Here is a 72,089-nt window from a genome sequence, read left to right as displayed (position 1 = left end):
ACCTTATCATGACATGGCCAAATCTTACATGGCCCAGTTCGATGATTTCTCCCTAAGTCATATCCCTATGAGGCTGAACTCGCAGGCCGATGCGCTCTCAAAGCTCGGGGCTACCATTCAATTTTCTTCATTAGGCCCCACACCTGTCTAGGTAACAAAATGGAGACATGTCAACTTGAGAACCGAAGTTGATGCAGATGAAGAGAGATATATCTTCCCTGAATGCCCATCTTATCCGTTTGGAGCACTCCTCGCTGCCAAATATGTCATTAAGGAAGATCAGGAAATGTCCTGAGGAAAAGAATCCAAAACTAAGAAGCAGGAGTCAGAATTCTTCGACCCGATGTGTGCAGAGGTAGAAAAAGTAGACGATTGGAGGGAGCCTATCATGACTTTCATAAAGCATGGAAGGTTGCCCAAAGATCGGGCGGAACACAACGGTATACAATGGATGTCTACCAAGTACACCCTTCTCGATGGGGATGTTCTCTTTCATCGATCATTTGATGCGTCGATACACAAGAAGCAAGCAAAGTACTTGAAGAAGTGCATTCAAGTGTCTGTGGGTTGCATCAATCTGGCCCTAAGCTCTACCAGCGCATATGCGCACTCGGTTATTATTGGCCCTCAATGATGGTTGATGCCCAAAACTACGCTAAAAGATGTCAAGTGAGCCAAATGCACTCAAGCCTCATTCATCAACCCCCCAGGCCTCTCCACCCTACAGTGACATTATGACCCTTTTCCCAGTGGGGTATGGACATTATAAGACCCTTCGACCTTCCTTCTGCCTTGGGTCATGCCTTCATTCTAGCAGTGACAGATTACTTTTCCAAGTGGGTTGAAACAATCCCTCTCAAGTAGGTTCCAGGGACCACTGTGGCCCACTTCGTGTGCCACCACATCATATATCGGTTCGGGGTTCCGGACCGAATAATCTCTGATAATGGCCCTCAATTCAGAAGCCATCACGTTGATCGCCTAGCCAACCAGTTCGGTTTCGAGTGGAAATACTTGACCATGTACTACCCTCGAGCCAACGGTTTAGCTGAGCCATTCAACAAAACCTTGTGCGGGGTGCTCCGAAAGTCAACTTCGAAGTCAAGGAGGAATTGGCATGAGAAACTGCTTAAAGATCCATGGGCCTATCACACCGCCACCACAATGCTACAAACTCTACCCCTTATTCCCTGGTCTATGGAGGTGAGACGGTTTTACCCCTCAAAGTTCAAATACCTTCACTCCGTGTCGCTATACATCAGGGGCTAACCGAAAATGAGAGGGTCAAGCTCCGTTATAAAGAGTTGGATGCCCTTTACAAAAAGAGACTAGAGGCCCAACAAAACCTCGAGCTCAATTAGGGGAGAATGAAGAGAGTCGTTGACAAATCTGTCAAGGTTTGCTCATTCACTCGTGGAGATCTGGTCTTAGCAGTCAAGAGACCGATTATCATGCATGGGCACCGAAAAGGAAAGTTCGAACCCAAGTGGGAAGGTCCATTCATAGTCAAAAAGGTCACAATAAAGGGGGCCTATATACTAGCAAACTCGAACGGAGGAGAGGCGATGCCTCCTATCAATGGGCGATACTTAAAGAAGTATTATCCCTGATATATCCCTTAAATGTGGTGCATACAGTAAAAATAAGGAAATGGAAAAGAAGAACATTAAGATATCTCAAAATAAGTTCATTTCTTTTATTGCAATAGAAAAAGGTGCAAGCTACAATCAAAAGCCCATTATAAGGGAGGTTACAAAACTCTTGCATCTGAGGATAACAGGACGGTTACAGCCCAAAAAGAAACGCCCTCATCATAAAGAAGAAGTCAACCATTTTCAAGTCAGCTTCAATCCATCTGACATACAAAGAAGACTTCTCTGGCAAGGAGCTAGCCCATGATGGATTCCCTTCCTTCAAAACAACATGGACACTATTGTCCTGGAGGACTTGGCTCTCAACAGACCACAGTGACCGAGCCTTCCCATTTACCATCACTCTTGGCCCCCACAAGGCATCACCATCCATGATCATTGCTGTGCGCAACTCAATGCCACACGTGATCATCACCGCATATGTCTTAACTTCACAGGTAACCACTAGTATGCACAGCTCAACATCGTGTGCTACCATCATCGTAGGCAGGCCAGCACCGTGCGAGACTATCGCCATGAGCAGCATGCTCCCGAGCATGGCTATCGTCGTGTGCAACCTAGAGATGCACGAAGGCAGCGCTGCATGTGACTTAATGTCACGCATGCCCTCACAGTGCCCTGGTTCCCACTGTTTCCAATTCTCAGGAGGCATTAACTCCCACACCTCTCCACCTTCTCCCGACAGTTGCAGGCCTATGACGCTTCGATTTCTCACCTGCGCTTCCTCTTCTCGTCGAGAACTCAATTCTATTCATCGGAAGACCCTTCTCCGCCTTCTACTCGTTACCAGAGTTGGCGAAAAATCACAGAATCCCCATCTGACCCTGTTTTTTCTCCTTTTCGACAGCCGGGACTATCAAAAAACTGTCAGAATCCCTAGAAATCTTCCCTGTGACCTTGCTGATTTCCCTTCTCCCTATTTATGCACTTCAGCAGTTCGCCACAAACTCACTAAAATTCCACTGAGTTTCCGGTGAGGCTACTACTACTCCTCCTTCTTCTCGTCCGATGGCCAGAAGACCGTCAAACTCCCCTGAGCCTTCTGCAACCTGCTAACAACCACAGAACTATCGAAAAAGCACTTGAACTCCGGCAAAGCTCCACTGCGACACTTGCAGCTTCATCAAAAAAGTCTTGGTGAAGCCTTGTGAAGCTCCTTCTTCCCTACTCAAAAGAACCTTAGCAATCTCTGAAAGCACTCGCCAGCACGGTGCGAAGGCCACAACCTACTCGAGCTCACCAGAAAGCTCTTGAAGCCTGAGTACTACAAATTTTGGCAAGGAAAACTCTAGCCGAGAAACTCTCGAAGGAAGCTCCGGCTCTCCCTCTCTCTCTCTCTCTCTCTAAAAAACTCTTCAACTGTTTTACCCTTCAGTAAAACAGTGAAATGGGGTTTTTCCCCCTTTTATACTCAGTCGTGCCACAAACTGCCCCTCACAAATTCGAAATGGTGCTCCAGCCCCCAGCTTCTAGCGGCAATAAGACTAGGCCGAGGCGAGTCAAGCCCGAGACCCGAAAGGTTTATCACCATCCGCTTCGTCAAGGGTTATCGTCGCGTGCTTTGTCAGGAGGCTATCGCCGCACACTTCGTCAAAGAGGCTATCGTTGTGCGCTTTGTCAAGAGGCTACCACCGTGCACTTCGTCAAGAGGCTATCGTTGCTCGCTTCGTCAAGGAGTTATCATCGCACACCTCGCCAAGGGGTTAACATCGTGTGCTTCACTCAAGACCTACTGTCGTGAGCACATCATCTAGGCCTAATGCCGCATGGGCCATCCAAGACTTGGTGTCGTGCGCATGCCATGGCACTCCCATCTGGACCATCGTCCTATATCCTCAGGAAGTTCATTCCCTGCACCACAACCTCACTCATCAGGGAGTCGAGCCCCCAATTATGACTCTATTCCCCCTGGAGTAACATTTTCCCCACACAAGGGTCCATGCTACGTGACCTTAAACTGCATAGCCTAAGTCCAAGCTGCATGACTTTAAACTTTATAGCCTTGGTTCATAATGCATGACCTTAAACTACACAGCAATGGTCCATGCTACGTGACCTTAAACTGCACAACCATAGTATGTGCTGCATGACCTTAAACTGCATAGCCATGGTCCAAACTATAGGACACTAAACTGTAGCGGAGGTCTAGTTGCATGACCTTAAGCTGCATGGTCCTTGTTGCATGACTCTAAAACTACACGATCATGGTCCAACTGTAGGACCTTAAACAATAGTACACGTCCTGACCACATGACATTAAAAGGCTTAATGCATGGTTCAAACTATATGACCTTAAACTGTATCAAAGGTCTAGATACACGACCTTAAACTGCATGGTCCTAACTGCATGACTTTAAAACAGCATAACCATGATCTGAGCTACAAGACCTTAAAAATGTAACGCATGTCCCTGTAACAAGACGATAAACGGCACAACAAATAGTTCATACACATGACTCTAAACTGTGAAATGGGCGTACCTCTTCGCCAGGTGTATCCCATCAACATCCCCAATGGAGTTATACATATTCCTTCAACATCCCCAATGGAGTTAGGTGTATGCAAAAGAAAAATAGGGTCGCCTTACCCCTTCAATCCCCAGAGGATATGTTTCACACCAACATCCCCCAGTAGGAGTCACATCCTATTGCGACCCACTATCCTCAGGGAGTTAGGGCCATTCTTATCTTTTCAACCCCCAGTGGGGTTGCATCTGTACTCTGGCTTGTTATTATCAATAGAGTTATGTCATACCATTGCTCATCATCCCCAAGGGAGTCACACTTACCCTCTTAATCCCCAGTGAAGTCCACTTCCGCTTGCCACTCCTCATAGGGCCACTATCTTCATCTAAATCTCTTTGCTCGTGTATAGCCTTAACTATCTTTATCCCCAGGGAGTCAGATTGCTATCCACATACCTATCCCCCATGTAGCTTCACCTACATGGCGACCCACATATAGTCCTAGTTGCATGACTTTAAACTGCATAGCCACGGTCCAAACTATATGACCTTAAACTGTAGTGGAGGTCTAGTTGTATGACCTTAAACTGCCTAGTCCTAGCTGCATAACCTTAAACTACATAGCCACGGTCCGAACTATATGACCATAAACCATAATCTATGTCTTAGCTGCATGACATTAAAAGGCTTAGCATCATGGTCGAAACTATATGACCTTAAACTGTAGCGGAGGTCTAGTAGCATGACCTTAAACTACTTGGTCCTAGTTGCATGACTTTAAACTGCATAACCACGGTCCAAGCTATATGACCTTAAACCATAGTGCACGTCCTAGCCGCATGATGTTAAACTGGTTTGCACATGTCCTGGAGGCACGACCTTAAACTTTTCCCTACATACGCGCACACCCATTTTACGTGCATTTTCATGCATGCTTTCCTTAATCGACCCATTCGTGTGCGTGAACCACCTTCATTGCTTCCCCAGTGAACCCATTCACTTCACTACCACTATTCACCATCCCTCGGTGAGCCTCACATGTGCTCACAAAATGGCGAACCATCTCGCCAACCATACTCACCGTCAGCTAATGGGTCACCACTTTCTCACCCACCATTCATCATCTTCCATTTTTCATTGACAGTCTTGTACCATCTCCCCAAAGTGAGTCAAAACCATCACCATACTCACTCTACGACCTCCACAAACTGCTATTCATCACCACTACAGTCCAAATTTGTGATCCTAAACCATAGTGCACGTCCTGACCACATGACGTTAAAAGGCTTCGGACAGGTATCAAAGGCATGACCCTAAACACGCCTTCACACAAAAAAAATGGGCATGGTGTACACATGGACAAGGGAACGCCAAGAGTAAAAATGACGGACGGGCATGGTCACGAAACCCTGAGTAAAAGAGTTCCATAAAAACAAAAACCCAAGCAGGTGAAAACCCCAAAGGGCACCGTGAGAAAAAACGAATGAAAAGGGTGGACATGGTCGCAAGGTCATGGGTAAAAGAGCTCGAAAATCAAGGAAGTTGGTGAAAACCATCTTTACGGTGCCACTTCCCCTATTCGAGTGAAAACCCGCAAAGGGCACTTGGACTAACAAAACAGGTTGATACAGCATCACAGCCTCAGCCGGCACGCAATTGGTTAAACAAGCATAATTCTGGCTAATGAGGTCTACGCAAAATCCTCAACTGTCAGCATCCAATTACAAACGCAAAATGGCTCACCCAGGAGTGAGAGCCTCATAAGATCTCACACACTTCGCCTCCAAAAACCAACAAGAGTCCTTGAGGGTGAGGATGACGACCAAAAGATCCATCTAAAATGCTAAAGATCCCCACGAAGGTAAGAAATTGATGAAGCCAAGGCCCAACCTGCTAGAGACTTCAGGGTTATTCCTTGCCATAAGATCACCTCGCCAAAAACCTTCATTAGCCGACAGGCTCAGATCTTCGAGACAGGTCAGAAGCCCCTGACTGGAACCTGCAGGATGGGGCCAATGAGGCTGCCTCGTCAAAATTCCCCCTAGCCGACAGGCCGAGATCTTCGGGACAGGTCAGAAGCCCCCGACTGGACCCCGCTAGATGGGACCTACAGAGATACCCTGATCATCAAAAGCAAACCTGGTGTAGTAGCAAACAATGTCGACCAAAGGTTCATAGCACTTGGCCCCCACATAAGCCTGATTATGACCAATGAGGTCCCTACAAAATCCTCAATCTGTCATAATCGTAAATAGTCCCTCGAGGGTGAAGACTTTGATAGGATCCCTCAAAAGTCTCTTCTCCCCAAAATTCTCCACAGATGCACCCGGACATTGTGTCTAGATGTCTAAGCATCCTAGTTACAACATTGCGTGGATCTCCTCGACATTCACGTAATCCTGTGGCTAGCCAGGGGAAATTTCCCAAATGATTGTACCTCTCACTTCTCTTGAAGCACAACATTCGGCAGGGCATGCTCTTGGAAGAAATTTTTCATCATCATGGGTCCCCCGATCAATAAAGCCTAAACAAACAGTGGAAATTTTGACAGTCTCGGAATAGCCCCAAAACTGGCCAAGATCTTCATAAGGACACTCAAAAGTCTCCTGTCAAGTTTTGTCATATTCCGACATGTCTAAGGCAGTACAGATTGAGAAACAATTTTGGTAGAATCAGCCTCTAGCACCTTGACACAGACCCTATAACTAGAGCTATATTTTTGGTGTCTCAATTTGCTATTGGACCACTGCCATTGGATCGGACACAGTTGAAAACCCTTAAAGGTCAAATTTCAGCTTGAAGGAGCATTCCAAGAAGAAGTTATAGGCAAAATAGAGAAATAGAAGGAGCCACACGTTATTCCCAAGCGGCCGCAACTCAACTCCATTAAAGGGGATGTCACAATCAGTGAATTTCAACGCTCATGTCTCACCTGTCTCAAGTTGGATCGTGCTCAAATTTTATACGCTTGTTAGTCTCGTCAAGATGAGTGTTTCGATATGTGGCACGCCCTGCGACGACGCCCGATCGCGAAGAAAAGCTAGAGAGAAGTTGTTGATTCATGAAGAAAGTACAGAAAAATCAGCAGCGTTGTGCCTCACTCGAGCAGCCAAATCAAGCCGCTGGCAAACCCGATCGATGTGAAACCAACTTCATCATGTGCGTAAGATCTACGGCTATCTCTAGTCCGAACCCCGTACATAATGAACGGTTGGATTCCGCACAAGAAGCCAATGAAGTGACTGCAAATTCCATCACTGGAATTCTAGATTTCAGCCAAAACTTCAAAGTTGCAAAATCTTTGTTTGGGAACGAAATCAAGCTGTGCTTGTTGCCCCACAATCGTGACAGCATGCTCAGTGTGATCCAGCGAAGAAATCACAGAAAAACATCATGGAATGAGCACACAAAGGATCCAAAATTTCAAGATTCATTCAAATTTCAAGTCACATGATCGTGCCCTAAAAACACGATCCATGGCTCGAAGTTGGTATCAAATCGATCATCATACTGAGACCTACAAGAAAATAATCATCTTTCGATCAAATGGGCATCAGAACAACCCCGGATCATCCATGAAAAATCATGCACATTCTAGGGTAACACAGGGACTGTCTGGAAATTCTACAACTTATTAGGAATGAGCAAATCTTTCATTTTGTACCCTATTTTTTTATTTCTTTTAATTCAATTAAATCTTAATTTCCAACAAATAGGTTTAATTTTGATCAATCCACCCTTGTTTGAGCACAATTCTATATATACTACGTACCATCATTGTACACAAAAAAGGCTTGAAACCCTTCACCAAAGAGAATTTTTACTTAATAGAATTTCCTTTCCTTCTCATTGTTGGGTCACGTTTGGAGAGAGAGTAAGGAGAGAGAAAATTTTCGAACGGTACCCCTAGGCTCAAAGTAAATCTTCTCTCTCTTCTTTTCTTTGTTCTTCTTCTTTTTCTTTGTCTGAGCCACCCTCAGAGGCCATGCATGGCAGTGGCAGTTCCATGCATGCCTCTTTCTTTTCTTTTTCCCCTTCCTGTGGTTTCATAAGTCACACATGGCAATGGCAGCGCCATGCGCGAGCTCCTTTCCCCCTTCTGTTAGTTCAGCTCTATCTCTCAACGAGGCTTGCAAATGGCACTGCTCATCGCCATCTGCAGATGTATCCTTGATGCCTCAATGAAAAACATAGACGGTAAAACTTATTGCCACCTGCAGGGGTCTCCCCCTATTGCGTGCCTATCGCAGACGGTGATACCTATCACCGTCCACGAACTTCCTTCTTGCGCTTAGTGCTTATCGTCGTCCATGAGCTTCCTTCATGCGCTCGGTGCCTATCGCCGTCCACGAGCTTCCTTTGCGCGCTTGGTGCCTATTGCTGTCCTCGAGCTTCCTTCACACGCTCAATGCCTATCACCGTCTGCGAGCCTTCTTCGTGCACTTGGTGGCTATCGTCGTGCGCAGGCTCTTCTTGCGTCCCATGCCCATTGTCGTGTGCCTTGGCAAGAACTGTCACCGCGTGCCTTGCAAATGGCTATTGTCGCACGCTTCACAAGAGGCTATTGCCACCCGCGCAAGGGTGTGCTGCCTTCCTGTGTGTCCCCAACGATGATGCCTAACGTTGCACGTAGTTCACTGCTCGCCCTCTAGTTGCGAGCAGTAGTGTCTAACGCCATCCAAGGGTCGTGGCACTGCTACTCCATGGTTATGGGTGGTGACGCTTGGCACCGTCAGGACGCCATCTCTTCGTCGTTTAGTGCATTTTCTTCATCCTCTTCTCACTTAAACGAGGGTGGACTTAGTCTAGTGTTGTCATATCGGTCTGGCTGTCGAACAGTATTGTCATCGTGTTAGTCTCAAGCACCATGCTCATCTTGCTACCACCCCAGATTAGGACAGTCATGTCGACCTTGGTTTCGAGTAGTATTACTGTCGCGCCTGTCCAAAGTACTGTGCCCTTCTTGCTACCAACTCCGAGTCGATCATTGCACTAGTCCAGCTATCATGCTAGCCTCGTCCCCTTATCGAGTACCCTCTCCTTTTCTCCTTTCATTCAAACCTTCCACTTCATCACCCTAACTTCTCACATTCTTAGCCATACGAATGTGTGTTGCCCTAAGACAAGGGTGGGTCTTTCAGCCCACTTGTCTTGCAAATTAACCGTAGTAGTGTTGTGCAGAAAATAAGGAGATTGTAGGTCAAGGGAGGCGATTTCGAACCAGCTGAAGCAACTAGGGGGCATTCCGTCGTGATCTAAGAGAGCACCTACGCGAGTCAGCCCGAGTACGTCACGAACCCAGATGAGGTTGGTCCCCACCTCACATCCAAAATTCCTCTCTCACTAGTTGGATACCTGCCCTTTTTCTTGACCAAGGTTCTCGAGAGAGCGATCTCAGTTCACTACTGGAAAACTGCTGGAAATTTGAGCATTACGGTATTTAATGTACCGTAATGCTTAGCCTGGTCATTACGGTACTTAAAGTACTGTAATGCTTAGCTTAGTCATTACAGTAATTAAAGTACCGTAATGTGGAATTCAATACCCATGTTGGAAAAATCGGGTGATCTAACCGGTAATCACCTAGTTAGATTGGATTTCAGGCAATTTTGGTGATCGACCGGTATTTAAAAAAATTATTTAACAAATATACATAAAATCCCAAAAATATATATAAAATCCCAAAAATAAGGAATTTGGTTTGAAATACATTTTTAATATTCTTTACATTATGACAAAGATTATAAATTGTTTTTACTCATTTTTATATTTTCCCATCTTTTTCGAAAAATTTTAAAATACCCTTAGGCACAAATCGATCCTTTAAAATCCATTTTTTCATTAATTTTCAATTTCATTTGAATGTTTTTTGTTTTAATCATTCTTTATTTTTTTTTCACATTTAGTAGTTTTTTTCAACAAATTTTTGACTACTCGGGATTTGCCCCGTTAAAATAGTTGAATCGGCCGATTTAACGACTAAGCTAGTTAAACCGCGTTCAGCCCCATATCCAATTAACCGTTCCGATTCGATTTTGCGAGCACTGGTCATTACGATACGATTACCATGAAGATTATTTTAATTAAAAAAATGCCAAAATTGAGGGAAAATGGTAAGTTGAGGGTATTTTTTTTCCTAATTAGATGAAAATTAAAGTATATTTATGATAATTTCCACAAAAAAAAAAGACATTTCCTTCTCCTTTGTATTTCAACTTTGCATTTTGTTTTCCTATAATTGTGTTTGTAAAATAAATTTAATATTGAGATTGTAAAATAAATTTAACAACTTCACGTACTTAAATCTTGGAATAAAAAATGTAAAGTTGAAAGAACTTGCGTCATCCAACTCAATGGATTTTAAGCTATTTTTCTTGCAAATTTTCTAAGAAACATCCAAATTTGCAACACAAAATTCCAACTAAGAATCAAAACTAGAAATACCTTTGTCCGCCTTTATTATACTTAAAAAAAAAAGACTTAAAATTCGACCATATGAGCTAAGGGCACCATAAGAATAGACCAAAGAAAATTTTGAATAATTAACAATGATTAATTAATGCAAAACGGTCATATGGGCATCCAAATCCAAATCCAACAACTTGAGGGGGAAGGGTACCATAAAGTCATTGAAAACAGAACTTGAGTACCTCGATAATCATTAGCACTTGTCCTATAAGGCTATCACACGTGACCAAACACTAAATTCTTCTCGATGACGTATATTATGGACTTATTAATTTTTAAAAAATTTATCAAAATATATATGAGAGATTTACTATTTGACATTTTATCAAAATATATAGGAGAGATTAACTAAATGTGAGTAGGAATAGTTGAAAAGGACAAAATGTTAATTGTTGAAAAATTAGAAGTAATTTAAAATGGAAAAAGTTTACATAAGGTTGCAATCTTAAAATGTATAATAAAGGATGTACCTCAAGATTCCATCGAAAAATGTTGTTTTAATGTTGAAAACCCTATACTTGATCATATCGTTAATATGAAAAAAAAAAGATTTCGAATCCTAAAAATAGTGCATCTTGCACACATTATCTAGACTGTCCACTTTCAAGACTTCATATGTTTATAGATTTACTTGATTTTAACCATTTTTGAAGTTTAAAATTGCATAAGTAGATATAAAAATAGATTTTAAGATAATCCTAAGAATGTTTTACCCTAAAATTACATATTATGATAAAATTCAGAGGTGCGTAATTCGGAGGTACGTCTTAATTGAATGATTTAAGGTTGCAACCTTATAGAAACCACACCCATTTAAAATTGCCCTTAAACTTTTTCAAATTTTATATTTTCTTTAATGCAAAGCAAGGAGACCCAAAGGAATAAGCTGGTGGATCAATCTCATCTTTGCAATAATTGGGAAGTCCTTTTCCAATTCCTTCAAAACTCCTGACCTGGGGCATAGATACTCTTGCTATTATCGAATCATTAACGTAGTGTTTTCGTCATTTGAGATCTCAATGCGTTTGGTTCACTTTTTCTTTTGGTTGGTCTGTAAGCTTTATCGCCTTTCCCAACAAACAAAAACGATGATAATAACCACGTTTTCAACTAAAGTTTATAATCATGTCAATTTTTTTTTTTTTTTTTAATTTACACTTTTAAAAGATTTAATTGGTCCCCAAAAACATGAGGACATCCAAAAAGAAAAAGAAAAAAACAAAAGGGTGCAGTTTGTATAGAGCTGAGGCTCTAAACAATCAAAATAAAACGCACCTTCAAATAGTATCGAGAAATGTGGTTTCAATATTGGAAATCTTTATAATAATTTCAAATTATATTTATAATAATCTCAAATTATTTTTTACTCTAATTATAAATTTTAAAGCTTAAAAAGTAGTGTAGATCAAGCAGATCAATAAAAACCTAAAAATCTAAAAACTTGACGGTCCAAAAAATGTATTCCAAGATGTATTATTCCAAAATTTGAAATCTTTTTTTCTCTCTTGTCCACACATATTGAGGTCAAGACGCTCAATTTAAGGATATTTGAACATCAAAACAACCTCTTCTAGCGAAATTTTTGAGATGCACCCTAATTTGATTGTTTATAAGGGTGAGAATTGACTCGATTCAAATCCGAAACCCGGAATTCACACCCTATTCGGATCTGGGTGTGGGCCCCAAATTTAGAATAGAAATCAGGATCCGGACCGAAAAAGTCATGTCTAAAATGAGATTCGAATGTAGGTGCAGGTGGATCCAGTCTGCATCCCACTCGGATCCTGATCTGGATCCGGATCCAACACAATTTATTTTAAATAAGATATTTCTATTTTATATATAATTTTTTAAAAATTTATATATAGTTTTCTGGATGCAGATCCATATCTAGATCTAGATAAGATGTATTATTCGTATCCAAAATCCAAGACCCGATCAAATCTTAATCTGATGTATACTATTTAAATTCAAATCCAAGATATATTATTCGGATCCTGATACGGATCTACAGATCCGGACCCAATCGCCATCAGCTTATATAAATTTTTTTAAAAAAAAAAAAGAAAAAGAAAAGAAGATAAAAACAAAGTCCATGAATCAAAAACCCCGATTAGTATTTAATAATAAAAAATACGGAAGATTTAGTAGGTCGGTTCGGTGTGTGGGAGCCACAATCGAGAAACCAACAGTTCGAAAACGAATCCTTTTTCATATTTCCCCTGTAAAAGACTGGTAAGGCGGGACCCGCATATTGAGGCGTCGAGATTCGAAACGAAACGCATCGGAGTTTGACGCCTTGACACCACCAGAGGCGTCAACTTTTAAAAACGGCAGGGCATCATGCTTCTCACTCTCCTGTTGTTGCCAGTTGCCACTGGCTTCACTCTGAAGCCAACCCAAACCATGGCCTTCACCTCCAAATGTGCTGCTCTTTCTCATTTTTTCCTCCTTCTTTTCTTCCTATTGTCCACTGGTAAGTTCTCTTCATTAATTGCATCTGTTACACTACTTCTTGTTATTTTGATCTCATGCTATTTATGCTTCTTTGAACTTTGTTTTCTCAGCATTCTTGGGGACGTTTCTGCCCTGAATTGCATTGAAAGCTCTTCATTTTGGCTAGAAAATGTTCCTTTTATGAGGCATTTCTTTCTTCCGGCGAGTATCTGGCTTTTATAGTGTTGTATTGGCCGGAAAATCCTTGTCGGTAGGCTCGCAATTTTGGTCGGAAAGAAATCTCAGTCCTTTCTAGAGTTCTTTGCCGGTCATTTTTGCCCGAAATCGCATGCGATCTTCGTGGAAACATTTTTTACTTTATGATCAGTAAATGCCATTCTTCTTTCTCTTAATTCTTCTAATTCCTCTGTTTTTATTTTTGTTCTACATTTTCTTGCTAAAATTTTGACCCTGATCTGAATTGCAGGCCCAATTTTTCCGGTGATCAGTTTTCCAGTCGGTGTGAATTATGGCCAAATCGCTAATGACCTTCCTTCTCCATCAGATGTAGCCAAACTCCTCCAGTCAATCGGTATTAACAAAGTGAAGCTTTATGACGCAGATCCTAGAGTTCTTCACGCATTCGCAAACACACACATTGAGTTCATTATCGGCTTAGGCAACGAATTCCTGCCAAAAATGACAAATCAAGCTAAATCTTTAGCCTGGGTTAAAGATAACGTCCAAGCTTACTTTCCTTCAACTAAAATCACTTGCATAACGGTTGGAAACGAGATTTTAACGGGGAATGACAGTGTCTTAATGGCGAACCTCCTCCCTGCTATGCAAAGCGTCCATCAAGCTCTGCAAACCCTAGGTCTCGACAAACAGGTCACGATCTCGACCGCTCATTCCTTGGCCATTTTAGCATCATCTTACCCTCCCTCTAATGGAGCTTTCAGAGAAGATCTCTCTGAATTCATAACCCCATTGCTTGATTTTCACTCGAAGACCAGATCGCCATTTTTGATCAATGCTTACCCTTACTTCGCCTACAAAGCTAACCCTAAACAAGTCCCTTTAGAATACGTTTTATTTGAAGAAAACCAGGGCATGAAGGACCCAGGCTCTGGCCTCCATTACGATAACATGCTCTTTGCTCAGATTGACGCAGCGAGATCAGCCATGGCGAGACTCGGACACGGGAGTGTCGAATTGAAGGTGTCGGAGACGGGATGGCCATCCAAGGGCGACACCGATGAAGCTGGAGCCACGCCTGATAACGCCCGTCATTATAACGGGAATTTGTTTCAACTCTTGGCCAAGGGGAAGGGCACGCCTTTGAAGCCCAATAACGCGCCAGATGTTTACGTTTTTGCGTTATTTAATGAGAACATGAAGCCCGGTCCCGGATCTGAGAGGAATTACGGCCTGTTTAAGCCAGATGGGACGCCGGCTTATGACCTCGGCCTAGGATCGAGGGCCGATCCGAACCTAGGAGATGCGGCTCCTCCGCTCCGAGGAGATGGAGCCGATCATACCTCAAGTTCTTCCACATCCACGGCGTCGTTCACCATTTCATCGGCAAAGGTGAGTTGTTTCCTCTGCCCTTTTCTAGTTGGACCTCGTTGTTTCCTATGCCCTTTTCTGCTCGGACCTCGTTTTATGCGGCCAAGCCCGCATACGTAGAATGCAGGCTTGTTAATAAATCTATTATTGAAATAAATTATAGGACTTAAGTTTTAAAAACATGTAATCTCTAACATGGAGATCATGAATATAAAATAGTATTCATTTTTAAGATGGATGCCTTACCGTGAGCCACATATATAGAAAGACCGCGAAGGAGGGTATATATAGAAATACGGTCTAGCATGCATGAAAGAATTTTCCTTTCTAATCACGTTATTTTATGAGAAGGTATTTTACTTTGGGTGCGGTTTGTATATACAAAACTAGGCTCCAAAATCAAATTAGAGCCTACCTTCAAATAGTGTCGCGAAATGTGGTTTTAATATCGAAAATCTTTGTGATAGCCTTAAAATATAGTTTCATATTATTTATGAAGTTTAAAGCTTCAAAAATAGTATAGATTGACATATCTATGAAAACTTGAAAATCTTGAAAATTAACGATCCAAAAAATACGATACAAAATGCACTATTTCTAAAACTTGCAATCTATTTTTTTTCATGTCCATGCATCTTGATGTCAAGATGACCAATTTGAAGATATTTTGGCATCCGAACAATCTTTTCTAATGAAATTTTGGAAATAGGCTCAAATTTAATTGTTTAGAGCCTCGGCTCTATATAAACTTTTCTCTTTTTACTTTTTATGGAAGGAAGTCATATTCACTATTAACCATTAGACATATAATCTGGTGGTTGGGTTGTGTCACTGGCTAAACACCAAATTCAAATTTAAATTTGTCAAATTATGTTGCACAATTTTAACTTTTTGGATTTCACATCCATATGTCAAAAATAATTATAACCTCTTTGTACCAAAATTAAATAGTATGATACTATATAATTCCTTTATGAAAAATTGATGGACCGCCTTGAGTGGTATTGACCAAGGTATCTTGCCACGGTACATACACTAAACTACACGTCACATCAACCCTCCTTATTTTCACTACGGACGGTTGCTGTACTTTGGGAGAGGAAGGTCTATCCATGTTGATGTGATTTGTTACGGTAGAGGAGGTTTTTATTTTTTTTCACAAAAAAGTTTAGAAAAAATTATATAAAAATCCGTTATATTTTGTGGTATTATAGATATATCAAACACTTTTCGTTATTATATGTATGTCCGTTTTTTATCTTTTGTAACATAAGTTTTTAAAAAGACCATTTTACCTTTTTTCGGATGTTCAACATCCGAAAATAAGCCAAAAGTTAAATATTAACTTTCCTATTTTTTGATGTTGAACATTCGAAATTAAGAGATTTTTGGATATTCAACATCCGAAAATACCCTGATTATTGAACGTTACGTATAACATTTTTGGATACTGAACATCCGAATTTAAGAGATTTTCGGATGACCCTGATAGTTAAATAAACCTTCGTCTTCTATGTTTCCGGATGTTGAACATCCGAAAATCTTTTAAATTCGGATGTTCAACATCCGAAAATATTATACTATCGGGGTACTTTCGGATGTTGAACATACGAAAATTCCTTAATTTCGGATGTTCAGCATCCGAAATTAGGAAATTTAACGTTTAACTCTAGGCTTATTTTCGGATGATGAACATTTGAAAATCCCACCAATTCGGATGTTCAACATCCGAAAAAAGGTAAAGTGGTATTTTTTAAAAAATTACGTTATAAAAGGTAAAAAACGGACATACATGAGTATTTGGTATATTAGTAACAACGTAAAATATAATGGACTTTTATGTAATTTTCTCAAAAGTTTATATAGTATCACTCTAACAAAAAGAAGGCAAATTTCAAAAGCTCAATAGATAAAAGGCTATTCCGATGTTGAAGAACCCTCATATTGATCATCTTGACTTCAAAAAATACAAATAGGAAAATTTATCAAAATACCGATAGGATATGAATTATATAACATTTCTCCTATGTTCAACTATTCCAACTCAAGGCCTTGTGCTTTTTCATGGTTATTTGGAAATTAAATTAAAAGATGTGGGTAAATTTTGAACTTGTTCATCTCTTATGGAGAATTTGATAAATTTCCCATATAGATATAAAAAAAAGGGATTTCAAGTATTGAAAGCAATGTATCTTGTAATACATTTCTTGATGTTTTCCATTTTTAAGATTTTAATTCTTTTACACCTACTCAATGAGTAATGATCCTATGAGACCATCCCACAACCATGTGTGTAGGATCCTAAAGGATTACCATTAAATTTGACACAAATCTGTAGAAAAGTTATCACATGGGTGTGGGAATTGATTTTTCTAAAGATATGTGCCAAATTTAATGGTAATTCTTTGAGGTTCTATATACATGGGTGTGGGAGGGTCTAATAGGATCATTACTCAAGAGCTTATGGCACCAAAAAATGCTTCTTCTCAGTGGCCTTGGAGATTTACCTTTGATTGTTTGAAGTGACCATTATTATCATCATCATAGCCATTTCCCTATTAATTGGGTTTGGCTACATAAATCCCGCTCCATCATTCTTCTATTTTTAAGGGGTGTGACAACACCCACATAGAGCACACTAGTGGCATTTAATGTTTCATGTAGATGATATCACACCCCTTCTAATGATAAAAAATATACTTATTAAAAAAATGTTCTATGTACATAACATGGGTAGATAAGCATCGAATTTTTTTTAATACTATTATCAAATGCTCTATAGTGTGAGCACACTACATAACCCATATATAAAAACTAGTAAATTACAGCTACCGATCCAATATAATATCATAATTTTTGAGCTGTGAAATAGCGGATTAATACTTGCTATCTAATACAACAAGTTCCTAATAGAGGCAAAAAAATCAAGCCAAATCATGCTAGAGAAATTAAAAATTATGGGGCAAAATAAATAATGGAATAGAAATAGAACAAGGTACAGTTCCCATGGGATACATTTAAAGTTGAGGAATATGGCCAAAATTCGGAAAAATTTCGAAACATTGGGTCGATTAGGTATGATGTCAATGATTGCCATTACTATTTTTTAGGCTAAAACCTAAGGATCATCACCTTACTCATATATTAGGTGTGTTGGGTGAAAAGTGTAAACCAAGGAATTTGTAAAACAAAATTCTTAAAAGCGATTGGACCAGTCAAGAAAGTCTAATTTTTTGTCCAAAAACAGGCTCTTAAAATTGGCCAAAACTGGTTGGTCGGACCAATTTGACTAGCTAACATCTAGTTTTGAGACCTATTCCAAGATATTTTAGTTTCATGACGTGGCCGCACTCACCAAGGTGCCATTAAAGGATGGAAAATTGTTTCACGTGGGTTGGACCGCGGGGTCTAGGAGACCTATTCCAAGATATTTTAGTTTCATGACGTGGCCGCACTCACCAAGGGGCCATTCAAGGATGGAAAATTGTTTCACAAAGATGAATGCAAATGGGTGTTCTATCTAAAAAAAATTGTAACTAAAGGTCCAAATGTTTTTTTAATATGATTATTATTTTTAGTTTTTAATTTTATTTTTTATTTTTTTATATTCATAATCTCCATGTTAAAGATTATATATTCTCTAAAAAATTAGGATAAAATTATGTTTAAAAAATATATTTATTGCCAAGCCCGCATTTCTATAATATGCGGGCGGGTCGCATAGAAACCGTGTCTTTCAAGGTTTCGACCAATCGGATCCGGTCTTCACAACACTAAATTTCAATTATTAGATGACCACCACATGTATTGAGTTTGGAACAGTGTTCACAAAATCAAACCAGAATCGTTAATCGGACATGGGCCTGGAAGCGAATTAACCGGCCTAACCGGTAATCCGGCTGATTTAAGCGCTCTACCTGGGCAAGTCCCGGGCGGTCAAAAAAACGTTGAAAAAAATTACAAAAAAAAATATCTACTAAAATATGAAAAGCATATAAAGAATGATTAAAACAAAACACAAAGTTGAAAATTAATGAAAAAAATAGATTTTAACCAATTTTATACTTTCCTAGGGGTTATTTTTAAAATTTACTAAAAAAGATGGGAAAATATAAAAGTCAGTATTATTGTCCAAAGCAATTTAATCTTTACCATAATGTAAAGAATATTTAAAAATACATTACAAATCAAATTTTTTATTTTTGAGATCCGGCAATTTTGAGAAGAGTGGATTGGAATTGAAAGCGCACAATGCGACTGTACATTATTCGTATACCATTTGCTGATACTAAGATTCTCTTTTCAGTTTTGTGTTTGTGTGAAGAAATCATAGATTCTGTCTGATTCTACACATGAAGTCTTGGGACTTTCGTAACCTATGAATGCTAAAAGTTGTGATCTCATTATACACGATTTACATATGGTCTCATACTATAGACCATTTAGGATTTTGGTCCTAAAATTATTGAGGTCAACAACGTCGACCACCATGATATAAATTTGAAAAAAAAAAAAATAATGGATTTTGAACCGTAAAAATAGGTTTTTTTAAATGGAAAAACATACAAGAGACCTACTTTTAGTAGGGGGAGATCACAATCACTCTTATCCATCAGATTTTAAATTAGGTTGTTGTGAGTATGTCATTGACTACAATTAAAGTTCAAATCAAAATTTTTCGAACCTCCTGACGCACCCCAAGCCGTCCAATTTGACATCTAATGGTTAGGATTGATGGTCGTGACCTCCTTGTAATAGTGATAAATGGTCTCATGGTATACAATTCCATCCTAACCTTTGTTTTTGCATTGTTCATCATCAATTATTTTATTTTTTTAGTTTTTGGATTGTTCATCATCAATTATTTTATTTTTTTAGCATATCATCAAATCTGCAGTTTTCTTCAGCTAAAAAACTCATTGATATAAAAGAAAAATGCATTTAATGCGACTTAGAATGTGTAAATCAACCTCATTTTAAAATAGGATCTCATCTTAATATAAAACCACCTTTTAACATTTTCATATATACATGCATATATACACATATAAATGTATGAGATGCTTGGTGGATGCTGCAGGGCTTGCTTGTGGATATGGACGCGGTATGCCTGCAAATATTGATAGGGACATTGATGCTCTTGATCTGGAGGAAGCATTTGTAACGCCTCTCTCTCTCTTTCGTTAGAAGCCATGGAAGGAGCTCGCAAGATTTTGCCACGAGGGTGAAGGAAGTAAAAATTGCAGACGAACAGGATTTGATTGTTTCCAATTTATAAAGATTTGTTTAGAGGGTAATGATTATGGACGCCAACATATTAATTAGAGGCCCATTTTTGTAGCGGTGACCTCAAAATTATTATGAGGTTTGATTCCCACTTTTCACTATAATTGGCTGTATCCTTAAATTAATGGGTGCTGAGGTTTGTATAAGGTGCATACTACACAAGTAAGGCACACCTCGAATTCTGCCCTAGTAATTTAAGTGCCATACACCTTAGGATGGCCTGAAAATCCATATTTGAAGTTCCTAACTATACAATTTTAAAAAATTTCAAAAACAACATGGATAAAATAAAAGTATAACAATTGAAAATTAAATCTTGAAAATAGATGGCTGAGATGACTTCTTATAGGATACATCGTTTTTCAGAATAGGAAAATTGTTTTTCCTTATAATCTTACTTTCGAGGATGAGATGGACAATTGAAATGTTTTCCAACTTTGTAAAATACGTTTCTGCTGGTTTTTAAAGTGTACCTCACTTCTGTAGTATATAATTGCAAACTTATATAAATATTTTCAAAATTAAGATAGAGAAATTATAGGTGGGATGTGCAACATTGAGCCCATAGTAGTTCCTCATGAGTTGTTCTGATCAATGCATCTGCGTGCTCTCTGGTGGATGCAAGTGCGATGACTTTTTTGGGGTCGCATGTTGCACTCTAATATGGGCACGATCATTCACTGCAAGTTGATGAGAATGATGGTAGATGAGGGGTCTGTATACTGTTTGTATGATAGTAGATGAGGGGCTTGTATACGGTATGTATGAGTGTAGAAAAACTCGAATTGAAACAGTTAACCAGGTATGGGGCAAAAAGTGGTTACTAGGTATTAATCGGTAAATAGGTCAGTTCAAATGGCCCAACAGATAAATCTAGAGCGGTCAAAAAGTTTTAAAAGATAACTCAGACCCCTAGTTTCTCTATTGCCGTAACACATTGAAATTTTCTAAGTTTTGGGTTTATGCTGACCCTTTGATAAGGCTTACCTAGTTTATCATTAAAAACAAGATTTTTTAGATTGCCTTAGAAACAAAGGAGTTGGCTCGGTTTTGTTTTAGTAATTGAGAAAGAATTTTTTTATTATTAAGAGCTTTTAAGAAATTTGGAGTATGGAAAAAAGGTGGAAGTTGAGTGGCTAGAAGCTGAGAATCCTTGTTTGGTAATTTATGTGAAAACTGCATAAACGTGCTGCTAGGAGTTTCTCCTTATTACTGACTTGCAAATCTGGAAACCATAGACTTAACTGTTATTGGTTAGATGTTGAAATTTACCTGGTTGAGTTATTCGAGCTATAGCGCATCTATGTCAGTACTTACAAAATGGATATATATATATATTTATTGGGGAATCAAAAGAGAGAGCTCCTACCATTGGTAGGAAGTGAGCCTAGGACATAGTGTTACAAATCGTCAAGCGTTAACCAATTAAGCCCAAGCTCTTTTCCCACAAAATGGATAGTTGAGATTGTAAGTTGTCAAATTTTTCTCCCCCTCCCCCCTTTCCATTTCCCTTTCAATTTCGTAGGTTCTTAATTTTTGACCAATCAACTGCTTATAACTTTCAGCACTCTTATTCACAAAATAGTGACCCTAAAATATTGTCAACAAAAAAAATGCATATTCACAAAATTACAGATGTTTAAAGAATGAAAGAAAGCATAGATAATGGGCCCTAAAAGAGAGAGAGAGATTGCATCACTTCTCCATGTGAGGACAGAAAATACCTCATACAAGAAATATAGCCAGTACTTAAAAATCGCCTTGGGCCAAGTACTCGCCACTGCATAAAGTTAGTGAGTCTGAGTGGACTTGCTAGAGTACCAAACAATAAGAAAAAAAACTCAAAAAAAGAAAAAAAGGAGGAAACATCTTTAAAAAAAAAAAAAAAGATGTTTAAAGAAAGGATGGCATGTGCCCAAGAGAGAGAGGGCACATGGTAAAAAAGAGAAAGGGCACATGGCCAAACGGAGAGAGGGCTTTGGCCACCATCTCTCTCACTCTCTTCCCCAACACACAAGGCATCACACCCCTTTTTCTTTCTCTCTCTCTTCCCCTCCCAAGATTATTTGATTCAATAGACAATAAGGACACTTAACTCCCTGATCTCTTAAAGCCATGGATTTAATGAGAGTGAGGACTAGAAAAAGAAGAAGGATGGCCTGTATGGTATTCATCACCAAGGGCAAGGATCCCTATTTTAAAACTAATCTCAAAAGATGCTCACAGAACAGTAACACGCATGAACAGAGTAGTTAAAATGCGAGGTATGAAATGTGATTCATCAAAAGTTATCTCACATCTCACGAAAAACATATTCACGGGGTTGTACTTGAGGGAACTTCACAAGTCCGCTGATAAATTGCTCATTTTGTAAATGGAAAGCACCAACAGTTTCCTCCTGAATCTAAGGTCCGTAACAGCTCTGTAGTTTAACCCCATTGCAAAAGGTTTTTATGCTTTCCCTGCAGCATAGAAGTTCTATCTTTCCCTTTATCCAACCGTCCATTGTGAATGGAGGGCTAAGATTGCTCCAATCACAATGTCACGTCTCTACACTGTTTTTTTTTAAACACCTGAGCTGACCGAATCCTACGGTCACAAAGTGCCCACAATATTATCCATTGGAAAATTGTTTCATGCGGGCTGGACCGCATTACTACATATACAATCCTAAAAGTGTAAAGCATCGATCTTAAAGATGGATGTTAGTAGGTGTTTCATCTAAAAACAATGGAAACTAACAGTCCAACTGTTTGCTTACTAAAATTGTTATTTCTAATTTTTAAAATCTATTCATTTTTTCATATTCATGATCTCCATGTTAGAGATTACTTGTCCTTAAATTTTAAGTCTTAAAATCCATTTCAAAAATAGATTTATTAAGAACCTGGCATTTCTATATACGTGGGCTTGGCCACATAAAAACCGGATCCTTATCCATTAATTAGAAGAATCCTAAAGAATACTTATTAAAGTAGATTTTTCTTGTTTTTAATTCATGCTTCATGCATCTGGTATATTTTACCATGGATAACTTGTATATTTCATGTATTTTGAGGCGAGCACCTGTTCTCATCTTTTATGATGGAAACAAATCTTCAAATCTCTAAAATGGTATATAATACTCTCCAAGAGCTGATATCCACTTTCCATCTCAAACATAGAGGGCTTCGATGAAGCGTAATTCCTTTAAAGTCGTGACAATGTCCACCGCACACGAAATGTGCATGTGTATGTGTATGATAAACCTTTTCATGGAATTCCTTTTCTTTTCTCATGTCCCCAGAATCATTAAACAAAATTTATAGAAATAACTATTAGGGGTCAAGTATGGTCCGATCCGACTGGATCCGAACGAAGACCAAAATAGTATTTGGGTCCAGGTTTTGGACCCGGACCTAACCCATCAAGTCCAAAAGTTGGACCCATACCTGTACTCATTGGGTCCCGGGTCTATCCCGTCAGGTCTCAGGTCTAATCAAGTCCACTGCCACCCTCTCATTGTGGGTTTTTTTTTTTTTTTGTCTTTCACCCGTTACTTTATTTCTAGCCGTCTGATTTATCGTTTAATAGCTAGAGATGACTACGAGTTCTTATTGAATATGATCTTTAATACACCCAAATGAATAGGGCATGAAGTATTTTATCTCCAACAGTTTACGAGTACGTATCGGTACGAGTCAGTCCAACTAGACTCAGACTCAGACCCAGATAGTGTTCGGATCTAGGTTTTGAACCCAGACCCGACCCCCGCAAGTCCAAATGTTAGACCCATACCCGGACTCGTGTCTGCTATACCCGACAGGGTCCATTGCCACCCCTAATACGTATGCAAGATGCCTAATTTAGATCTTATACATTTGCAACTTTTGGACTTTGATGGTTAATTTGCAAAGTTTGTTGGCTATTTTGTAATAAAATCAAATTATTCGTGTAAAATACTAAATATGGGAGCACCTATATGTATGATCCACGGGAATAAACTATGTATCTACTCCCTCAAATTCCAACAGCATGCCCTGTCGAATGTTGTGCTTCGAGAGAAACGAGAAGTAAAATCATTCGAGAAATTTCCCCTGGCTAACCACAAGACTACGTGAATGCTGAGGAGATTCATACAATGTTGTAACTAGGGTGCTCAGATGTTTAGACGCAATGTACGGGTTAGCCCGTGGAGACTTTAGGGGGGAGAAGAGACTATTGAGGGATCCTGTCAAAGTCCTCACCCTCAAGGGACTATTTGTGATTTTGACAACTTGAGGATTTTGTAGGGACCTCATTGGTCAGAATCGGACCAATCTGGAGGCCAAGTGCAATGAACCTTTAGTTGGCATTGTTTGCTGCTACACCAGGTTTGCTTTTGATGATCAGGGTATCTCTGTAGGTCCCGTCCAACGGGGTCCATTCGGGGGCTTCTGACTTGTCCTGAAAGTTTGGGCATGTCCGCTAGAGGAAATTTTGGCAAGGCGGCCTCATGGGCCCCATCCGGTCGAGTCCAGTCGGGGGCTTTTTAGCAGCCTGTCTCGAAAATCTGAGCCTGTCGGTTAAGAAAGGTTTTAAGTGAGGCGATCTAATGGCAAGACATTACCCTGAAGTCTCTGGCAGGTTAGGCCATGGCTTCGTCAGTTTCTTGCCTTCTTGATGGTCTTTTAGCATTTTGGAGGGATTTTTCGATCATTATCCTCACCCTCAAGGACTCCTGTTGTTTTTGGAGGTGAAGTGTGGGAGATTTTATGAGGCTCTCACTCCCGAACGAGTCATTTTGTGTTTGAATTGGATTGGATGCGAGCAATTGAGGATTTTGTGTAGACCTCGCCAGTCAGAATTATGATTGTTTGGCAATTGTGTGTCGGCAGTGGCTGTTGTGCTACGTCAACCTGTTTTATCGGTCCAAGCGCCCTTTTGCAAGTTTTCACTTGAATAGGGAAAGTGGCGCGGTGAATACGATTTTCACCAAGTTCATTTGTTTTTGGGCTCTTTTACCCATGACCTTGTGGCCATGTCCATCCTTTTCATCTGTTTTTACTCACGGTGCCCTTTTCGGGTTTTCACCGTGCCTGGGTTTTTGTTTTCATGTAACTCTTTTACTCATGATTTCGTGACCATGTCCGTCTATCATTTGTTCTCATGGCATTCCCCTGTCCAAGTGTACACTGTGCCCATTTTTTGTGAAGGCGTGTTTAGGGTCCTACCTTCGAGACTTGTGCGAAGCATTTTAGCGTTATGCGAGTAGGACGTGCACTATAGTTTAGGGTCATACAGCTGGACCGGAGTGGTGAAAAATGGCAATCTGTGGAGGCCATAAAGTGAGTATGGTGATGGTCTTGACTCACTTTGGGGAGATGGCATGAGGTTACCTATGAAAGATGGAAGGTGTATGAATGGTGGGTGAAAAATGGTAACCCACTAGCTGATGACAAGTATGGATGGCGAGTTGGTTCATCATTTTGTGAGCATAGGTGAGACTTACTGGGGACTGATGAATGGTGGTAGTGAAGTGAATAGGTTCATTGGAGAAGCAATGAAGGTGGTACGCGCACATGAATGGGTCGGTTAGGGACAACATACATGAAAATGCACGTAAAGGGGATTTGCGCGTGTGTGTGGGGGTGTCTTTAAGGTCATGCCTACGGGACCTGGGCAAAGCAGTTTAACGTCATGCGGCCAAGACGTACACTATAGTTTAAGTTCATATAGCTTGGACCGTGGTTATGCAGTTTAAAGTCATGCAACTAGGACCATGCAGTTTAAGGTCGTGCAACTAGACCTCCGCTACAGTTTAAGGTTATATAGTTTGGACCATGATACTGAGCTTTTTAATTTCATGCAGCTAGGACGTAGACTATGGTTTATGATCATATAGTTCGGACCGTGGCTATGTAGTTTAAAGTCATGCAGCTAAGACTAGGCAGTTTAAGGTCGTGTAATTAGACCTCCGCTACAGTTTAAGGTCATATAGTTTGGACCATGGCTATGCAGTTTAAAGTCATGCAGCGCACACCATGCAGTTTAAGGTCGTGCAACTAGACCTTCGCTACAGTTTAAGGTCATATAGTTTGGACCATGGCTATGCAATTTAAAGTCATACAGCGCGAACCACGGCTGTGCAGTTTAAGGTCATGTAGCATGGACCATTGTGTGGGTCGCCACGTAGGTGAAGCTGCATAGAGAATAGGTCTGTGGATAGCAATATGACTCCCTGGGGATAAAGATAGTTAAGGCTATACACAAGCAGAGAAATTTAGATGAAGATGGTGGCCCTACAAGGAGTAGCGAGCAGAATCAGAGTTCACATGGGATTAAGAGGGTAAGTGTGACTCTCTGCGGATGATGAGCAATGGTGTGCATGTAACTCTATTGAGAATGAGAGGCCAGAGTACAGATGCAACCCCATTGGGGGTAGTGGGTCGCAGTAGGGTGTGACTCCTAATGGGATGTTGATGTGAAACATACCCACTAGGGATTGAAGGGGTAAGTATGACTCCCTTTTTCTTTTGCATACGCCTAACTCCACTAGGGATCTTGATGGAATACACTTGGCGAAGGGGTGCGTCCATTTCACAGTTTAAATTCATGCATGTGGACTATTTGTCGCGTTGTGTATCGTTTTACTACAAGGATGTGTGTTACAGTTTTAAGGTCTTGTAGCAGACTATGGCTACGCAGTTTAAAGTCATGCAGCTAGGACCGTGCAGTTTTAAGATCGTGCAACTAGACCTCCGCTATAGTTTAGGGTCATATAGTTTGGACCATGCAGTATAAGGTCGTGCAACTAGACCGCTGTTGTGTAATTTTAGGGTCTTGCGGCCAGGACCAAGGCTGTGCAGTTTAGGGTCATGTAGCACGGACCCTTGTGTGGGGAGAATGTGACTCCAAGGAGAATAAAGTCGTAATTGGGGACTCGACTCCCGAAAGAGTGAGGCTGTGGTGCAGGGAATGAACTTCTTGAGGATGTAGGATGAAGGTCCAGATAGGAGTGTCGTGACGTGCGCACGGCGCTAAGTTGTAGATAACGCACGCGGCGTTAGACTCTTGATTAAGGGAGGGCAGCGTTAGCCACTTGGTGAGGCACGTGGCGTTAACTCTTAACGGGCGCGCTGCGTTAGCTCTTGACGAAGCACATGACAATGGCCCATGATGAAGGCGCACAGCGATGGCCCTTGATGAAGGCGCGCGGCGATGGCCCTTGACAAAGGCACGCGACGATGGCCGTTGACAAAGGCGCGCTGCGATAGCATCTTACGCAGCGCACGAGGATTGCCTCTGGGTGAAGCAGGCAACAATAACCCTTTTGGGTCTTGAGCTTGGCCTACTTCGTCCTGGTCTTATTGTCGTCAGAAGCTGGGACGGGAAGGCCATTTTGAATTTGTGAGGGGCAGATTGTGGCACTGCTGAGTATAAAAGGGGGAAAACCTCATTTTGCTGTTTTACAGAAGGGCAAAACAGTTGAAGAGAGTTTTTAGAGAGAGAGAGAGCCGGAGCTTCTGACAGCAGACTTCCGGCGAGAATTTCCCACCCCAAATTTGCAACAAACGGGCCTTCAAGAGCTTTTCTGGCAAGCTTCAGCAGGTCGTGGGCCTTTGCGGCAAGCTTGCGAGTGTTTTCGAAGGGTGCCAAGGCTCTCCTGAGCAGGGAAGAGGGGCTTCTCAGTGGCTCACCGAGACCTTTCCGGTGGAGCTGCAGGAGTCGCAGTGCTGTTTTGCTGGAGTTGTGGTGCTTTTCTGGTAGTCCCAAAGCTGAAGTGGAGGATGCAAAGAAGTCAGGGGAGCTGATGGTCCTCTGGTTAGTGGAAGAAGAAGGAGTAGCGGTGGGTTCACCTGAAAACTCAGTGGAATTTCGTGAGTTTGTGGCGAACTGCTGAAGTGTGAAAACAGGGAGAAGGGAAATCCGCAGGGTCTCAGGGAAACTTTCTGAGGATTTCGGTGGTTTTTCGGTAGTCCTGAAAACAAGTAGTAGGCGGGAAGGGGTTTTTTGGTGAATAGAAGTGAGTTCCCAGCGAGGAGAGGATGCTCCGGCGAGAACCCGAGGCGTTATAGGCCTACAACAGTCAAGACACGAAGGGTTGTGAGACAGTAAACGGCCGCCTTCTGCATGCGCAGTGTCGGGCCATGTCACGATTGTCAAGCGACATGCCCAGATTTCAAGGGACGTGGTACGTCGCAGGTATGACGTGTGCGAACAACTGGAGCGTAGACGGCATCAAGTGTTTTACTTCGGCAGACGACGATAGCCCCTCAGTCACGAGACAGTGATACCCCCTTAATCGTGAGGCGGTGATAGTTCTGCCTTCTGCGCGCAGAGATACCATTTCAGTGGCAGACGGCGATATCCCTGACCAACGTCGCCAGTGTCTTGTGATCGTGCGTAGACAGTGGTTGGATGTCTTCTCAACAGCCAACCAGAGCCTCGAAAGCATCCAAAATTCTAGTCCCTTCGAAAAAGGTTTCTGAGAAAGAAAATAGGGGAGAGTTGATGGTGATTGAACCTAACAAAGCGCATCCCTCATTTCAACCTTTTGTTCCTAGGAATGATGGCCCACCACTGCTTTCTCGGGGTGATTCTAGTCTATGTGACTTGATAGTAATGGATAGTCGGGCATTTTCTCTTGCAACTTTGAGGGAGGGACTTGCAATTTCTGCTCGAAGGGAACCTATCATCGGTTCAACTTTTGTAGTCACCTCCTTCTCGAGACAAGTTGTTCATCCTCTCGTCTAGAGCATTCATGGAGGCTTTGCCATGTCACAAGTTGTGATGCCTGTCCCAGCACAAGTTACCAGGCACAATAGTCGTAATGTTTCTGCGGACAATGGACGTGACCTTCTTAGAGCTGCTTATCAACTTTTCAGTCGGACTTCTTTCTTCGAGCTTATTATGTTTCCCCTTTTTGGCGAAGAGGCTGATGGACAACCTCATAGACTTCAATGTTCCTTGCGCAGACTTGTTCAAAACGAAAGTGACTGAAATAGCTCAACAGGCTAGGGTAGTTCTGGATTTAGAAGAATCAGCTTCTATTGAGAAATATCCTTTTGTCAGGCCTTTACTAAAGTTCTTCCCTGCGCCTTTGACTGTCACAGATTCTGCGACGGCACACTTGGGTAACCTTAAAACCAACTTGCTCATGCGTCAGTTCGTTCACTCAGATTTTGAGATTTTGCCCTCAGAGATTCCTTCGATATTTAAAGAAATCACATGTTTTGAAAATGAGGATGACATGGCGATTCTTGAATGTAACATCAATGATTTGGAAGGCTTGCTTACTACGCCCCGTAAGGTAGAAAAAGACTCGTTTTCACCTCAATTGGTACGTGGGGAATATCCTCCTTTAGTTAGAAAGTTTGCCTTTCTCCAGGCAGTGGCTATGAAGGATGGAATCAAATGGACACAACAGAACTATTATCGACTTAGTCTTGAGAACTGAGCGATCTTCTTCATTCGTTGTACACAAACATTTGGCAATAGAAATAAAATGCCCCTCTTTGCCTTTTACTTTCTTTGTATGCTGCTACTTGTGATATCTTCTTGCTTTATGAATAAATTCCTTCTTTGCTTCAGTGTGGAGCGTGGCTATTTTATTCCTCCTTTGTTTTTTATTGCTTCTGCCCTTTCACCGTGTAAGACCAAAAAGGATGTCCCACTCCTTGCTTCGTCTTTTGACCGCTTGTTGTGGTTTCAATGACCTCGAATGGGGGAGCAGCTGCTTCCTCACCCCTTAGTGTTTGATTGAACAGGGGCTCATAATTCATGGTTCTCATGATTTGGTGAGCCTGTTCGCTGTAACTACTCCAATCTGGGGGAGCCTTAGCTTCGATTAGAGGTGCATTGCTTTTGGGCTCGTCATAAGTCTTAGTCTCATGGACTAACTCCTTCAAGTGCTTTGAAGCACGCATAACCTCCAACTAATTCTGGAGGCTACGAACCTCGCTTCTCAGCTCTGTCATGGGATCTTGTTCCTGAGAGTCAGAGGGCTGCCTCTTATCGGCCTATACCTCTTCGGGAGCCTCTAAGAGGTGAAAGACCTTCTCTTGGCTGCTGGTGATCCCCTTGTTCCAGGAGGATGGAATTTGAAGTACCCTCCTCGATGGTTGGTGTGCCACTTCTGCTTCTAAAAGAGCAATGGGGACGTGCAGAACCTTTTGCTGGTCCGACGTATAAGTAACCCTTAGTGTTGGAAGGTCTACCTCCAGGACTTCCTCGATCTCAGGAGTTACTTCTAGCTCGCCATTTTGTTCTGGCGAATTAGAAGCAAAGTTAGAGGGGGAAACTTTGTCTTCGGGAGAAAGCACCATGACCTCGGAGAGGTGACAAGATATACTTGGGCAGATAGGAGCCAAAGGGAAGGGTTTGCCTTGTCTTTCCTCCTCTTTGAACATGTATGTAATCATTCGTCCCAGATCTTCAGCGTCATCGTGAGACGAGGGTCTTGTCCCTCTCACAGGCTTCCAATCATCATCCTTTGACTTTTCTAGTGCTGGAAGGTCTGTAAAATAATACTTAGCATCAGCGTAATGAGTTTCGGGTATAGGGAACGGTCTTTTGTCAGCATAGACTGTGTGTTGTCTCTCATCTCAGCTGTACTTGAAACATTGGTAGAGCATGGAAGAAACCACCCCCTGATCATGAAGCCAAGGGTAGCCGAGCAAGACATTGTATGATGCATCGGTGTCGATCACATAAAATTGAGCGTAATCGTTGAGGTCACCGATCTTGAGACGAAGACGCACTGTGTCAACTGGCTTTTCTCTTGATTGGTTGAACCCTTGCACGGTGATGTGGGTATGAGTGAGGTCGTCATATCATAATCCCAATCGAGTGAGGATCCTTCTTGGGATCAGGTTGACTGCTGACCCTCCATCCAGCATGATCCAGTTGATAGGACAGGCGTGTAGTTTACCATTAACAAAGAGGGTGCGATAGTGGAATTTTCCTCCCAACTGAAGGTTGAAAACGAGATTGCTAAGCACCCACTCAGGATGGTTGGGTCAACCTCAATAGGCTCCCCTTCTGTGTCGTATATCTCTAAGTTAGAAAGAGCTTGAACTATGGCCATACGATAGTCTCTAGACAGCAGAAGGGCGTCATAGATACTTAGGAGGGTTGGAAGCTCTCTCAAGTGCCCAATTACATCATATTTCACTTTATCCTCATTGATCTTCTGTATTCCTAATCCAATCACTGGTTTAGATGGTAGGGTAGGCTTTGGTTGAGTTTTGGTTTGTGACACTGGCTGACTTTGTTGTTCTGCCGGTACGGTCTAGGTTAGGCAATAGGGATTTGGATCAGGGATGGAGAGGTTTGAGGTTTAAACTTAGGGAAAAGTGAAGGATTAAGAAATTTGAGAATCTTGGGCTTTGGAGGTGTGTGTCATAACTTCTTTCCCGATCTTAGGCTCATTTGCCCCGTGCTGGATGGTACTTCCAAGCTCTGCACCATGTGGGAGGCCTCTTTGGAAGAGGAGCTTGAGGATGGCTCGGTCTTGGCTTGGGTTGACAAGGCGTCAACGACTGTCAAGAATCCAACCACCTGGGCCATCATCTTTCTTAGGCGCTTCCACTACGACCTGCTAAGGTTGGTGCCTCCGAGCTCTCTGTTTAGAGTATTGAATTTCGGGCACTATCGAGCTGCACCTATGGAATAAATAAAAGAGGAGGGAGTAGAAGAAGAGTTAGAATGTCCCGGGTAGCTTTTTGTGTCGTCGCCAGAATTGGACGTGTGTAGGGGGTATTTTAGGTCTAGCCCCGGCTTTGACTATTGTGGGGTGCTTTTAGCGTCATCACCCATATTGGACGACTCCCGAGCTGTTGATGACTCAAGGACGCTCGTCTGATTGGACAATAGGATAAGGCGAGTTGCGCCTGGGATGAAGTCCTGTAAGGTTGGCAGTGGAGGAAGCGGCCTGAGAAATTCTTCCTCAACTGGCGGCTGAGGGAGACGATTCCTTCAGCAAGTGAACCTGGGTGCTCGTCTCCTTTTGGATCCCTGAGGAGGGGTTTGGTTCACCCTATCGAGCTAATGAGTAGTCCTAGCTTGGTGGACTGCCTCACACTTTAGGGATTGGAGCCTACTGCGCCCATGGTAGACTTCCCAGGGCTGAGAGGTCGAGGGCTCCGGTGTATGCTCATAAGGGACCTGTAGTGGGATTTCCTCTTTGATGGGAGTGACGGCTTGGAAGTGCTCTGGGAGAACGGTGCAAATGAAGTGGCCTTTCTGTACCTTCTGAGTGACTATAGCTTCGAACCCAGAGCATTCCTTCAGCTCGTGGCCCCATACTTGGTGATATGGGCACCAAAGGTTTTATGTACCCTGAGCAAGGCATTTAGGCTGCCTGGCAAGCTTGTGAGTGACGAGACCCTGTTGGAGAATCGCCTCATAAGGTCTAGCTCAGCACTTCTTGGGGCTTGTGTCGGGAGTTCTTCTTGCACTGGTGGATGAGGGACTTGAGGGCATCCTTCTGGGTTACCATGAGCTTCCTGACATTGCTACATCTCCTTTGTCAAGAGTTCGTGGAAGCCAGTGCATTCACTCACATCATGGCCTCGTATCAGGTGATACGAGCACCAGAGGTTCTCAGTTCCTGGGGGCAGGAACTTGGGCTGCCTTATCGGCTTTGGTGTGATGTGTCCCTCTTCGAGCATTATGGAAAATAGTGCACGAAAGATGGCAGGTGCCCCATCATCTTCTTATATTCTCATTATGTGAGAAGCCTCAGTTGCCCCGAATGCTTTCTTTAACTCTTCGAGCTTTATCTGACCCCTGTTAATAAGGGCTTCGATAGTGTCATTGAGCTTATAGCAATCCTGAGTGGGGTGGCCTACTTTCTTGTGATAGGCGCAGTACCTCTCGTGTGTCCCTTGTCCAACTTGTTCTAGAGTGCTGACCTCCTGCAGCTGGATCATGTTTTGCTCCAGTAGTAGTCGAAGCAGTGTAGGGACCCACTCCTTGTCGAAGGGGTACACATTATTCTGGTGTTGGATCCAAAAGTCGCAACGATTAATAGTTTTGGGAGGTAGGACCTTGTTGTAGAACTGTCGTTTGCCCCCGACCTGAGATGTTTGTGCCTTGCAGAGGTCCAGGGTTTGAGGGGCGGCGTTCTTAGTATCAGTCACGGTGACAGCCGCACTGATCACCGCTTTCTGCTGGTTGCCACGATTGTTGGAGCGGGAGCTCGAGCTCGAGCTAGAGAATTGCTGACGAGATCCGCCATGGTTCTTGGATAGACCCTCATTACGAACTGCTTTAGAGATGACTTTTGACATGGAGGGTGGATTGGAAGCCTCGACATGAAGGGCAATCTCGGGAAGCATGTTCCGTATACAGGTCTGGAAAACTTCTTTTTCAATCATCGGAGTAGCAAGAAAAGTTGCCAGCTCTCTCCATCGGGTGATGAACTTGTCAACTGGCTCATCAGGGTCTTGAGTCAGAGTGAGGAGCTAGATGGTTTCCACGTTCCTTTGGACTTCATAGAAGCATTGGTAAAATAACTGCTCCATTTCCTGCCAAGTGTGCACCAAGTTTGGAGACAGTCGAGCATACCACTGGAAGGCTGGCCCTTCGAGAGTCTCGATGAACTGACAAAAGAGGAGTCACCCATCAGTTGCCGTCTCTCGACAGGTCGTGTGGAAGTGAGCAGTATGTTGGTGCGGGGATGTCGTACCGTTGAACAGGGGGAGCTTCCCCTTTTGGTAGTTTGGGGGAAACGGCACTTAGTCGATGTACGAGAGGTACGGCTTCTGATAGAGAGACACCTCTTGCATGCCGGGGACCTTGTTCTTGAGGCTATGGGCCACCATGGCATCTATGTCGGTCTAAGAAACCCTGCGAGAAGGAGAGTTGTCTTGGGAGACCGGTGGGGGAGTCTGCCTAAGAACTGTATCTTCACCAGACGGGGAATCGGTCTCATGGTGAGAAGAAGGGAACCTGAAAGCTTCTAGACGTTCCATCTTTTCGAGGATGGACTGCATCCTTACCTCAAACCTGTTCATCTCCTCTTCTTGGGCGTCGTCTGGCTCGTTAATCGCCATGACACTGACTATTTCGTCTGGAGGGTCAGAGACAGGTGGAGTAGTGGACGGCCAGGGTTGGCGAGTCGTGCGTGGCAAGTCGGTCTGCAGGGGCTCAGAATGCCCCGACTGGACTCGAGCCTTGTACTTCGACGGTCTTGGGACCGTGGCTTTTGGGCAGTGATCACCAAGCAATATTCTTAGACCTGCTCAGGTTTTGAAGTCTGAAGAGGGAAGAAGGGATTATGAGGCATGAGGTCACCGAAGGTGGTAACCTCAACTACCTTAGGAGCTTCTTTGCTCAGGATCTACAGACATTTCTTCTGCTTGATCTTGAGGCGATTATGCACCTCTTCCTAGAACCGAGCCTGAGGCTTCGACTACCCCACTTTTCTTGAGTAAGCGAGGGCCGTGTCTATTACCTGAAGCAAAGAATGGGGTCCAAGGACTGAGGGCAACCTGGGTCGCTGCCTTGGAGGCTGGAGGCTCCTGTCTGACATCAGGTCGTTCCCTCGAATTCCTTTGTGGGGCTCGGGTGCACGGCTGACCTGAGGTTGGCTCAAGATGGTACTCTTAAGGAAGACATTTGAGTACCAAGTCTCGAGATGCTTGCCTAGTGTAGGAAGAGAGGTAGAAGAAGGATTTGGTTTGTGACTCCACCTGAGTCGAGGTTGGGACAGAACTTGCATAGTCGGTGTGTGTGCACCTTTAGGGTTAGCCTTCCTGGTGACTTGGGGGTCAACCCGGGTTTGCTCAACTAGTTCGACCTTAAGAGGTCGAGATCCACGAGCTTGTGTTCATGAGGGACCGAGTAGAAGCCCATCTCTCACAGGGTAAAGCTGTGTGTGGTGAGAGGGAGGACAAAGTGGTCGAGCCTCATGTGCTCAAGCCGACACCAAACTGACGCTACCCCGAGCTATGCTATGCATGCAGAGTTTGGCCCGAGAAGGCTTAGCCTTGAACTCGAGTTCGAGGCAGCATGAAGGTTGCCTCAAGGTGTGCCATGAGCTTTTAAGTATGTGCGAGGAGTGAGGACCCCAAGATCTCCGCCTCTGTGTGCCGAGCCTCCAGGTGTAGAGGTTCGGGGTAGTGAAGGAGTTCGAGGGGTAGCCTTGCGACGACCCTCAGAAGCGATGACAACTTGATTGTCCTTCCGACATGCCTCAACAATATGACTGGCAAGGGACTTGCCAATAGCAGAGTGTGTGATATGTGCGGTAGTAGATGTGCTACCAATGCGAGGGGCTTAGTGGAGGGTCCACCAAGGCGAGGAAGCAGGGAGTCAGGGACCTTAAGTCCCTTCTCGCGCAAACCCAGGAAAGATCTTAGGAGCCGGACTGTGAGTCCCGACTCAGAAGGAGTGTAGGGAAGGAAGCTTGGGCAATTTGCTCTCCAAAAAATCCCTACTCAAATGAACGGGTTGAATAACCTAGATGCCATAGAAAGTAGTGTAGAAAATAAAAGAAGATATTGATCAAACAACAGCGAACCGATGAAGGGGTAATAATTTCCCAGTGGAGTCACCAAGCTGGTTGGGTGCCTCGATCTCGCCTCTCCGGATCTAGGTGATTGAGTGACATGTGGCTCGAGTTTGGAAGACCCGGGATCTGAGATCACTCTCTCGAGAACCTTGTTCAAGAACAATGGTAGTATCCAACTAGTGAGAGAGGAATTTTTGATGTGAGGTGGGGACCAACCTAACCTGGGTCCGTGACTTACTTGGGCTGACTCGAGTGGGCGCCCTCTTAGATCACGACGGAAAGCTCCCCAGCTGGTTCAGAATCACCTCCCTTGACATGCAAATCTCCTTGTTTTCTGCACAACACTATTATAGTTAATCTACAAGACAAGTGGGCCAAAAGGCCCACCCTTGTCTTAGGGAAACGCACATTCACAAGGCTAAGAATGTGGGAAGTTAGGATGATGAAGTGGAAGGTTTAAACGAGAGGAGAAAAGAAGAGGGTACTCAACGAGGGGACGATGCTAGTATGATAGTTGAACCAGTGCAATGACCGACCCAGAGTGATAGCAAGATGGGTACGGTACTTTGGACAGGCTCGACGGCAATACTACTCGAAACCAAGGTCGAAATGACTGTCCTAATCTAGTGTGACAGCAAGACGGACATAGTACTTAGGGTCAGCACGACGACAACTCTGCTTGACAGTCAGACTGCTTTGGCAACACTAGATTGAGTTCACTCTCAGTCAAGTGAGACAAGAATGAAGAGAATGCATGAGATCGCGAAGAGATAGGGTCCCGACGACGCTAAGCGTCACCACCCATAACTGTGGAGTAGCAGTGTCACGGCCCTTGGACGATGCTCGGCACTACCGCTCACGGTTAGAGGGCAAGCAGTGAACCACGGGTGGCACTAGGTATCACCGTTGGGCAACACTAGAAGCATCACATCCCAACGCGGGCGGCGATAACCTCTTGTGAACTGCGCGACGATAGCCATTTGTGAGGCGCACGGTGACAGTTCTTGCCAAGGCACACGGTAATAGGCGTGGGGTGCAAGAAGAGCCTACACACGGTGATAAGTACCGAGCGAGTGAAGGAAGCTCATGGACGGCGATAGGCACCGAGCACGCTAAGGAAGCTCACGGACGGTGATAGGCACTTAACGCATGAAGGAAGCTCGCAGACGGTGATAGGCACTGAGCGCGCGAAGGAAGCTCGAGGATGGCGATAGGCACCGAACAAACGAAGGAAGCTTGCGGACGGCGATAAGCACAACGATAGGCACCGAATGCGCGAAGGAAGCTTACAGACATCGATAGGTGTTGCCGCGACCTCTCATGGGCGGCGATGTGCATCGTCATCTGTGATTAGCACGCAATAGGGGGATACCCCTGCGAGCTGCAATAAGTTTCACCGTCTGTGTTCTTCACTGAGGCATCGAGGATACATCTGCGGATAGTGATGAGCAGCGCCGTCTGCAAGCCTCGCTAAGCAATAGAGATGATCTACCAAAAAGGGGAAAGGAGTTCGTGCATAGCGCTTCCATCACCATGCGTGACCTGTGAAACCACAAGAAGGGGAAAAAGAAAAGAAAGAGTTATGCACGGCATTGCCACTGCAATGCATGGCCTCTGAGGGAGGCTTAGACGAAGAAGAGGAAGAAGAAAGAAAAGAAGAGAGAGAAGATTGAAGAGAGAGAATATTTACCTTGAGCCTAGGGGTACCTGTCCAAAAGTTTCTCTCTTTACTCTCTCTCCAAACGTGACCCAACATTGAGAAGAAAAGGGAATTCTATTCAATAAAAATGCTCTTTTGTGAAGGGTTTCAAGCCTCTACGTACAATGATGGTGTGTGGTATATATAGAATTGTGCCCACATGGGTGGATTGATCAAAATTTAACCTAATTACTGAAAGTTAAGATTTAACTGATATAAAAAAATTAGAAAATAGGTACAAAATGATAGATTTGTCCCTTCCTAACAAGTTATGGAATTTCAAGACAGCCCTTGTGTTGCCCTAGAACGTACATGATTTTTCATGGATGATCTGGGGTCGTTCTGATGCCTGTTTGATCGAAAGATGGTTGTTTTCTTGTAGGGCTCGACATGGTGATCGATTTGATGCCAACTTCGAGCCATGGATCGTGTTTTTAGGGCACGATCATATGACTTGAAATATGAATGAATCTTGAAACTTTGGATCGATTATGTACTCGTTCCTTGATGTTTTTCTGTGATTTCTTTACTGGAACACACTGAGCATGCCGTCACGATCGCGGGGCAACAAACGCAGCTAGATTTCGTTCCCGGACGAAGATTTTGTAACTTTGAAGTTTTGACCAGAATCTAGAATTCCGGCAACGGAATTTGCAGTTACTTCGTCGGCTTCATGTGCGGAATCAAACCATTCATCATGTACGAGGTTCGGATTAGAAATAGCTCTAGACTCGCAAACGGCGTGATTTGGTTGTTCAAGCAAGGCACGATGCTGCTGATTTTCCTGCGCTTTCTTCATGGATCAACAACTTCTCTCTAGCTTTTCTTCAGGCTCAGGTGTCGTCACGGGCCATGCCACATATCGAAACGCTCGTCTCAACGAGACGAACACATTCTATTAAATTTGAGTGCTATCCGATCATGGAAGAGGGAGATATAAGCGTCAAAAGTCACTGGTTGTGACTGCCCCTTTAATGGAGTTGAGTTGCAGGGTAGCTGCACGGGAATAGCATGTAGCTCCTCCTGTTTTGCTCTTTCACCTATAACTTCTTCCTAGGATGTCCGTTCATGCATAAAATTGACCCCTAAGGGTTTTCAATCGTGCCGCATCCAATGGACGTGGTCTCACATAAAATTGAAACACTGAAAGTATAGCTCTAGTTATAGGGTCCGTTTCATGGTGTTAGAGGTTGATTCTGTCAAAAATGTTTCTCAGTCTGTGCTACCTTAGACATGTCAGAATGCGAAAAAACTTGGCGGGAGACTTTTGAGAATCTTTATGAAGATCTTGGCCAGTTCTGTGGCTATTCTGAGGCTGTCGAAATTTCTACTGTTTGTTAGGTTTTATTGACCAGGGATCCATGATGATGAAAAATGTCTTCCAATACCAGCTCTTAGTATTCTTTCACCATTTATGTGTTGGCTACAATTAAGTTTTGGTGCTCCCACAAAATGCCTATGGGCAAAAATGGACAGTATTTTCATCCATAGGCTCGGCACCATCCGATTTTTCAGACAAGATGGATTAAAGACCATCACGGACATGCCATGTCTGTAGCAGTCCATCATGGACATAGCAAATCTGTGACGAGATTTTTTCACGCAAATTTGAAGGAAAAAATATTGGGGTGGGGGGGGGGGGGCGCCACAGCTCCCATAGGTTCGGTTTTAGGCAAAACCATCCCAGACATAGCATGTCCGTGATGGAGACAATATGCTGTAGCACTTTGTCTATATGAATTTTTAAGAATTTTCCCCTATATAATATCTTGGGAAAGTTAATAACAAGAGCCATTATCTTTTGGCACTAAAAGACAATATCTCCTATAGCCATCAGATTGAGCATGCATCACTAATATAGTTCAAAGTTTAAGATTTTCCATTTTAACTTTTTTATACACCCTTAAATTTGACAACAATAATGCATTATGTGCTTTCTTTTTTTTTTCATTTATCTAATCAGAAATTGAGTAGAAACATTTATAAAAGAATTGGGAAAATAATGTTGACCTTTATGTAGAGTATGAGATTATCATGGAGAGAGGAGGTAACAATCACAATATGAGAGAGAGAGAGAGAGAGAGAGAGAAGAGAGAGAGAGAGAGAGAGAGAGATTGAGAGTTGTAATGTAATAAAGGGTTTTACATATGATTTAGGTGGGAGCTCATCAATCCAAATGCCAAGATAGGTTACCTGCCATATCTAAGACCCGTCGATGGAGCCCAACTCAAGTTCGACGCCATTTGAGATATGCTTTCTCATATGTGATGGGCCTTGCATCACTAGTAGTTGATATTGTGGCCTCCAAAGGCTATCGGAGAGAGAGGACATCTTAGCAATTAGTTCTATTTCCTATGTATTCCTTTGCATTTGTGTTCAACCTTTTCCTTGTCATTGTGCTTTTATTGGGTTATAATATATATTTGATCCTATATGGGTCGTTTGGGTCCCTAGATAATCAAATGCCAGTTTCTCTCAAGACCTAGTTCTGCAAATTTTAATATATGTAAAAGCTGATATTGAAAACAATGTTGTTTGACTGGCTGCTGGAAGAATCTAGTATATAAGAAAACCATGTTTGACAACATGAAGATGAAAACTAGGTTTGGCTATTTGCTGTTAATGCAATTTAGTTGTTCATTCTAAAGTTGATAATTCCCTATTAATACAGGTCCAATAAAAAAGATTTTATGGGAATAAATTATCAATAGTACAACAAATAAATTAGATGGTTCCGATCATATTTTATCAATATCTTTATAAGTCAAATTAAGATACAATAAATAAAATCTATATACCAAGAGATAAGTTTTGAAATCTTAGATCTATGAGAAATAAAACCTAAAAATAGGGTCCATAGAGTTAGTTTCCCTATTTTAAAATTACTTGAAGATCTTACAACACAAGTTACATCAGCCGCACATTATCATAACTAGAAAGAAAACAACTATCATTACATCATTGTAATAAGGGTGCAATTGGCATACAGATGCATCGGTAGTTGTATAGGGAAAGTGCACCTTCAAATTTTATCATGGTATATAATTTTGATATAAAATGTTCTTAAGATTACCTTAAAATCTATTTTTATATCTAATTATAAAATTTTAAATTTCAAAAATAGTTAAAATCAAGTAGATCTATAAACATATGAAAATCTTTAAAATGGACAATGCAAATAATATGTTATAAAATGCACTATTTTTGAGGCTTAAAATCTTTTTGTTTTTCATGGTCATATATCTCAATGTCGAGATGATCAATCAAAGGGTTTTTCAACATTAGAACTACCTTTTCCAATGGATTTTTGAGGAGCATTCGTAGTTCTACATTCTACATTATAAGGTTGCATCCTTATATAAACTTTTTCCTTGTAATAATGCCCCTACTAGTTTCAAAACAAAATCAGCAAGAATACATGATAATGGTGTGATTTTCTATCATTATGTTTTACGTAGAATTGACCAATGCATTATGCAAAAGTTACCAGTGCATACACAAATGTAACGCATGCTTACATGACAAAAGTTGAATAAGATTCAACAAATTTGTTAATGGTTTTCTGGTGTAAAAAAAATGCATAAGTCAATGTACTCCAATTACTCGATTCCTATTTTTTTGTCAAAAAAAAATAAAAAAGTCAATGTATTCCAATTACTTACCCAAAAAAAAAAAAAATTTCCATGCTTCCCCTACAGCATAGTAATTCTATCCGCCCCCTTATCTAACCGTCCATTCTAAATGGATGGCTAAGATTGCCCCAATCACATTGTCACATCTCTACACTATTTTATTTTTAATTTTTTTCTATAAACTATTTTTATACCAAATTTTGGACGTACATTCCTCTATTAAACTTGCACAAGCGAAAAATATAAAAAAAAATATTTTTAATAAAATAAAATGATTAAAATACCCTTGCAAGATTCAAGGGGTATTTTGACCATTATATTTAACGAAAAAATATTTTTAATATTTTTTATAAGTGCACCCCAATGAAAAGATGGCACGTACCAAATTTCATATTCATACAATTTGTATAAAAAAAAAAACTAAAAATAAAATACTTTGAGACGTCAGATCTAAGATCAAACGGTGAGTGGCTCTCTTGATCAAAATTAGACAGCTAGATGGTAGCGAGAGAATAAAACTTCTATGCTATAAGGGAAGCATAAAAACCTTTCCCCAAAAAAAAAAATACTCCAGTCGTGCTCATATGATTTATGAACGTGTAGAGCTCACGCATGACGAATTTCATAAAATTGGGCATTGAAGATCCATTCCCATGTTGCCGTTTCTAAAAAATGCAACAGCAGCACAAAATTCTGTGACATAAAGCATATAAGAGTAGAAAAGTAGCCACACATCAATTAAGAACTTCACAAATGATTTGAGTACAGATACAAACCAACACCATAACGCCTATGTCTTGATGAGGTAGCAACCCAAAGAGAGGAGTAAGTTCAATTTAACATTCTCATATTCCTTTTATTGGGAAAACAAATCTAGTATTGAGTTTGTTTTCAATCCCATTTCTATGTTTTATTTCAACAGAAATTTCTCTTTAGTATGGGAATTGAACAAAATGACAAAACCCATGAAACAAACTGCATAAACAATATAACGCCCGCCGCTGTAACGCCTTTGTTCAAACATTTTCCTTTATAGGGCGTTTAGAATGGAATGAGAACACACTTTTCCACAAAATGTATCAACTTGGGTTGTCAAACACACCTGCATTCTGAAGCTCAATGACACTGTCATCTTTACTGTACAAAGATCAGACACCCCAATCATGTAAAATTGGATGGTGTTTGAGGTGTGTCAATTCCCTGCCAGTCGGAGGCATCTTTTCTCGAACTTCAAGCACAATGGCACACAATGATTAGGAGTGATTATGCCTCCTTTTGATATCCAAGGCATGCACCTCCAGGTTTTGGTGTGTCAACCGACTTATTACCCTATTCAAGTGCGAGCTCCTTCCAAAATCTATATTGGACCTAAATTTAAAATGAATCGAATAATCTCGACTGCTACAATCATGAATTTGAAAAAGATAGAAGCTTTGAATACATATGGTTTTACTCTTTACATTTAGAACATATTAAGACCTTTAGATTAACTTATTTTCATGATGTAAATTTTAAACTCTTTTCTTTCAAGATAATCTTGATTTTCTTTCTAGATTCATGATGGTCAAGATTCAGATTATCATCCTATGACCCCACTTGAATAAAAATGCATTGCCTCCTGATCCTTTTCCATCCATGGCCTAACTGATTACCTCACCATAACCTATCCTGCTCCCACAGAGACTTAACCAAGTAAACAATCCACTTGTATTGGGTACATGGGCTCCGGCTCTTGCCTGCTGCAATATGCTATTGGCCAACCCCTTTTAAATTGGGAGATCCCGATCTCTTTATACAAATTTCTTTGCTTGCCCGAGTTTTTACCTTCATATAAAGTTCCATGCCAAATTTGTATTCGTGTTTTCGGAAATGGCCATCTAACTGGCACGTCGGTGGTTTTCAGCGACCAGGTCAGCCACAGAACCGGAGTGCGTCCACGGTTTAGTATCCAACGTCTCTTTGCAGGATGGATGGTGGATGTGCTGCCTGTTTAAGATACACATTACATGCACACAATTTCCCCATAAAATAGGTGGGAACTTGAGAAACTATGCAACTATGCATATCCTGTCCATGGATGTGCCTGAATGTTATACATATATACCCGTGCACAAGCATGTGTGGACATGGTAGAGGTCATACAATAACCCACATGTAATTTACGCCCATGTAACACATTAGGCATAAATCAATCATATCAGATAATTAACAAGTTTGGACAGTTAAGATGGTTCCTCTCCAATACAAACCAGATTCCAACCGTCCATCCGAAGTGTTACGAAATTGGTGTTTAAATAGTAAGAAGGATAAATCATCAATTATATATTCTACATATTGCTCACAATTTCTTGGGATATGGATGGTCAAGATGTTCCTACTATGAGCAACGGAACCATATGAAGACCAACCATTTCCAGTGTGTATATAACTGTAAGAAAATAGGGTGTGAAGAATAATTATATCAAGCAACAAACTTCAAGCACCTTGTGTCTGAATGTATTACTTGGCATCGGGGAGAACAGAAGCGGACCCCACACTGCACACACGTATAGTTTGCGATGAACCCACATACAGTGCAAAAGTGTCGACGGGATGTTGAGCTTGGGAGGCCCACAGCAGCCCTCAGATAGGATGGCACGTGAGGGGGCAAAGACTTAAGATTCGCCTGATTACCATTTAAATGAATATTGTGAGAGAGAGAGAGAGAGGAAGTAATTTTATGCTATACAGAACCCTGTGGGGTGACAATGGCAAATCATGCCGAGATGGAAGCTTTGTTACAAGGAATTCACCTTTTTCGTTAGAGAGCGTGCCTTGTAATATTCATCAATTGGTGTAATAAGGAGTCTCGTTTACCATGGAGCTTGGGAAGTAAATGGATTGAGGTTATGGACATTAGTGGGCAATTGGAAGTTTCTTTCAAGCATGCGTATAGACAGGCTAAACAGATTGTAGATGGCTTAACAAAAAGTCGGGTTCAGTTGGGAGATGTTGGTTTCTGAAACTTTAATTCTTTGAGAGAAGTATGTAAGTTTGTATGGTCTTTGATTAATTAATGAAATTACAGTATTCTTGTCAAAACAGAAAAGAGAGGGGCATGCATAGAAGGGCGTACAATACCTCTTGTAACAGCTCTTGAAAAGTTCGTGGCGCCTTCTTTGCATTCTCAAGTGCCTTTGCCTGCCTCGTTTTGCGCTTTGTGTTTTTGGCTTGCTTTTTTTGGATATAAACTACATACATTCGCCCAAAACAACATCATTTACAAAAAAATGTGGTTCTTTAAATGCAGTAAAGTGATGGCCAATCATTTTTTGGATAAGTGAAGTGATGACCAAGTGATAACATCTTAGGCTCCATTCCCACTGTTAACACTTCCAAAAAAAGCCTATGATTCATTTGTTCAAAGTAGCAACAATGACCATGCAGTTTATTGCCATCCAATTAATGTGCTAAATGGTGTTGAAGGGAGAGTAAGGACATACAATTCAATAACTAAATTGTGTGGTGGGAAGTCGACCCCAAGTAGCTGGGATAAGGCTCAGATGATGATGAATTGTGTGGTGGGACCTGCTCCCCTCCATCACCATCCAATCCATTTATGGGACCATATTGATCAATAAAACATTGACTTGTGCCATTTGGAATGACTAAGTAGCTGATGTCACCAAAAAGTTCATATTTCTGAAGATCTTCACGAAACTAATATGAAGTGAAGCACCATGTACAGACTACAGAGAACTACATTTTTTTGTAGTTCCACTTAAATGAATTGAGTTAGTTGATTCACTCATCTAAAAAGTGTGATGTCAAGGGTTACTTGATAAAAATGATTGATTAGCATGTATTGCGTTGTGCAAGTGTTCTATAAGGATTAATCACGGCTTCCTTTAAGTTAACAACCAATCAATTTGGCCTTATAATTGAATTGATCTACTCAACCATAATTAGTTTAACATATTCGCTAGTTAAGACCACGTTTCGTTTCTGGAGTTCTATATGGGAACTATATCATGGAATAATGAAATATGTCAGATTGAAGCCTGACAATGAAACCTTGGAAGGCCTATTAGTAAGGTTTTCTGTACAATACTCTGCAACAAATTGGGACATCTCAAGTTTCTTCTCTAGAGAGTCCCAATCTGATACAAAGTAATTGAAACATATCTATAACTAAAAAGCTTTAATGCACTTTTCATATGTGCAAGTTCTTATTTTGGGAATTGCATGCCTGAAGTGAAAGTGATTTGGTCAAGAGGCTGGGCTGTGGTATTGACAAGTCACTGAACTAGTACTTAGATCTCCCCCTAAATCAAGGTTACCCTAGTGCACATCTCGGACTTCCAAATGTCACATGTTAGAATGTCAGTAGTTATAGCAAACCGCTCCGAGCATATGATGAGAGATTTCTTATGATCAGCAGGCTTAATTACACTGGGTGAAGTGGGATCAAGTGCAACCCAAAAAGCAGGCCTTTGGCTATATTAAACCTATAAGCCTGTAGATACAAGAAACCTATGAGCCAGTAGATTCACAACTTTTGGCACTTTGGTTGCAAATAATATTTAAGGGGTATATCAATCCATTCTTATTTTCTTCAGGGCGATTTTCATTTTTTCCACCTAGGAGGGTCGTTGGTGTCCTTTCTAAAAGCATAGGGGCACACGCAAATCCACATCATTTTCAAACCCATGTTCCCTCCTCTTATTGTGGCTTTCAAAACCATTTGACATAATCTCCTCTCTCCAAATCAAGAACGAAATTAAGGATTCCATCTCTTTCTAGCACACATAATGAAGAAAGATCGAATGAGGATGTGATATAATGGGTAAGGATATGGATGAATAAGCCTTCCCAACCAATCTCCACTAATAAAGGTAGCAGATTGGGTTGACCAAAACCAAAGGAGAGGTTGTATGAAGCCTCTCATGAAGGAGATACCCCCATGGTGTAATGGGTTTATTGGGATGAGCCAAAGGAAAAAGAGAAGAAACCTAGAGAGAGAAACCACAATAGGGAGGAATTGGGGGAGAAAGCTTGCACAAAGAAATAACAAATGGGAAACAAACTAAGAGAGAGAGAACAAAGTCAGTGTTTCCTTTTCTCTCTCTACTGCTCTCTCTCTCTACTGTTTTACACCCGCTCTCTCCTTATTTTGTTTTTTGTTTTCAAAGAAACCTTCTCTTGATTGGTTTTTGAAGTGTAAGAAGTTGCTTCTACCTCATGCATTAGATTTTCTCGTGGTTCACCATCCCATACCACAGCACCAAGATTTGCTAATGCAAAGGGAAAGGCCCAAGTATTTATTAGAAAGCTTGTTAATACCGCACTAGGTCATGTTATTCATCCAACACATAGTTGCTGGAAATGCCTGGGAATCCGAATTGTTTTAGGATCCAGAATCACAAAATCATTGTCGGCTAGAAGATTCCTGCCTTAGGAATCGATGTCCATACAATAGGAATCACGAGGAACGAGATTCCTAGTTTTTAAGAATCGTGTTTCAACCGGAACAGATCTAAGTTTCATCCACATATAGAACCAAGATTCCTTCCTCCTTGGAATCGAGACTCCCATCCCCTAGAATCGATACTCCAGGAGTCAAGATTCATTAAATACAGAATCGAATTTTCGACATCTATGGAATCGAGTTTCTGACATATATGGAACAGAGATATGTTGTTTTGAATCGTGATTCTAACATAGTTGGAATCAAGTTTTGAAGTATATAAATCAGAGATCCATACCAGTTTGAGATCGAAATTTACAATAATATGGACTATGGAATACGTTTGACGACCTCTACCAGGAATCGAGATTTCATTTTTATGGAGAAGGAAGCCCCAAGCACATCTTGAGCCTTATCAACTTTAGAACCTTTATTGTATATCTCTTATTAAAAGGTTTCCCAAATTTTAAAGTGATTGTGCTGACTATTGAACTTACGGTCATTATACACAAAAGAAAAGTATTTCTAAATTGTGTTTTTGACTTCATTATTATAAAGACAAAATAGGATTATGTCTACGCCATGGTTTTACTTTTAATTGTATGTGTTGCATTTACCAGTTATATTTTAAATTTAAAGTAAAAGCCGTCTAGGGTGGCACAAGTAAAATAATGAAAACTTGCAACCACTAGAAGCATTCAAAGGAAGATTCAACTCCAATTCCCTTTAGGAAGTGCACAACCATCATAGAGAATGGACATTATGTACTTTAAATTGGAATTTTTTTTATTGATACTTTGAATTTATTTATTTTTTAATCGAGATTTAATCCTCGCTGGAATCCAGATTCGATATATTTGGGAATGCCTACCCACAATTAATGCGTTCAAGTTTCTAAAGATGTGTTGGATCGAGATTCCGAATTAAGGAATCGAGTTTCCTTGGTTCCGATAAATGGTTTCTAAAGATGTGTTGAATCGAGATTCTGAAATTAAGGAATTGAGTTTCCTTGGTTCCGAAAACTGGTTTCTAAAGATGTGTTGAATCGAGCTTCCGAAATTAAGAAATCGAGTTTACTTGATTCCTTAAAATGGTTTCCATGGAGATAACTTAACGAAAATGCAGAATAGGGTTTCGGAACCGGAATCATGAGGTCGGTGGAGAGATTCCGGTAACTATGATCCGACATAACTCTAACTTCAATGAGTTTAAATCTTCCATGTTAATCTTGAAGCCCATGGAACATTTGAAGCACCTGAGGAACATCCAACAGCTTGTCCATTTGTTGTAGGCAAGCATCACAAAATACTAGTGTCATCAACATATTATGAATGGTGGATAGCAGGCCCCCACACCTATCAGCGTTGAAACCAAGGAGCATGTTTTGGTCGTAAACTTTAGAATTAGGTTTACTGAAAATCTCCATCATTATGGCAAACAAGAAAGGGATATTTATTTTCTTTCTACGTAGGTGTATGTCAGGTTTTCGATTCCTAACAAGCAACAAAACTTCTCGTTTTCTACTCACCTCCCCTAGCCCTCTTACATTCCAACTAATTATCTTTATTAAAACGAGAGGTAGAGCCATATCTGGCGATGGGGGGATCACTGGTAGATGGAACTCTACCTCTTGTTTGCACTCCTGCAACAGTTTGCCTTCTTGTGGAAGAAACTAGTGTGTCAATCCCCTTTTATAAGTTATTTAAATCTGGATATTTTATACCAATAAATATCCTACTACTCAAGAAGGTTACAAAATCTCAGTATGGCATCAAACCTTCTAGCCTCCCGGATCTTGGTCTCTATTGACCTCCCTTAACAGGGACCCTGTCTATCATGGAACCATGAAGACTGAACACCAAGAGGGGATAAACTGGTGCAACTTCTATTCTTCTAACCACACCATTTCAAACCCCAATGGTCAAGGATCGATGACTGCTCACTTCATATCTAGCGGAATGGGGGAGTGGTTAGAAGTGACTTTGGATAGAGTTCTGGTCTGGACCCCTGGGACAGACTCCTCCCAGTCTGAGGAGACTAGAGAATTATCAAGTTTTGATTGGGTAGAGCTAACATCATGGTTTAACCAGGAAAAAACGATCCATTCAGACGGATGTCAACCAGTTGGTTTCTAGATTTCTCACCCAAGATTATGAATTAGTAAGACCCTCAAGTTCTTAACCCTTACAGATCTGGGAAATGCCATCTGAGTCAGTGCACAGTACTGTAATCAAAAGCAGCACAAAAAGTATAACTTATGGATGGAAATGATAAATTTATGTATTACAGAGCCACTACAGGATTATAGTGATGCACATATGCATAAAAGAACTAAAGGAAAGGACATGCTTTACAGCAGGTGTGTGTCGTGTACCAACTAACCAGTTAATTTTACTTCTGGAAATTAAATCTAAGTTTTGACTTCTGACAAGCAATGGCTTGATTAAGTTGCGAAATAGTAAAGCATAGTTTGTACATGATAAAGAAGGATCTGCGACTGTAATAAAATAATACAAGAAAAAAGGAGAAACCTTCATCCTCCTCATCAAGTGATGCGTCTTCATCGTCGTCAATCTCTATCATCACCACACCAGCATTATCATTTTCCAAAGCATCCAGACGAGCAAGAGCTGCCTAAAATAAAGTGATATGCGGTTGAAGGGCTACACAAGATTTTACAGGGAAACTAAACAAACCAAGAAATGCAAACTGGACCCCTACGTAGGTTTTATTGGTACCAACTCATGCAAACCAAGAAGTGTAAACCACACAAGATTTCAAGTGCATCCACATTTGATTTAAATGGTGTTTTGATAAGATTTTGATTTAAATGGTTGTCACTATGGTTTATTAGTACCAAGTCATGCACAAAAAAGGCCACCCCAAATTCACAAATTTGTGGGCAGTTAATATTAACACTCATCATAAAAAAACAAATAAACACCTATCAACTTCAATCAAAATAATGATCCACTCCACAGATACAGAAAATTCATATTCGCTCAATTCTTCATGGCAAGTCCAAGTTAAGAATATTCGCCAAATTCAATTCAAACTATTATAGGCTCCAAAGAAAGAGAAAGAAAATATGAGTAAGTAACATAATAATTACCTGCATTCTGTTATCACTACTGGCCAAAGCTGCACTCATCTTCGATGCAACTTTACGGGTACGACTTGATGTTCGTCGAAATGAACCAGCCATATCATCGTCCATGTTTTCAACTGAATCAAATACAAGTGAGACTCCAACAAAAGAACCATAATGGCAATAAAAATTCCTTAAAACAAAGAACAATGAACTACCTTGAAGTTTACAGAACTATAGACTTGACAACTTCCCTCAAAACACCAAAGACTCTTAATGATCAAATCCTAACCCAGATGAAAACAATTCCTAAGTGAAGGAAACTCTCAAACAATTCACCCACGAGCAATTGAATAAATCAGCATCAAAACATTCAATTTGAAATTAATATCCAATTACATCAGTCATTTGCGTTAATCTTATAAAGAAGCAAAGATACATAATCATATGGCCCCTAAGAGGTTGTTTCTTGTGAAAAAAGCAGCTAAAAATAACCAAAAAGCTAGGAGCCCAGATCAATGAGTTCTGACATACTGTAACAGCAAAATGATTTTAAATCGTAGTCAAAATGCAAGAAGAAGCAAAAGGTGATAAAAATCTCAAGACTCAACAAAAACAGGCAGGTGACCAAGGAATGAGTTGCGAAAGGAAGCAATATGCACCATGAAGCCATTATTCGAACACTTGGAGGACACCTGCAACAGAAAACACCTCCTCTCATCCCATTTAACAAACATGCTGAAAACTGAATTCATTACTCACATCCTGAAGACTTAATTCATTTCTCTCTCTCTCTCTCTCTCTCTCTCTCTCTCTCTCTCTCTCTCTCTCTCTCTCTCTCTCTCAAAATACAGTTACATCTTATACGTGAATATGGGTGATAAGACGCATACTTCATCCTTCTCCTCATGGTTCTTCAAGAATAACAAATTGTTATTTCTGATACCAAAATTCACAGATTACAAAAATCTTGATCTAATTGCTGATTTTTATTACAAGAGAAAAGAAAAAGAAAGAAAAAACAGAGATACCAAAAAAGATTTATTCGAAAAATTATTCATGAGAAAGTGCTTATGTATGATAGAGAGCATAAAATTGATTAATAGGCTACATAGTACGTGCATAAATAAATAAGAAAGAAAGCCATGCCCCACCTGCTTTTTGCTTTTCTTTGCAATTCCTCAAAGGTTGGACGGGAACCTCATGTGTATTTTAGTATTTAATAACCCACTGAACCCACATTATACATTCCACATTATACAACCACATGTACCTTCAAGCTCTTAATTCTCTCCTCGTAAGTACTACTTCACATCTAAATCTTCCTGGATAAACCCACTGTTTTAAACCCGGGGATTTTCAGATCGCTGATCAAGATGGGGATGGGAATTGATTAGAACCTACCCTACTGGTTCTAGGATGGTACGGGTTCCGGCCTGATTCTCCCTAAAAACCCCTTTTTTAGCTTTTTAACCCTTTTATAAGTTTGGTTAACATTTTCTTGGGTTCTTTTAAATCCCCATCATATAAACCCCAATTTTTGTGATTCTTTTTTTTATATATAATATTTTTTTAGATCACTAATTCAGACTGAGCGAGACTCAATTCAGACCGCCAATCTAGTGATCGGACACAGATTTGTGAGAGAAGTTATATCCCACCGATCTGGGTTTTAAAACACTAGATCAACCCATGCTCAATAAAACTTGGAGAATCCCAATTAAAAGTGGAACAACGCCCAAATTGATTATTGGTTGTGCATTATTATTTTCTCAAATAAAAATGGTGTAAGAAACAAGCAATTGGAAATCAAGACATTGCATATTTAGAAATTCAAAATATTGTATAATTTCAGTAGACACAACCTTCTTTACAAATAGAAAAGGATAAAATAAAGCTTACGCCTTCTGGAAAAAAAAGTGAAATCCCATCTCAAAACTCACCAAAACATTGCAGTTTAGGTGATGGAAAACCATCAAATCGTTTATCTTGAAATTATGGTTGTGAAAAAAAAATTAAGATTTCAAGACCTAAATATAGTGTTCATTGTAACACACGATCTAGATCGTCAATTATCAAGTGTCCATCAATCCAAAAGATCTATACCATTTTTTAGCACGAATTTCAAAATCAGTGTTGAACATTGATTTTAGTGCCATGATAGAGATTTCCCATGCTTAATGTACTTTTCGAATGTGTAGTACAAAGGTGAGGCCTTACTTCTATTTTCCATAAGGCCTAGGCCTTATAGAAACTGCGTCGAATAAAATTTTTATTTTAACTTTTTTATACACCCTTACATTTGACAACTAGGGTGATTGTTATCTTGTACTATAGAATGGTTAACTATAAAAATTTTCGCTTAATTCTAGATTCAAAATAGCACTATCAATAATGCATTATGTTCTTTTCTTTTTTTTTGCTTTTTTTTTTCTTTTATCTAATCAGAAATTGAAACATTTACAAAAGAATTGGGAAAATAATGAACCTTTATGTAGAGTATGAGAGTATCATGGAGAGAGGAGGTAACAATCACAATATGAGAGAGAAAGAGAGATTGAGATTTTTAATGTAATAAAGGGTTTTATATATGATTTAGGTGGGAGCTCATCAATCCAAACGCCAAGATAACCAAGACCTGTCAATGGAGGCCAACTCAAGTTCAGCGCGCTATTTCAGATATGTTTTCTCGTGTGATGCTCTCTACCCACTGGACCTTGCATCACTAGTGGTTGTTGATGTTGTGGCCTCCAAAGCCTATGGAGAGGACATCTGAGCAATTGGTTCTATTTTCTGTTTATTTCTTTTCATTTTTGTTTAACCTTTTCCTTTTCATTGTGCTGCTATTGTGTTATAGTATATATTTGATCCTGTGTGAGTTGATTGGGTCCCTGGATACGCAAATGCCAGACCTAGTTTTGCAAATTTTAATATATGTAAAAGCTGATATTGAAAACAATATTGTTTGGCTGGCTGCTGGAAGAACCCAGTACATGAAAAAAACCATGTTTGAGACCATGAAGATAAAACCAAGTTTTGGCTGTTTGTTGTTAATGCAGTTTAGTTGTTCATTATGAAGTTGATAATTCCCTAGTCATACATGGCCAATAAAAAAGATTTTTCGGGAATAAATTATCAATAGTATAACAAATAAATTAGATGGTTCTGATCATATTTTTGCAATATCTTTATAGGTCAAATTCAGATATAATAGATAAAATCTCTATGCCAAGAGATAAGTTTTGAAATCTTGGGTCGAAATGAAACCTAAAAATAGGATCTATAGAGATATTACTCCTTTGCATTTTTGTTTGACCTTTTCCTTTTCATTGTGCTTCTATTGGGTTATGTCGTTTGGGTGCCTGGATACGCTAATGCCAGGTTTCTCTCAAAACCTGGTTTTGCAAATTTTAATATATGTAAAAGATGTTTCTGAAAACAATGTTGTTTGGCTGGCTACTCGAAGAACTCAGTATATGAAAAATACCATGTTTGAAACTATGAAGATGAAAACCATAGCTGTTTGTTGTTAATGCAGTTTAGTTGTTCATTCTAAAGTTGATGATTCCCTAGTAATACATGGCCAATAAAAAAGATTTTTTGGGAATAAATTATCAATAGTATAACAAATAAACTAGTTGGTTCCATCATATTTTTGCAATATCTTTATAGGTCAAATTAAGATATAATAGATAAAATCTCTATGCCAAGAGATAAATTTTGAAATCTTAGGTCTATCAGAAATGAAACCTAAAAATATGGCCTACAGAGATATTTTCCCTATTTTAAAATTACTTAAAAATATAACAACACAAGTTACATCAGCCCCATATTGGCTTAACTAGAAGAAAACAACTATCATTACATCATTATAATAATGCCCCTACTCGTTTCAACACAAAATCAGTAAGAATACATGATTATGGTGTGATTTTCTATCATTATATTTTACCTAAAATTGACCAATGCATTATGCAAAAGTTACCATTCCATACACAAATGTAACGCATGCTTACATGACAAAAGTTGAATAAGATTCATCAAATTTGTTAGTGGTTTTCTAGTGTAAAAGAAATGCATAAGTCAATGTACTCGAATTACTTACCCAAAAGAAAAAATGTACTCCAATCGTTCATTACAATCAATGAATAATGTTCATATGATTTATGAACGTGTAGATCTCATGCATGACGAATTTCATGCATAAAATTGGTCAAAACAATGCATTGAAGATCCATTCCCATGTTGCCGTTTCTAAAAAATGCAACAGCAGCACAAATATCTGTGACATGTAGCATATAAGAGTAGAAACGTAGCCACACACATCAATTAAGAATTTCACACATGATTTGAGTACAGAAACAAACCAACACCATAACGTCTATGTCTTGATGAGATAGCAACCCAAAGAAAGGAGTAAATTCAATTTAACATTCTCATATTCCTTTTATTGGTAAAACAAATCTCGTATTGAGTTTGCTTTTAAACCCATTTCTATGTTTTATTTCAACAGAAATTTCTCTTTCTAATAAGGGAATTCAACAAAATGACAAAACACATGAAACAAACTGCACAAACAAATCACAGTGAGAAGAACGGCATCACAAAAATACCTAAAGTTCATTAACAGATCGCAGAAGAGATCGCACAAGGAAATAAACAAACATGATCAACAGAAGATTCAGCCAAACATCAAGCCTGTCAAAAGAACCGAAAGCCCTATTTTACCAAACCTAAACAAATTTCCAACTCCCTAATCAGCCTAGAAAATAACCAAGACAAAAAATTCAAATCAAGTCGAGCGCTACTATTCTAACACAATTAATAAAATGAACTGCATACAAAGAAAAATGGATAGAGAGAGAGAGAGGCCGACCATCACTTGGGGACTGAGAGATGGAGAAGAGAAGCCAACCTTTGCTTAGGCAACGAGAGATGGAGAAGGAAATGACGGTGCCATCATTTATTAAACATTATTAGATTAGTAGTTTAGTACCCACACCATTTACCGAACATTATTAAATTTGAAAATTTGAAGTAACATATTTTTTTTAATATTATTTATTCTTGGTAAGAGTAATATAGAATGAAGGATGAAAATTAGTACATAAAAAAATAAAAATTTTAACATAATACTCATATTTTAAATTTTGATTTTATTACCGTGTGCGACAAGTTCAAATTCTCTCATGCTTTTATCATGTTGCGCTCACTCATGATTGAGCACACATCAAAGGGTTTTTGCTCTCCATATGCTCACAATACTTTCATGTTATATATTATTTAGTTGAACACTTGAAGTTCCTATTCTCACATTACTTTCATGTTATATTATTTAGTTGAAGATTTCAATTTCCTACTCCCGCATTACTTTCATGTTATATTACTCTCACGTTTAGCATAAGTAGAATCGTATTGTTGTGTAGCAAGAAATCACGATATCTGCGATATAGAAACTTGATTCCAAACAACATGGATTCGCAATTCCAAAAAGTTTGGAAACGTTTCTCACAAGCAAAATCGCATTCTTGTGTAGCTAAGAATCATAAAGTCCTCGATATGAAATCGTGTTTCGCAAAAAATGGAAACGTGATTCCTTTCTTTTAGAATCGACTTTCGCCAGAGGAAACGCCAAATCAAGATTCTGAAACGGAATCGCTACCCTCATAGGCGATTCAAATAACTATATTCAAGACTCAAGAGAAAAACAAGACACCCCAATTGGTTTTGTTTTCCTTTCAAGAAATGCATCGCCGACAGAGAAAACAAAGCCTCCCACAAACCCCAAAGCTCAATGTCGATGGTAACTGCATAGGAAATCAAGTGTGGTGGATGTGAAGTTTCCCATGCTGATCAAAGGATAAACTAACAGAAGCTACATACATGGTTTGGAACCAATTATGCTCTAGATCCTATCATCTTCTTATAAATGCTCATGTTATTATTGATACATTCTTGTTTATAGCAAGAACTATATGAGTAAATTATTGCAAACCCATCATCATTGATGCCACCCCTAGACATCATTAAATGGCTCCAAAGGAGTGTTCTATTCCTTCAATATTAAAAAGGAGTGTTTATAGGAACAATGAGTTTTTTTTTTTTTTTTTTAAATTCATAATGGACTTGCTTTCCTAAACATTATAAAAAAGATTGAAAGGAACACCATATTTCATGGACCAAAATAAGTATATATTATAGTTTTTAGAAGGAGTTTCACTGCAATGTCATGCATGGGGTACCCAACAAAGGGCATTGGTGTCGTTACCTGGGGAGGACAACAATCAATGAGGTAGAATAAGAAGGGGTGGGTTTCTGGGACTTTTCGCCATCTCAATAATTAGCTATATATATTTGTATCCTTTAAGAAAGATGAAAGCATGAAATATTTTAGGACCAAATGGTACAGATTTTAGGACCATATGGTACACAAATAGAGGTTTGAAAGTAGGTTGACCAAGTTATTCAACAAGATTTTGAGAACAAAGAAAATGCTAGATGAATGGAGGAAAAGTACTTTGGTACTTATTTACCAAAATAAAAGGGACATATAGAGTTGTGCGAACTATCGAGGGATCAAACTCAGAACCACACTAGGAAACTATAGGAGAAAGTCATTGAGCAACAACTAAGACAGGAAACAATGTGTATCTAAAAATCGGTTCAAATTGATGTTAGTGAGTTCAACCATTCAAGGCGGCTATTTTCCTACTTAAACAATTGATTGAAAAGTTTAGGGAGAAAAGAAAAACTTTCACATGGTCTTTTTGGGTATAGAGAAAGCATATGATAGGGTACCTAGTGAGATAGTTTAGTGGGTGCTGGGAAAGAAAGGAGTCTTAAGAGGATATATTGACATTGGTTAGGGAATCGTATGAGGGAACACTAAGTAATGTGAAGACAACTAGTGGAAGGACAAGTGAGTTTTCAGTGATAGTAAACCTGCATCAGAATTCAGCATTGCGGCCATATTCTTTATTTTGGTTATAAATGATTAACTAGGCATCTATAAGATGAGGTCCCGTAGTGTATGTTGTTTGCAGATGACATAGTTTTCATTAATGAGACTAGAGATGATGTAAACACAAAGTTAGAACTGGGATGCTTTAGAATCCAAATATTTCAAAAATTCATTGGACTAAGACAAAATATATGGAATGCAAGTTTATTAATAAAAAAAGATTATTTTGTTCAGAATATATGGACAAGAAGTACCTAAAAGACATTTATATTTGATAGTTTGGGTCGTCAATCCATGAGAAACAAGTGGTTAAAGAAGATTTTGCTTACAGAATTAGAGATGGGTAGATGAAATGGAGATGTGCTTTTGGAGTCTTACGACATACCAACAAAACTGAAGGGGAAGTTCTATAGGGCTTTTGTAATACCTAGCATACATTATCAGACAGAATGTTAGGTAGTCAAGAAACAAAATAACCATATAATGAGTATAGTTGAGATGAGGATGTTGATATGGATAAGTAGTAAGACAAGGAAGTATAGAATTTAGAATAAATACATGCAATAAGATAATTGAGCATATATATATATAGAAACACACGTAGCAAAAGTTTCAGATAAATCATCTATTCCTTGTTAATTGCCTCTCATATGTGTAATCAACTAAAGAAATGCAAAGAGGGAACAGCTAGAAAACAAGATAGCATAATTTCCAAAGTACTATATAGCAGGTGACAATTCCCAAAGCTATATCTATCCACATACACATTCACATACACATTCTAACCTCTTTTTTAAAGAAATAACACCATATTGCTAATGAGATATTTCTAAAAATTAATTATGAGATATGAATTAAAGAAATAAGCAAAAGCCCATTAATGAGAAACACAAGCCTCAAAGCACCTCACATGAATCATGTGAAGTTCAATGAAACGTTTAGAAAGCTTTCCCAAATCAACCTCATTAATCCAAGTCAAGTCTGCCAGGCAACACCCAACTTTCAACCAAAAGTCAGATTTCATCGACTCTTCAAAGAAGATTGGGTGACTCAAATATTTGACCCGTTGAACTTCCCATTGCTGAAATCAATAACCCAGTTTTTTGAACGTGTGTGCTTTTTTCCCTTTTCTACCTTTTTGGAAAGGGGGCACAAAGCCCAAAAATTTGACTCCCAACATTATTTCAAAGCAAACAGAGGGTGCATCAGGCTCCAACTAAGCCCATAAGGGTCCAAGTGAGCCTTTTTTGCTCGCACTGTTGCATATCATACTAAATACAAATATTTTGACATGTACCATTTACCAATTTAATGTATGACTATAATTTATTGCAATACCATTTACCAATTTATTGTATGACTATAATTTATTGCAATACCATTTACCAATTTAATGTATTACTTTGTAATTTATTGTGAATCAAGAAGTATCAAAAATTAAAAGACACCTCTCTTGGTGCATAAATTTTTATGAAAAACAGATATGGATGCTTTTCCTGTTCTTTTCAACATTTTAAAATGTTTTTCCAGAAAATCAAAAGAATTAAAAACTTGCAAAGTTGCAAGTCAATCGCTAGATCAATTTCAACCCACTACGATCTGATCGACTTCGTTATTTCTCAAGTTCACTAATAAACCATTGTACATGTCACCCCCAGTGCCAGCATTTAAGCCTCCTCCCGGTAGCACGTTTCTACCTGGTTTCCATCACAATGCATGCTTGAGATTTGAGGGAACATCTCCTCAAGAAAGTAAGCAAAACCTGCCAGACCTTCCAAGACATACCACAATTTGCCACAACCAATGAGAAAAATGAATTGTCTTTCGAAAATACTCAACCATGTTATATTCTTTTCTATATCTCATATGAGCTTCCTTTTGTACCATCATGGCAAAATTAAATATCCTACAGAGATTCTTTTTTAGAAAGTGTCCCCCTAACATTTTCTCCCAAGATGATATTCCATCCCATCCGCATACCATCCTCTTAAAGATTACACAAGTCAGGATCCTTACATGGCACATTTCTTAGTCCACACGCACATGCACAACAAAAGAAAAGGAAAAGATCCAAAGAACATTCAAACGCTTTTCATGAATCCTTTTGCAACATCCACAAGCATTAGAAGAGAGGAAATATGTAACATCAAAAGGAAAAAGAACCCTTCATCATTGTATCTCCTGCCCAAAGATAGCACTCACCCCTTTAACCAGCAAGTATTTGCCAAGCATTCTACAAAAAAAGACTGCACATCGTTCGCAAGGAGCTCAAAAACATAGATCTTGAGCACATAAACGAAAACTATCACCCCTCTATGCCATTTTAAGTTTAGCCTTAAAAACTCATGTCTTCCTTGAAGTTGCTACTTGATTCTAAACTTGTCATATAAATAGCAAAACAAACAACAGAAGGGCATGAATCATTTCATTGAGCATCTTGGATGTGAAGTATACAAACTCATAAGGAGCTGTTTTAATAAAGCTTACAAGTTCGATATCAGTGCAACTAATGTAGTATTTCTTATCTTCTAAAGACCTTTTTCTTAGAATCAAGGCGATAATGAAAGTGGTGATTTTTATAATCCTAAGGGGCTTTTGTGAGAGGGTCTACAATTTGGGAAGGTCACCTTTTTTTTTTTGGTTAAATAGGTTGTTGGGTGTTCATGAGCATAGAAGCTGAATTCAGAATGAGTAGGAGCATAAGTATACAGATTTGATGCAGCAAGAACCAGAGAAGGTGATAGAAAACCCAAAAGAGGGGGAATGCAACCACTATACAAGGAGCACAAAAGCTCAAGAACTCAAAAGTACTTTACACAAATACAATAACAAAAATTCGTCACTAATTTTTCATCCCCATACAAGACCTTCTATAGACTCAGTTCCTATATCTAGGTGCTCACAAGAAGTCCCCATATATTGGAAAGTTAAAAAAACCATCTAAAACCACTCGAAAGTATCTAATAGAAATAGAAATAGAAATTACACGGTAATAAGCAAAACAGAACCCCAGCACCAAAGAGACTAATACCCTCTTCTGAAACTACTCTTATGTTAAGGAAAACTATATTGTTCCAAATTCCAGCAAAAGATTATGACTTTTCAAACCCTGTAATGCCCCCCCCCCCCCCCCCCCCCCCTTCTTCTTTCTCTTCTCCCAGAGAAAATTCATCCTTGAGTTTTTTGACCATAAATTTCAGCAAAAATTCGTCATCGACCTTTTATAATTAACATTTCAAAACCACTCTAGTCATAGACACCATCTCCCACTTGTCATTTGGTGCAACCCTAGTTGTGTACTAGCTTTCCAAGGTCGATCTCAAATATCTCCGGCTCTAATACATTATCCAATTCACTATCATATCACAATGTGGATAAGCCATAAATATTTTCTCATTTCCCATGCAATACCACGTCTTTTTTTTCTGATATCAAATCTTTGTATTGTTTCATTAAGGGCTCCAAAGTCCATGGTAGGGGTAGGTAGTACTTGATCTTTGACTTCCGATGCTACCCCTTGTTTGTGACTTTCCTTGAGGAAATTGTGTACATAGAGAAGATTCTCAACCACCTCCTCATTTTTGGGTTCACCATCTTCAGTTTCCACTTCATCGCTCACTTCATCAGGATTCTCATCATATATTGGATCACTAAATATGTCAATAAGAGGTAATTTAAACTCGTAATAAAAAAAGACACTCATTAAATGGATCCTCTTATGAAGTTCTTAGAAAATATACCATAGATACAAGGAAGTTGACACAAATCCTATGCATCACATACTCACCCAACATGCCTCCAAGGTTTGTAGCTCGATTGATCACAAAATGCATCAGTCGATACGTCCTTTTGAGTCAAGCTTGCCAACAATTGTGCAAATAGGGTCTTGAGGGTCTTATTCAACTCTCAAATCTCTAATCCACCTCAAATGAGCCTTCCCCTGATACCTCGTAGATGCCATGAGAATCAGAGAGAGGAAGAAAAAACTCAAAAATGGGAGACTGCAATGGCCCTAAGAGGAAGCCAAAAGCTCAAGAACTCAACGTCCTCACACATTCTTCTTGTTTTTTTACTTTTATTCAATTTCAAGGATGTATATTGTAACTTTAGTTTTAGGGGTTTATTTCTAAGGTCTTTTAGCTCTTTACTTTTTTGGGATTCTAGGGTTTTTATTTTTATTTTATATGCACAAATACTATTCATGGTACTATTCACAGTTACTGTTCCAAATCAATGTTCATAGCCATCGTTCATGTGCTACTGTTCACATGGGTATTTTTGAAATATAGTATTGCTTTGGGGGTATTTTGGAGCCCTAAATGTTTACTTGGATCTCAAGTTAAATTAGGGTTTCATAGGCTTGTAAAAGCTTGCATGTCATATTTTGAGAGATATCATTGGAATAAATTTAACTTTATGAAAGAAGAAAGTTCTTCTTCTCTTGGCTTGATTTATAACCATGTTCTTTCTCTATTATTGTTGATCTTACTTGTTTAAGGTTCAAGAAAATGGTGGATTCAAATTCCCACATTTTCTCCCTGCATCAAGTGGTATCAGAGCAAGGTTCGAGGACAACTAGAGATTGCGATGGCTGGTCGTGGAGGTCTTAGCCGTAGGAATGTCAATCTGATCCAACTACACAAGAAAATCAACAACTTGATGGAGGGTTACAAAGGTATTGTTGCGCAAGCAGGGCCAGCAAAAGTGTGCCCTAAACAAAGAGAAACCTACAAGGAAGATCCAAATCGTGAGGGCTTTTATGGAGAATGGCACGAATCAAAGCCTGACTCAAGAGTTGGAGAGGAATGATGAAGCTGCCTTCAGCCACCCATTCTATGTACGCGCTCTACGTTGGGAGCATCATGTTCAGGACAATAAATCATGGGATTTAGTTGATCTACATTATTTGAAAGAAAACGAGGCTGAACTTGGTGTAGGACGTATCGAAAATCAGCAGGCTGTAAATTGGGATCTGCCACCAATTTTTGATACATACGTATATGATGAACAAGATCTTATAAAAGATCCAGCTTATGATGATGATCACGATTATGTGGTTGAACTAATATTTGACGAAGAAAAAAATAAAGATCTTGTAAAAGATCCAATTTTGAGATTCTAGGGTTTTTATTTTTATTTATTACACACAAATACTATTCATGGTACTATACACAATTATTGTTCCAAATCATTGTTCATAGTTACTATTCATGTGTTATTATTCATAGGGTATTTTTGAAATTTCAGTATTTTTTTAGGGGTATTTTAGAGTCTTAAATGTTTACTTGGATCTCAAGTTAAATAAAGGTTTCAAAGGCTCATAAAAAGTTGGATGTCATATTTTGAGAAATGTTATTGGAATAATTTTATTTTATGAAAGAATAAAGTTTTTCTCTTGGCTTGATTTAGCGCCATGTTCTATATTGATCTTACTTGTTTAAGGTTCAAGAAAAGGGTGGATTTAATTTCCTACCTTTTCTCCCTGCATCAAGTAATCAACGTTTGTAACAGCCTCAATTCAAGACCTTTTATAGACTCTATTACTAACTCTAGAGGCTTCTAGTGAGCCCTAACCAAGTCCCCCGTACATTGGAAAGTCAAAACTACCTAAAACCACTCTATAAATATCTAATAAAAGAAAGACAATACATGGGGAATAAGCAACAAAACCGAAACCCCAAAGAGACTAATACTATCTTCCTAAACTACCTCTGCTTATTTTGTACAAAAACATAACCCGTAATTCTAGCCTAAGACTATGAGTCATCATATCTGCGACTAAATATACCAAATTTAAATAGTATCAAGTACAACTAGCTTTGGAATAACTATGCAAAAGAGAAAAACACAAATTGAGAGGATACCATGTGTTATTTACCAGAAAATCCAAAAAGAAAAAAGACTTCTATATAAGTTCATTAATTGTTAAGACTCTAAATATGTACCAAGCATTCTAGGTAAGTATGAAGTCCTCGCCACGCCATCCCCCCCCCCCCCCCCCCCCCCCCCCCTCCGACAAGCAAACAAACAAAAAGGGAATAAAAATAGATATTTTATTAAAAGCAGGTTGCTGACCCAAGTAAGTCTGAAGTTTCCCACTCAAGTTGTGATACAGCATTGTATTCCATATATGACTTCCAAAGTTACATGGGAAACCAAAGAATTTGTGAAACAACAATAAAAACCAAGATTTATACTAGAAAACAGAAAGAAAAAGGGAAAAAGTGCGTCACCATCAAAGCCAAATGTGGAGCCCATAGCATATGAATGCATTGAGTGCAAGGTAAGTAACATTACATTTTTATTCACCTGGAAAGTGTAGATCCGAGAATCCAGTCAGTGTCTTGATATTGACCTCAATGGTTGAATTCGAACTTTCACTTGCACTTTGGCTGGAACTTTTGCATCTTCATTAACTTTATTAGCAACCATGCTATTACAAAAGAACATGATAACCAAAAACCTCATCACTCAAGTCACCAATTTTAGAAGAACAACCAGATGTCAAAAAAGAAATGAACATTCAAGCAATAGCTAAAGTGAAAGACCAATCAAAAGCTTTAAGTCATTGAAAACAATATGAGATTAAGAACATTGAATGTGTTAGAAGGGAATATAAACGGTGATGAAACCCTCTTATATCATGGAAGGAAGTTTAGAACATCCATAAATAGCTCAACAAACACAAAAAAGACAAATGTAGCACCACAAGAAATTAGAAAGGCATGAAATGAAATGCATGTTGTACAAGTTTTTCTTTTTCTTTTTGCTAAATTATACAAGATCTTCTAAAAGGGAAGGCAAGCCTCAATACCAAAAGGGTCACCACAATGCCCAGAGTAAGGTAAACACTATATGGGAGAAGGATAATGAAGACTATCTGCTCCATGAAAGTGTGAGTCGCTGCCAGTAAACCTTTCCCCCACCAACACAAGACCCAAAATTGGAAAACCAATCAGCTACCTGATTTCCCTCAAAAAAACATGGGAGGCACACCACAATATTTACAAGACTTACAGGATTAACGAGAGCACCAAACTTCACATCACAATGCAGATTTTCCCTATGCAAGAATACATCAGACAAGAATTTCCAGAATATGAAGAATGGATATTTTTTTTTTTTAAGGATGCTATCTTTTTTTTCTTTTGGAAAGGACCTTATGGATGTTATTGACAAATTTGTATGATAGAATGATTGCAATGGTCAATGCCAAATTCATTAACGTCACATGCAAAACAGAAGGGATGTACATCAAAGATGTTAGGCTTAGACCGGTAAACCTGAAACTGAACTACACGAACGTCACCAATGTTCACTCTACAAGGAATAAGGAGGTTTTCCATCTGATTTTCCAAATAAGGATGTTTTCTAAAATTAGAGAATTACTAGGTGCATGGGTTGCCCATAAAATCAGTTGTTAAATACATTTAAATTCCAGGTCTGACTTGTAAAAAAGCTAACTGGTTGAAATTACTAAATGTTATGTGCAGACAAATCGTGTGTGGATAAAAGGGGCAAGGATGGTGTTCATGTACATCTCAAGAACGACATTCTATATCATGATCAATAGGGATGGCAAAGGACATTTTGGGATTTTAGCTGAAGGGAAAACCTAAGAATTTTATGGATCAAAGGGAGTGACCAATGTACTCACTTTCTTAATGTTAGGGCAAATAATCAAGGGTGACAACACAATTACCACAGGAAAAGGCATCATATAATAAGGATGAGATCAATAAGGCAGTAATTGGTTCCTCCAAAGAGCCGTAATGGCGGATTCAAAAAGACCCTATCATCAAAAAACAGATGCTAAGAAAGCGACTCCCAAAGGCTATTGTGACCAGAAAGATAAGTTTTGATGGAAGTACAAGATGCAATCTTTAGTTTGGTAAAAAACAGCCCCTAGTCTAGATAATTTTCAGAAGCATTTTTCGAGGTCTCATAGGACACCGATGAAAAGGATCCGTGGAAGTTTTTGCGCATTTTTATTATAAGAACCGGATGACAAAGGGGGTCAATTCCATATTTATAACATCCGTACCAAAAAGAGAAAGTTGTTAACATTTAGAAACATCTAGGATATTTGACCTGTAGGGCCAAACATAGAACACAGAATATCACTGCAAAGTTTTGGTTAAAAAATAAGGAGCAATCAATCATTTTCTTAAATCCAGAAGATTGCACAAAAGGCAAAACATTAAGGAGTCGTTTGATTCATGTGAAATAGTTTAATAAAGTGCAACAGAATTGCCTTGAAAACAATTTAGAAGGAAACCAGTTTATAACCATTCACTACTAATTTTTGTTGATTAGATATGAAGTTAGTCCAACAAAGACAATTCATTGAAAATAATCTATCTGTAATATGACTAAAAATTGGATGGTTCAGATCACAGAAATAGATTAATTTATTCGTTGTTATACACTCACTTCCCCCTCTAAAAATTGCCACAGACCCACGAGGGCCGTGGCGGTCACCATATATTTTTTGCTTCAAATTTGTGTGAAAAAAATCTCGTCACGGACATACTATATCCGTAATGGACCACCATGGACATGCTATGTCCGTGACGGTATTTAATCTACGCTGTCCAAAAGAATTGGAAGGCGCCGAGCCTATGGGCAAAAATACTGTTCATTTTCACCCATAGGCGTTTTGTAGTCTCTTCCTATATATATATATATATATATATATATATATATATATATGTGTGTGTGTGTGTGTGTGTGTGTGTGTGTGTGTGTGTGTGTGTGTATGTGTGTGTATGTGTGTGTGGAAAAAGATCTTGTCAACCCACAGGCTAACAACTACAATGTCAGCCAACGACTCAGATTGAATCTACGTCCAATCCAATGGTCACGATCTCCTTGCTGAATTTTTATTTTTTTTATATAAATCCAAATCACTTGAAATTTTGAATGTCTATTCTTAAAAACTAGTAAAATCTAATAAAAATATTAAAAAAATAGTTCGAAAAATATAAATGGATCAAAATACCCCCAAAACTTTTCAGGGGTATTTTGATCAATTTATATTTTACAAATTATTTTTTTATATTTTTATTAGGTGTGCCTTGATAAGTAGAATATACACCTAAATTTTCAAGTTATTTGGATTTGCAGAAAAAATAAAAACTCAACTATGAAATAAAGTCGTGACTGTCAAATCTGCCCAGATTCAATCGAGGCCATTGCTTGACACTATAGCAGCCCGTGGGCTGACAGCATCCATTCCCTATATATATATATATATATATATATATATATATATATATATATATATATATATATATCTAGGGAATAGATCTTGTAAGCCAACGGCCCAAATTGAATCTAGGCCCGATCCAATAGTCACGACTTCATTTCATGTTTGAATTTTCATTTTTTTTATACAAATCCAAATCACTTGAAATTTTGAACGCTTATTCTTCAAAAATAAGAGAATCTAATAAAAATATAAAAAATCATTCACAAAATATAAATTAAACAAAATACCCCATAAACTTTTCGGAGGTATTGGCTGACACTATAATTGTCAGCCCGTGGGCTAACAAAATCCATTCCCATATTGATATATATATATGGGCAATGATATCATGCAACCGTTGTATAGTATTATGATGCAACAACCTTAAAAAACCATCTTATGGCCATTTGTTTGATCCAAGTTTTGAAATATACACTCTTTTCATTCTATTGAAGAATCACAAAAAAATAAAAAATTGAAAACACAACTTAGAAAGTATATTTTTAGCCCAATTAACATAGGCCATTCATTTTGGTGAGATGCTTAGATCTATGCCTTAGAAGGATTTTTTCATTTCCAATTCTTTTGGATGGCTTTATTATCAATAGATGAACAATGTTTAAAAAGGAAAAAAATGATTTTTAGTTTATAAACGATAAGATCTTGAAATTCACCAAATGAATGGTCTAGATTCATTTTTGGAATGGACTCATTTTGACTATATCTAGGGTTCAAATTGAACCTTTTTTTTGGGGGGGATTGATTATTGAGATGAAGAGAGTGTGTGTGCAAAATTTGGGGTCATACAAATACCACAAACATAGTTTTCTAGAAGTGTTGTTGCATTATACTATGATACAACCGTTGCATTGGATCATTGCTATATATATATATATATATGTGTGTGTGTGTGTGTGTGTGTGTGTGTGTCCAATTGTCCAGGTGATAATGATAGTATCTTGTACCTGAACTGGTGGCTCACTTTTTCCTAAGTAATGGGAAGAGGACCGAAACATGCCACTGAAAGACTCTACTGAGACAAAGATGGGTTGTCAAGAACGTAGAGGAGGTAGGATGGGCAGTTGGTCCGATCTACTATGGATCGTACATGGACGATAGTTGGAGTCGACGTCTCTCCTAGGGTTACCTCATCTGGGATCCTTGGGGAAGAGGATCAAGTTGGCAGCTTGATGCACTATCTCCCTTCAACCCTTTGAGCGAAATGTGGCAAAAGGAAGAAAAATCCATAGGTCGATCCTATCGTCTCCACCCCATTGGAACTATGAGATCACCCCAAGGACGCCTTCAGCATCCAGGGATCACAAACCGACCATATACCATGTTCAATAAGTGGAACGCATTAGCTGTCCACTCTTCGGTTGGGTAGTAAAGGTCGGATAATGGCAACCACTCATTCTTAAAACCAACATTCTTAAGACCAAATAGTCAGGCTGAAAAGGGGGAGAGCTCTCCGTTCTTGATTCTCCTGTAGCAAGATACTCTGGAACCACAAGAATCCTTAGAATGGGATTCCAACTCAGCACCTTTTGATTGATTTTGAGAGGAGTTGCTCTTTGAAGAGCACAATACAATGAAAGTTGTAAATTGTGATCAGAGGGGAGTTATTGTCTATCGTTGGCCTCTATAGTAGAGTCAGTCAGGGAGGCCCCAGAGGCGGGAGCAGAAATAGAATCTAACACTAACATGTTTTGATCGAATGAGCAATTGTTCCAAAGAAAGACCAGTCCATTAAAAATTCTTCTTGGGTTTCCAACCCCATGCCGGGAAAGTATCCATTCCTTGGTTCGAAATACTTCAATTGGTACGTGCAAGAAATAGGCCAATTCAGCACGTATATATATATATATATATATATATATATATATATACACACACACCCTCTATCTTAAAATAAAGACAAAATTAATTATGAATATTCCAATTGAGCTTCAAACAATTCAACCATAATTGGAAACTGATACTATAACTAAATTAATTGGCCATTATATATACATAAATATATATATATATATATATATATATATATATATATATATATGGAAAATGTTGGGATTAGCTCACTAGCTCATGTGAACATATGAGCCCAACAGCCTAGATTTGAATCTGGGTCGATTTAACAATCACGGATATCCGGTAGTGCTTGAATTTTATTTTATTTTTCACAAATCTAAATCACTTGAAATTTTATGTGCGTGTTCTTCTCATCAAGGTGCACCTAATAAAAATATAAAAAAAATTATTCTCGAAGAAAAAAATGACCAAAATACCCCTCAAAACGTTATTGAGGTATTTTGGTCAATTTATTTCATGTAAAATATTTTTTTGATATTTTTCAAAGATTCATCTATTTTTAATAAACACATGCCTAAAATTTCAAGTGATTTGTATTTGTAGAAAAAAAAAATTTAAACACTACTAGACATTTGTGATCGTCAAATCGGCCCAGATTCAATCAGGGTTGTTGGGCTCATATGTTCATATGAGCTAGTGGGCTAATCCCAGCTTTTTCCTACATATATATATATATATATATATATATATATATATATATATATATATATATATATATATATATATATATATATTTAAATTCATTTCAAAACATTCAACCATAATTAACTACAACTATCATAATTTTTCTTTTCAATAGAAATACGAAGCTTTCAACATACCATGATTATATCCACCCCCAAAACGCACTACAAAGTTCCAAAGTTCAGCATTAGGCTATTCGATGCACTTTTTAAATGATAAACTAAGACAATACAAATTGGCTATTGCAAAGGGCAACACTGTAGATTCTACAGCTATTCTTATTCTTCAGCAACTCAGATTTAAATCCATGTTCCTTATTAAAATATTCAAAATGTTTTTCGGCTTCATTGTTAGTTGATCCATGTTGTTTCTTAAAACTTTCATAGTGTTTCTTTGTCTGCTTTGAAAGTGGGAAAACCCTTGATTCGTAGTCATATCCACCATTCCACCTACAGATTTCTGACACTCTTTCCAAAATGTGTACATTTGAATTCTGACACTCTTCCCAAAATGTGTACATTTGAAGTCACGGTATAGTTAGGTTAAAACGTTATATTGGGTGTGATGTACCATTAAGTTCAAATAGAGACATAGGGTCAAATCAAACCAAGTTCAATCTATCCACCTAGAATGTCCTTCTCTTGAGTAATATGATTACAACACCAGAAAGGGATGCATATAATTGTCGTTTTGCATTAATTACTAAAAAAGACTCATGGGTTCTTGTTAATATCAATGCCATCACTGTTTCTAGATTTAATCTAAACAACATCCAGTTCTTGCCTTCCAATATGAACAGTAATCATAAGGTAAGAACCATAACTTGGGTATTATTCACCTAAGAATAATGATCACAAATTTTGCCAACTATAAACAATTAAGGATTTCAGTTTCATCAATTTAAGCTCAAGACAACAAATTATAAAAGGAATTCTTGTAAAATAACTGAGTGTTTTCCACATGCTCAAAATACGAACTTCACTCCAAATGGACATGAATTTTAGCTCATTCCACATACTGAAACCAGGAAAATACGAATGATTTAATATCAAAGGAAGATCGCCTATGTGCTTATTCGACTGATAACACAACCCTATTGTAATTTTTTCCTTACACAATAATATTAAAGTAACAACCAAAAAACAGAGAAATTACAAAACCAATTTAGTCAGGGAAATTTATGGACATGATAATAACAACAAATTCTAGGTATTTTTCACAAAACAACAACTAAATTCACTCATACATAATGATAAATTCTGAGTTTCTTTCACATACTCTAAGCAATAAATTACAGTGACTTTTTGTTTAGTGAGGTTAACTTTATTTTAATATAGCATAAATGTACAAAAAACCAAAGTAAAGTGGTGTAGGTAGCCCACAAGTGGATGCTCAGAGTACAAAAGAAGTAGGGGAAAAGAAAATAAAGAAATACAAAAAACAAAAACCATAAAACAAAACAGGCCGTGACAAGGAAAGGAGGGAGGGGAAAACTGCTAGGGTGCGCCTTCGGGCAAAGAAGAGATACAAGGTAGACAGTAGTAGAACTAGAGAGATAAGGAAAAAAGAAAAGATAAAGGGGAGAGGTACGAGAGGAATGAGAGCGAGAAAAATCGCTCTGAAGACAACACAGTTGTCGAAAGCCATAGGACTATGTGCCAGCAAGCAAAAATTCGAGCGTGCTTCCTGCTTGCTCTTCTGACAGAGGTACATGACGGATCACCTGCCTGGGAATTGGGAGAGAGGATGAAGAGGAGAGGGGTAAAGAGAAAGCACAACATATGTAGGTAGAAAAAAAGAGGACGAAAAGCACGGGGGAGAGAGAACACAGAAAGCAGAGATAAGGGAGAGAGAGAGAGAGAGTGAAGCATGGGAAAATATAGAGAGAGAGAATACAATGAAGGAAAGGGCGGGGAGTGAAGCGACAACGAAAGTAGAGACATAAATGCTTCCTGACTGGGAGGGAGAGAGCAAGAAAATATAGAAAGAATGAGGAGCAAAAGAAGAGGAGAAAAGAGGAGAAGATATGCGAAAGAAAAAGAAATGACAGTACCCAGCATAAAAGTATATAATTTTTTTTCTCTTTTATTTTCTTTAAATTACAGTGACTTTCCACATCAAAATATGACCACCCATCTATTTATACCATTGATGTAATCGAAAAACGTGCTTGGATTTTCCCCTTTCATATATGTAAGTTCAAGCCATGGAGAATCAAGCAGAAAAGCAGAGATATTGAATTAAAAAGCAAAAACTATATAGGAGGAGAGAGCACCTCAGGATCTTAAAATCCATCTTTGTACAAGACAAACTTCCTTTTTCATTCTCATCAATAAGTTCCCAAAATTTTATCCATCAAAGCACCTCCCCATATTAATAAATAAACAAACAATATCCCACTAATGAATACCCAGAAATGCCACAAATTAAAACCCACTTAAAAAATTTTGCAGTAGTAGAAAATGGAAGCAGAAAAAGAAAAAGACAAAAAAAAAACAAGAAAAGATTTATCATACTGGACAGAACCAGGAGAACAATTATAGGTTATCCATCAAAAGCACCTCCCCATATTATAAACAAACAATATCCCAATAACGGATGCCAAAGAACGCCACAAATGCACCTCAAATTAAAACTCACTCAAAAAATTTACAGTAATGGAAAATGGAAGCAGAAAAAAATAAAATAAAATAAATGATTGATCATACTGGATAGAACCAGGCAAACAGTTATAGCTTATCCATCAAAAGCACCTCCCCATATTAATAAATAAACAAACAATATCCCCATAATGGATACAAAAGAACGCCACAAATGAACCCCAAATTAACTGACTTTGTAGATAATCATACTTATCATTAAGAAAATTTGTCGATATTAAGATAAATAGAAATCAATGCGTAATAACTCCCCAAAGCTCATCTAAATATATAACTATACCCATTCCCTTAAACTAATCAACCAATACTAGTTCCCCAAAATCACATTATTCCCCAAGATCATATTATTAGGGCCCTAAGATCACATTACTACCCCAAATCAGAATATACCCTCTTCTCTTCTGCCTCTTTTGTGGCATCAATATGAAGGTATTCGAGGTGATCGAAGGTATTCGAGGTGATCCTCATCTCGGCCCAGCTGCTTCCACTTCAATCACCAAAGAAGCGGATGCAAGTTCCAAATTCCAAATCTATGCAGTACTTTGGATTACTCCAAAACAATAGCACCAACAAAAAAAAACACAAGAGGGCTGTCGACACCGAAGGTGGAACCGATCTCATTTGGAAACAAAATTTCATCTTCAATGTAGATGATAACTTCCTCTTCAATGCCACCTCTCGAGAATGCCACCTCTCGAAACAATGGTGAGGAAGAGGTGGCATTGAAGAGGAAAATGCTTCTTTGATTGCCATCAAGATCAAGATTTACCAAAAGCATCCTCCACTTGTCGACACCCAAAGTGGAACTGATCTCATTTGGAAACAAAATTTCATCTTCAATGTAGATGATACCTTCCTCTTCAATGCCACCTCTCGAGACAATGAAAAAGAGTGGAACCGTTCTCATTTGGAAACAAAATTTCATCTTCAATGTAGATGATAACTTCCTCTTCAATGCCACCTCTCGAGACAATTAAAAGGAAAACGCCTCCTTAGTTGCCATCAAGATTTACCGAAAGCATCATCACTTCTTCTCAGAACTTCCTCTTCAATGCCACCTCTCGAGAGAATGAAGAGGAAAACTCCTCCTTGGTTGCCATCAAGATTTACCGAAAGCATCCTTACTTCTTCTCAGAACTTCCTCTTCAATGCCACCTCTCGAGACAATGAAGAGGAAAACGCATGCCATAAAGATTTACCAAAAGCATCCTCACTTCTTCTCAGATAAGATTTTGTGCAAATCCATCTTAGTGACTTGATTGAATACAGTAATTGGGGGATAAGATTTTACGCAAATCCATCTTAGTGACTTGATTGAATACAGTAATTGGGGGCCATGTGAATGTAAGTGCCTCTTTTGAAGTAATGGTTCCATCTTGTGCTCAAATGTTAGGTTGGTATAGAATGTTAGGTTGGTAAAGAGAAGGGAGGGTGAGAGGTGACA

At 39.3% G+C, this 72,089-nt stretch overlaps 2 protein-coding genes across 7 annotated transcripts; one reads left to right on the top strand and one right to left on the bottom strand.

Moving 5' to 3' along the window:
* Positions 1-12,944: 12,944 nt before the first annotated feature.
* LOC18428462 (Glycosyl hydrolase superfamily protein) lies at positions 12,945-19,929 on the top strand. Of its 2 annotated transcripts, none has more exons than XM_006837778.4 (3): positions 12,945-13,060; positions 13,508-14,610; positions 19,670-19,929. In XM_006837778.4, exons 1-3 carry the CDS (start codon positions 12,991-12,993, stop codon positions 19,751-19,753), a joined length of 1,257 nt encoding a protein of 418 aa, XP_006837841.4. In that variant the 5' UTR covers positions 12,945-12,990; the 3' UTR covers positions 19,754-19,929. The 2 variants fall into 2 exon arrangements, with proteins under 2 accessions (XP_006837841.4, XP_088703977.1); XM_088847851.1 differs by having other exon boundaries at positions 13,053-13,407.
* A 22,968-nt stretch (positions 19,930-42,897) lies between these two features.
* On the bottom strand, positions 42,898-54,468 carry SEF (HIT-type Zinc finger family protein). 5 transcript variants are annotated; one of them, XM_006837779.4, is made up of 5 exons: positions 54,095-54,468; positions 49,243-49,355; positions 48,662-48,764; positions 43,805-43,914; positions 42,898-43,349 (listed from the first exon to the last, which is right to left on the bottom strand). In XM_006837779.4, exons 2-5 carry the CDS (start codon positions 49,345-49,347, stop codon positions 43,146-43,148), a joined length of 522 nt encoding a protein of 173 aa, XP_006837842.1. In that variant the 5' UTR covers positions 49,348-49,355; positions 54,095-54,468; the 3' UTR covers positions 42,898-43,145. The 5 variants fall into 5 exon arrangements, with proteins under 5 accessions (XP_006837842.1, XP_011621267.1, XP_020519432.2 ...); XM_011622965.3 differs by having other exon boundaries at positions 54,134-54,366; XM_020663773.2 differs by having other exon boundaries at positions 54,061-54,155.
* Positions 54,469-72,089: the final 17,621 nt, after the last annotated feature.

This window comes from Amborella trichopoda, chromosome 9 (assembly GCF_054954075.1).
Source record: "Amborella trichopoda isolate Santa Cruz 75 chromosome 9, AtrichopodaSantaCruz75HAP2 v2.0, whole genome shotgun sequence".
Classification (NCBI taxonomy): Eukaryota; Viridiplantae; Streptophyta; class Magnoliopsida; order Amborellales; family Amborellaceae; genus Amborella; species Amborella trichopoda.
This window is presented reverse-complemented; position numbering and strand designations above follow the sequence as displayed.

Bases quoted from the DNA above. Each gene is read 5' to 3' on its own strand.
- LOC18428462 (XM_006837778.4), top strand. From the start codon at position 12,991: ATGGCCTTCACCTCCAAATGTGCTGCTCTTTCTCATTTTTTCCTCCTT. The intron at 13,061-13,507 runs GTAAGTTCTCTT...TCTGAATTGCAG, and splicing joins TTTCTTCCTATTGTCCACTG to GCCCAATTTTTCCGGTGATC. The intron at 14,611-19,669 runs GTGAGTTGTTTC...TGGATGCTGCAG, and splicing joins TCACCATTTCATCGGCAAAG to GGCTTGCTTGTGGATATGGA.
- SEF (XM_020663773.2), bottom strand. From the start codon at position 54,097: ATGGTCGGCCTCTCTCTCTCTCTATCCATTTTTCTTT. The intron at 49,356-54,060 runs GTATGCAGTTCA...TATTTGATTCAG, and splicing joins CTCTCTATCCATTTTTCTTT to TTGAAAACATGGACGATGAT. The intron at 48,765-49,242 runs GTAATTATTATG...ACTTTATTTTAG, and splicing joins GTAGTGATAACAGAATGCAG to GCAGCTCTTGCTCGTCTGGA.